This window comes from Sciurus vulgaris (assembly GCF_902686455.1).
Source record: "Sciurus vulgaris genome assembly, chromosome: 10".
NCBI classification, from domain to species: domain Eukaryota; kingdom Metazoa; phylum Chordata; class Mammalia; order Rodentia; family Sciuridae; genus Sciurus; species Sciurus vulgaris.
In genome coordinates this window covers 60,023,462-60,095,550 of record NC_136470.1, presented here as the reverse complement: position 1 = coordinate 60,095,550, position 72,089 = coordinate 60,023,462, and the positions used below count along the sequence as shown (strand labels likewise).

At 39.5% G+C, this 72,089-nt stretch overlaps 1 protein-coding gene and 1 pseudogene across 3 annotated transcripts; both read left to right on the top strand.

Annotated features, from left to right (window-relative positions):
- Window positions 1-42,466: 42,466 nt before the first annotated feature.
- On the top strand, window positions 42,467-44,493 carry LOC306670907 (apoptosis inhibitor 5-like; annotated as a pseudogene). Its single transcript has 2 exons — window positions 42,467-42,833; window positions 43,319-44,493. The product of its transcript is annotated as an apoptosis inhibitor 5-like (transcript).
- A 14,541-nt stretch (window positions 44,494-59,034) lies between these two features.
- DPPA4 (developmental pluripotency associated 4) lies at window positions 59,035-71,145 on the top strand. Of its 2 annotated transcripts, none has more exons than XM_079155107.1 (7): window positions 59,035-59,111; window positions 61,388-61,493; window positions 62,685-62,845; window positions 62,928-62,978; window positions 66,350-66,656; window positions 68,007-68,205; window positions 70,835-71,145. In XM_079155107.1, exons 1-7 carry the CDS (start codon window positions 59,088-59,090, stop codon window positions 70,869-70,871), a joined length of 885 nt encoding a protein of 294 aa, XP_079011233.1. In that variant the 5' UTR covers window positions 59,035-59,087; the 3' UTR covers window positions 70,872-71,145. The 2 variants fall into 2 exon arrangements, with proteins under 2 accessions (XP_079011233.1, XP_079011232.1); XM_079155106.1 differs by having other exon boundaries at window positions 66,338-66,656.
- Window positions 71,146-72,089: the final 944 nt, after the last annotated feature.

Genomic DNA, 72,089 nt, shown 5'->3' with positions numbered 1-72,089 from the left:
TGGAGCTTGTTAGTTAGGGGTCAAGATAGCCAGCCAACCTCTTAGACTGTTTCTTGGGGGAAACCCAACAAAAGAAGAATCAGCACAAGCAGCCATCCCACCTCAGTTTCTGATACCAATATTGTTACTGTTTCAAGCCCTTAAATATACACAATCCTATTGTGAAAATTACTCAAGCAGCACTTCATCTGAGAGAGATTCATCACCATATAATTTCATATCACTTAAATTTCAATGTTCAGTATGGTAACTTATAGAAATACGTATCAGCGGCATCTTCAACAAACTTATTCCTTATTACTGACCGAATATTTGTGTTCTTCTAAACCTCATGTATTGAAGCTGTAACCCCCAGTGTGCTGGGCACACACCTGTAATACCAGCAACTCAAGAGGCTGAGGCAGGAGGATGGCAAATTTGAGGCCAGTCTCAGCAATTTAGCGAGGTCTCAACCAACTTTGTGAGATCTTGTCTCAAAATAAAACATAAAAAGGGCTGGGGATGTGACTCAGTGGTAAAGCACCTTTGGGTTCAATTGTGAGTACCAAAAAGAAAAAAAATAAAAAATAATCCCCAATGGGATGCTATTGGAGATGGGACTTTGGGAGATCATGAGGGTCCTCATGATAGGATTAGTAGTTTTATAAGAGGAATGGAAGAGAGAGAGAGAGAGAGAGAGAGAGAGAGAGAGAGAGAGAGAGCGAGAGAGAGAGAGAGAGAGAGAGAGAGAGCGCTAGCTATTTCCAGTATCTACAAGGAAAAGGCCATGTGAATACACAGCCAGAAGGTGACCGCTAGCCAGGAACCGCTAGCCGTTAACCATGCTGGCACCCTGATCTCAGACTTAGAGCTTTCAGACCTGTGAGAAAATGCACTTCCATCCCTTGAGCCACCCAGGCTGTGGTATTCTGTTAGGACAGTCTAGCTAAGGCTTTCCCTTTCCATCCATTCCTTTGTTTTTCAGGTTCCAATCCAGGATTGCATAGCATTTATTTGTCATATCTCTTAGAATCATGTCTCTCTGTCGGCATTATGCACACATCGAAGAACGAGAGGGGACATGACTACAAGAGATGCGTTATTTTAAAGAATCGTTTTTCTTTCAACTGCAAATTTAATAGTCATAATTATAATAATAATGGACAACTTTTTTGAGAAAGCACTTATAAGCTACCAGTCAGCTTGTTGAGGTCTTTAAAAATCGGTGTACCTCATTAAATCCTCCTGACAACATACAAAGTGGTTCTACCACCACCCCCATTCCATGTTTGTTAATGACTTAGAGAAGCGAAGCTACTTTCTCAAAGTCATGGCAGTATTTAAGTGGTACCGCTAAGGAGAATCCTTTAGGACAAAGCTTCTTAAATGTACATACAAATCACTGAGGGATCTTGTTAAAATGCAAAGACTGATCCTGTGTGTCTGGAAGGAGACTAAGATTCTGCATTTCTAATAAGCTCCCAGGTGACGCTGAGGCTGTGTTCCACAAATACATTTTGCATAAGAAGACTCTAGAAGTACATAACAGCTAAGAGTGCCTGGTACAGCCATGCTCGCTAGATATTTCTTGAATTATTTAACAATGGGAGAGAGAGGAGAGAGAAAGATTGAAAAGATCTGTTGTTGACCTCATTGATAATCAAGCCCTGATTATTACACCTCTTTCTCCACAGGAATGTTGTAAAATCCTATCTTTTGTGGAAGAGCTGGAGGATTTCCACCCACAGTTCGTTTCCCAATTCCAGAGGACAACAAAAGACCAGAAAACTCAGAGAAAACCACCACAGAGCAGGGAACACCTTGCCCCTGGGTATGTCCACTTGGGCTGTCACGTAATTTCAGAAGGACTCTCTTCCCATCTCCATATGCTTTCCACTGACCTGGAATGCCGAGTTAATGAAATGTCTCACCCTCCAAATGTCATGTGAGTGTTGGGACTGCAGCAACCCCTTCAGGAAGAGAAGATTCACTGGGAACAAAGCCGAAGGCACATGCTAGCTAGTGTTCCTGTTAAAAGTCTGTGGATAGGAAAAACACGTCAAAGCAAGTCACTGATGTGGGAACTGCACATTAGGGTTTCTGCACATAAATTAAAATAAGTACAGGTTACTGTGCAACAGCTTCCAAAACAGATTGGTTTTGATACAAGCCTTAAATATTTCTGTCGATAGTTACAACTGTTTTTTTAAGCAGCTTTACCGAGGTATGATGGACATGTCATAAAGGGTACATAAAGTGTAAAATTTTATAAGTTTTGGCAAATGTGTGCTTTCATGAAACCACAATTTATGAACAATATAACAAACACATTCGTCACCCTCCACAATGTGTCTTCCTGAGCCTTGCCAATTCCTGACACTTCATCATCCAACAACCACTAAACTGCTTTCTATCCCCGTAGGTAAATTTGTGTTTTGTGTGCTCTCCTTCTGTCTGATTTGCTTCACTTAGCATAATTATTTTGAGATTCATCCACACCTTTGCATGTATCAATAGTTTGCCCCTTTTGTTGCTGAATAGTATTTCATTCTATGGACGTAATAAAATGTACTCTGTATCTATAAGCATATGATTTGCTTCCCACTGTCACCTATTACAAATCAAGCTCTTACAATCACATTGTCATTTTCACCAGTAGGAGTACATTTTGAGTCTTTTTTTAAAAACATGTCTTCCATATATTTATTCTACTTTTTGACAATACAGAATACAATTATAACTGCTTTTAATGTCCTTTACATCTTCTTTTTAACTCCTTTTTATATTTTATTCGTTTACTTTTTGATGTGGTGCTGCAGAACTGAACCCAGTGCCTCACATGTGGTAGCTAAGGGCTCGCTGAGCCCCAGCCCCAGCCCGGTGTCCTCTACTTCTGCTTCTGACATCTGTCAGTTCTTCATCCAGTTCAACTGAGGGACAGATTTTTCTCCTTGATATGCATCGTTTTGTCCCTTTTTTTTTTTTTTTTTTTTTTTTGGCATATTTAGGAAAAGTGTGACTTTTACCTTCCTGGACCCTAAATACTTTTGTACTTCTGTAAGTATTCTTAAATTTTATTCTCAGATGCAGTTAAATTACTTGGAAATGATTGCATCCTTTTGATCCTGTTTTTCGGATTTATTAGGAATGCCCAGAGTCATGATTAGCTGGGTTAATCATTCCCCTCTGCAGAGGCAAGACTGTCTCAGTATTAGTCCCTATTCCCCATGATTCATGAGCTTCTCCTGCCCAGCTCATGGGACAGCTCTTTTACTGCCCCCCTTGGGTGTTATATGCTCCTCCCTCCCTTCCTCAGTGCTCCTCCTCCAGCCTGAGCCCTTTACAGGCGTGGCCTGGCCAGTGTTCCCCTGAATACTCCAGGGAAGCCCTCTACAGATCTCAAGTTCTCTCTAAGGCAGGTCCCTCAGGTCTAGCATTCTGTTCTGCAAACTCTCGCTGGGCTCAGTCTCCCCAGACTCCACTTTGTGTCTTCGACATAGTCTGACCTCCTCTTGCTGATCACTGCCTGAAAAATAGATAATTTAGCTGGGTCAATAAAAAGACTCAACTCATTTATTTCCCCCTGATCTGAGATTATTATTTTTCATTGAAGGTCTTAGAAACTGGTTTCCACCAGGCCTGATGGTGCACACCTATAATTCCAGCAACTTGGAAAAGTGAGGCAGGAAGATATCAAGTTCAAGGTGAGCCTGGGTAACTTAGTGAGATATTGTCTCAAGATAAAAAATAAAAAGTACTAGGGATGTGCCTCATGGTGGAGAGCCCCTGGCTTCAATCCCTATCCTATTACCAAACAAAAAGAAAAAACTGATTTAGTTTATTTCCAAATACTTTCGGGGTTGGTTGGTTAGTTGGTTTGTAGAGAGAAGAGTAACCTAATAGTTCTTACTCCATCATGAAAGTAACAGAAATCCATATTTCTGTCTTCAATTTGTGCTATGATTTAAGATTTTGAGCTCAGTGACACAGGCACCAAGACCAATTTCCCTTTTTTTTCCAGAGGTCTCAGTTTTAACTCTATGAGACCCTTTCTCTGAACTCTTAATAGTTAATAATTTCAGATTCTTTCCTTTGTTTCTCCTGCTTTAGGGGCATATTATGGGCTAAGTTGTGTCACCAAAAAATCCATATGTTCAATTTCTAAGTGGTATGTTCATGTTCTAGCCTCAAGTACTTTACAATGTGACTATATTTGTAGATAGGTTCTTTAAAGTTGTAATTAAGTTAAAATAATGACATCAGGGAGGTCCCCAATCCAATAGAACTAGTGTTCTTAAAAGAACAGGATTTTGGAGATCCAAGATGGTGGACTAGAGGGAGGCTGTGTTCCTTGTCGCTCCGTAACTCTGGTTTTAATCAGAAGATATCTGTTTCTTGGTGAGGCAGTTTTGCTGCTTATTGATCCCCTGCTGTTTACCCCATTTGTCTGCTCTGATCACCTGCAGTCTGCCAGCATATCGACACCTTTTTGGAGTGCAGATTGCTCACTGTCAGGCGCCTATCATCTGCCATTTGCCTGTCTCTCACCTGTCCATGCCTGCCTTACACCTATCCATCACTCACTGCCTGAAGTTCACCTCCCGATCATCCAAAAACAGTCAGCCAACTGATCGCTTACCGCCAGTGGAGCACCAGCTGCCTGCTGTTGCCTGGAAGTTCTCTGTCACAGTACCTGCAGGTTTGATTACACGTGGTTGCCACCATTTTGAGACAACAGCCAGGCCCTGGAGGACCCCTGGCTGGACTGACTGAGCATCGTCTCCAGGATCCCTCAGCCCGACCGATCACTCCCTGCCTCTGGGGCCCTCACATCAACTGACTGCTCCCTGCCGCCAGGACCCCCAGACCAACTGACTGAACCCTATCACTGGGACCCCAGACCAACTGATTGCACCTGGGCTCCAGGATCCCACAACCACACCAAACACACCCAACCTCCAGGACACCTGCCTGACCAACCACATCCGGCCTCCAGGACCTCCAGCTGACCACATCCACACCCTGAGCTGCAACTCCCCATTTGCCAACACATATCAAAGCCAGAGTGGCCATCTTGGATAATCCTGGAAGCTGTAGCTCCAATCTTTAGGTGGGGCAAATCCCATCCTGAGACGCCTGCTGGAGGCTTGAAGCTCATTGTCAGGTACCTCTCATACATCAGGCTACTGAAGACTGGGAGGTTTGAATACTAAATGACTGTTGTAGTGTAGATTTTCTTTTTTCTCCTTATTGACAATTTTAAGTTTTTATTTCTTTACTTTTCTTGCTCTCTTCTCCTTTTGTTTACCTGATCCCTCACAGTCTCTTTCTCCTTTTTTGCATGCTAACATCTAATTTCTTTTGATTATACTCTCACCCTTTCTATTTTCTAGAACTTCTGTATATTCTTTTCTTATCTCATTAACAGCCACATTCTACATCCCTCTGCATCCTCTTTGTCCTGAATTAGAAACTTCAGACCTTATTGCAAATCATTTTGTTTTATTGAAGACAATATTTTAACTCATTCTGTTTATTATGACTATACTGTTAATAACTCCTAGGGGCTATTTGGTCTAGGATTGCATAGTCTGAATTGGGAACTGCTAATATTGCTCTCCCCTTAAAGAAAAGGTTTTGGAAACCTACAAGGCCACTATAAGCCTATAGGGGGAAATCTGCAATACCCCAGATCTGCACTGCTAGAGGGGAAGATACATGAACAACATGAAAAAACAAGGGAAGAAAATGATCCAAACAAATCTAGATTCTATAGTAATAGAATCCAATGACAGTATGTTAGAAGAAATGTCAGAAAAGGACTTCAGATTATACATGATTAACATGATTAGTGAAGCAAAGGATGAGATAAGAGAGCAAATGCAGGCAATGAATGATAATACCAATAAGCAGTTGAAAGAGCAACTGCAGGAAGCAAAAGATCATTTCAACAAAGAGACAGAGATTCTCAAAAAAAAAAAAAAAATGAAAACCCTTAAAATGAAGGAAACAATAAAACAAATAAAAAACTCAATGGAAAGCATCACCAAAACACTAGACCACTTGGAAGACAGAACCTCAGAAAAAGAAGACAAAATATTTAATCTTGAAAATTAAGTTGCCCAAACACAGAAGATGGAAAGAAATCATGAACAGAATCTCCAAGAACTATGGAACATCATGAAAAGACCAAATTTAAGAATTATTGGGATTGAGGAAGGCACAGAGAAACAAACCAAAGGAATGAACAACCTATTCAATGAAATAATATCAGAAAATTTCCCAAACCTGAAGAATGAAATGGAAAATCAAATACAAGAGGCTTACAGAACACCAAATGCACAAAATCACAACAGATCCACACCAAGGCACGTTATAATGAAAATGCCTAACATTCAAAATAAAGATAGGATTTTGAAGGCTGTGAGAGAAAAGCATCAGATTACATATAGGGGGAGACCAATACGGATAGCAGCCGAATTCTCAACCCAGACCCTAAAAGCTAGAAGGGCCTGGACCAACATATTTCAAGCTCTGAAAGAACATGATTGCCAACCAAGAATCCTATACCCAGCAAAACTAACCTTCAGATTTGAAGATGAAATAAAATCCTTCCATGATAAACAAAAGTTAAAAGAATTACAAATAGAAAGCCTGCACTACAGAATGTTCTCAACAAAATATTCCATGAGGAGGAAATGAAAAACAACAATGGAGGTCAGCAAAGGGAGGAACTACCTTAGAGAAAAACCACTCAAAGGAGAAACCAAGCCAACTTAAAAACCAAAAATAAGCCAAATGACTAGGAATACAAATCATATCTCAATAATAACCCTGAATGTTAATGGCCTAAACTCATCAATCAAAAGACATAGTCTGGCAGAATGGATTAAAAAGAAAGAACCAACAATATGCTGCCTGCAAGAGACTCATCTCATAGAAAAAGACATCCACAGACTAAAGGTGAAAGGATGGGAAAAAACCTACCACGCACACGGACCCAGTAGAAAAGCGGGGGTTTCCATCCTTATATCAGATAAAGTGGACTTCAAGCCAAAGTTAGTCAGAAGGGATAAAGAAGGACATTTCATACTGCTTAAGGGAACCATAAATCAGGAAGACATAATGATAGTAAATATTTATGCCCCAAACAACAGTGCATCCCTGTACATCAAACAAATCCTTCTCAATTTCAGGAATCAAATAGACCAAAACAGTAATTCTGGGTAACTTTAACACACTGCTGTCAACACTAGATAGATCTTCCAAACAAAAACCAAACAAAGAAACCATAGAACTCGATAACACAATCAATAACCTAGACTTAATAGACATATATAGAATATTCCATCCATCAACGAGTAAATTCACTTTCTTCTCAGCAGCACATGGAACTTTCTCCAAAATAGACCTTATGTTATGCCACAAAGGAGCCCTTATGAAATGCAAAAAAATAGAGATACTGCCATGTGTTCTATCAGATCACAATGGACTAAGAGTAGAAATCAATGAAAAAATAAAAAACAGAAATTACTCCAACACCTGGAGACTAAATAATATGCTATTGAATGAAACATGGATAACAAAAACATCAGGGAGGAGATAAAATAATTCTTAGAGGTCAATGAGAATGACGATACAAAATGTCAAAATCTCTGGGACACTATGAAAGCAGTACAAAGAGGAAAATTCATTGCATGGAGTGCATTCCAAAAAAGAATGAAAAGCCAACAACTAAATGAGCTAACATTAGAGCTCAAAGTCCTATAAAAAGAACAACAGAATAACAGCAAAAGTAGTAGAAGGTAGGAAATAATTAAAATCAGAGCTGAAACCAATGAAAATGAAACAAAAGAAACAATTCAAAATATCGACAAAACAAAAAGTTGGTTCTTTGAAAAAGTAAACAAAATAGACAAACCCTTACCCACACTGACAAAGAGAAGGAGAGAGAAAACTCAAATTACTAAAATTCGTAACAAAAAAGGAAATATCACGACAGACACCACTGAGATACAGAACATAATAAGAAGTTACTTTGAAAATCTATATTGCAACAAAATAGAAACTACCGAAGACATTGACAAGTTTCTAGAGACATATGCTCCTCCCAAGCTGAACCAGGAGAACATACATAATTTAAATTGATCGATATCAAGCAATGAAATAGAAAAGCCATTAAAGACCTACCAACCAAGAAAAGCCCAGGACTAGACGAATTCTCAGCCAAGTTCTACAAGACCTTCAAAGAAGAACTCATTCCAATAATTCTCAAAGTATTCCAGGATATAGAAAAAGAGGGTACCCTACCAAACTCATTCTATGAAGCTAATATCACCCTCATACCCAAACCAGGCAAAGACACATCAAGGAAAAAATTTTAGACCAATGTCCTTGATGAATATAGATGCAAAGATCCTTAACAAAATATTGGCAAACCATATCCAAAAACATATTAAGAAAATTGTGTACCATGATCAAGTGGGGTTCATCCCTGGAATGCAAGGATGGTTTAACATCCATAAATCAATAAACGTAATCCATCATGTCAATAGACTTAAGGATAAGAATCATATGGTTATATCAATTGACACAGAAAAAGCATTCAACAAAATACAACACCCCTTCATGCTGAAAACACTAGAAAAAATAGGGACAGTAGGAACATACCTGAACATTATGAAGGCTATTTATGCTAAACCCACGGCCAACATCATTCTAAATGGAGAAAAACTGAAACCATTCCCTTTAAAAACAGGAACAAGACAGGGATATCCTCTTTCACCACTTCAATTCAACATTGTCCTCGAAACTCTAGCCAGAGCAATTAGACAGACTAAAGAAATTAAAGGGATACTAATAGGAAAAGAGGAATTTAAGCTGTCACTATTTGCGGATGACATGATTCTATATTTAGAGAAGCCAAAAAACTCCTCCAGAAAACTTCTAGACCTCATCAATGAATTCAGCAAAATAGCAGATATAAAATCAACACGCATAAATCTACAGCATTTTTATATGCAAGCGATGAAACAGCTGAAAGGGAAATGAGGAAAACAACTCCATTTGCAATAGCCTCAAAAAAAATAAAATACTTGGGTATCAATCTAACGAAAGAGGTAAAAGATCTCTACACTGAAAACTACAAAACATTGAAGAAAGAAATTGAGGAAGACCTTAGAAGATGGAAAGCTCTCCCATGTTCTTGGACAGGCAGAATTAATATTGTCAAAATGGCCATACTACCAAAAGTGCTATACAGATTCAATGCAATTCCAATTAAAATCCCAATGATGTACCCTACAGAAATAGAGCAAGCAATCATGAAATTCATCTGGAAGAATAAGAAACCCAGAATAGCTAAAGCAATCCTTAGCAGAAAGAGTGAAGCAGGGGGTATCGCAATACCAGAAATTCAACTGTACTACAAAGCAATAGTAACAAAAACAGCATGGTATTGATACCAAAATAGACAGGTAGATCAATGGTACAGAATAGAGGACATGGACACAAACCCAAATAAATACAATTTTCTCATACTAGACAAAGGTGCCAAAAATATGCAATGGAGAAAAGATAGCCTCTTCAACAAATGGTGCTGGGAAAACTGGAAATCCATATGCAACAGAATGAAACTAAACCCCTATCTCTCCCCCTGCACAAAACTCAACTCAAAATGGATCAAGGACCTCGGAATCAGACCAGAGACCCTGCATCTTTTTTTTTTTTTTTTTTTTTTTTTTTTTTTTTTTTTTTTTTAGGACTATTTTTATTTAACATTTGTCTTTCTTGAGAGATGGGGAGGGAGCTGATGGCAAGGACTCACAAACAATTCTGAAAGAATAGCAAAACTGGAATGTTCCTGGAGAACATCTCATCTGGCATAAAAATCATGACATGGAAAATGTCTATATGTGCACATTTGTTAGAAAAAATATGGGTGGACCAATCTGAAATCGAAAACATCATTTTTTTTCTTTAAACAGTGCCACGTGAAGTTCAGTAGGGACAACTACTGGAACCCTCCGGTGACAACCCCAGGGCAGCAGGGGGGCTCCACTGTTGGAAACCCCAGTGCTAACACTGTTGCTGGCACTGCTAGAAACCCTGCTTCCAGAACTGTCCCGTGGACACATGAAGGAGCCAGCCCATTTTTAACAGGAGCCTTAAGTGCATTTGGGTGTGGCAGAGCTGGGAAGGATGCCAGGCCCTCACCACTTCCTGGAAGTGACAATTCTCACAGGAAAAGAAGGAAAAGCAGCTCTTTTCTATTTATAGCCTCTGTGGAGAGTGGAAGGGATAAGGCCCTGGCCTAGCGGCCCTGTGACACACCTGTTTGGGCATCAGAGGCCCGCCCTCCCCATCTCCAGTGATCCTACCTTCCACAGGCTGGTTACAGCTTGAGAATTGAGCTTTGGGCAAAATGCTGATTGAGAAGTCATAACAGATGGCCAGTGAGACACCGCGTCTGCTTTGGTTTCTTAAGCTCCTCTCACATTACTAAAACGTCGCTCGAAGGGAGATCCTGCATCTTATAGAAGAAAAAGTAGGTCCAAACTTTCAACTTGTGGGCTTAGGATCAGATTTCCTTAACAGGACTCCCATAGCACAAGAAATAAAAGCAAGAATCAATAACTGGGATAGATTCAAACTAAAAAGCTTTCTCTCAGCAAAGGAAACTATCAGCAATGCAAAGAGAAAGCCTACAGCGTGGGAGAAAATCTTTGCCACTCATACTTCAGATTGAGCGCTAATTTCCAGAATCTATAAAGAACTCAAAAAACTCTACACCAAGAATACAAATAACCCAATCAACAAATGGGCTAAGGAAATGAACAGACACTTCACAGAAGAAGATGTACAAGCAATCAACAGATATATGAAAAAATGTTCACCATCTCTAGTAATAAGAGAAATGCAAATCAAAACTACCCTAAGATTCCATCTCACCCCAACTAGAATGGCGATTATCAAGAATACAAGCAACAATAGGTTTTGGCGAGGATGTGGGGAAAAAGGTACACTCATAGACTGCTGGTGGGGTTGCAAATTAGTGCAGCCGCTCTGGAAAGCAGTGTGGAGATTCCTTAGAAAACTTGGAATGGAACCACCATTTGACCCAGCTATCCCACTCCTTGGCCTATACCCAAAGGACTTAAAGTCAGCATACTACAGAGATACAGCCACTTCAATGTTCACAGCTGCTCAATTCACAATAGCCAGACTGTGGAACCAACCTAGATGCCCTTCAATTGATGAATGGATAAAGAAACTGTGGTATATATGTACAATGGAATATTACTCCGCCACAAAGAACAATAAAATTTTGGCATTTGCAGGCAACTGGATAAAAAGGAGAACATCATGCTAAGTGAGATAAGTGAATCTCAGAAAACCAAAGGACGAATGATCTCGTTGATAAGCGGATGGTGACACATAATGGGGGGTGAGAAGGGGGCACGAATGGAGGAAAGAGGGACTGTATAGTGTGATTAGATTGGTGGGATGGGTGGGGGGGAAGAAAAAATAACAGAATGAGTCAAACACTATTACCCTATGTAAATGTATGATTACACAAATGGTATGCTTCTACTTCATGTACAAACAGAGAAACAAGATGTATCCCATTTGTTTACAATAAAAATAAAAAAGAAAACAAAAACTGAAAACAGAAAAAACAAACAAACAAAAATAATAGGATTTCATTAATCCCAACTGGCATCCCAGGGCTGCATATCAGTTTATTTTCTTATGAATTACCTACCTACCTACACACACACACTCACACTCCTGTTTTCGTCATCTCTGTCCTTTAAAAGTGATACATAATGTGTCTGAGTGTGGAAGAAGATTAAAAAAAAAACTTGAGTAGAAGCTTAAATATTTTATAATAATAAATCCTAAATTTTTTGCTGTTGTCTGTTTAGCTGGAACCATAACTGTATAAAGTTGTGATACTGAACAAAAGGAATAAATTTACTCTAGTGTATCAAAGCTGAAAGCACTGAGAAATATTAGAAGATGATGGAAATCTGAGCTGGGGATATAGCTCAGTCGGTAGAGTGCTTGCCTTGTAAGCACAAGGCCCTGAGTTCAATCTCCAGTACTGCAAAAAAGAGAGAGAGAGAGAGAGAGAGAGAGAGAGAGAGAGAGAGAGAGATGGAAATCTGATAGTCCTGAACCCCAGGTTAGAGAAAACTCAAGACTTTTCTCCCTCTAGGCATGGCAGTGCACACCTCTAATCTCAGCAATTCTGGAGACTGAGGCAGGAGGATCACAAGTGTGAGGCCAGCCTCAGCAGCTTAATGAGACTCTAACTTTAATTAAAGGAATAAAAAGGGACTGGGGATGTAGTCCAGTGGTAGATCAACATTGGTTTCAATCCCCAGTACAAAAATAAAAACTAAAAAAAGGAATTGCTTCCTGGTTTATAAAATATACAAAAGCTGACTACAGTATCAGCTCCAAATAGTGTTATTTTCTTTTTTTTTAGTTTGTTCTGATTAGTTATACATGACTGTAGACTGCATTTTGACACATCATATGTAAATAATGTGTAACTTCTCATTCTTCTGGTTGTACACGATGTATCCAAATATTATCATTTTCTAGGTTGCTTAGAACCTAGACATTAGAAGTTAGTGAGTAGAAAACAGTAATGATCATGATGCTATTAAAATGGTAAATATAAGGGGATACAATAGGAAATAATATTGGTCAAAATATAATTTTATATTGTGTGCATGTATGAACAGGTAAAAAAATTCACCATTATATACAACTATAATACACCCAAAAATGTGGAAAAATAAAGTGAAATGATAAATATGATGAATAACAGGGGAAAAAATATTCTTTTGAATCCCAGAAATACACATCCTCTAAATTCAAAACTATCTAAAAGTGATCCGGAGTAAGATAAGTGTCAGCAACTTGGAACCATAAACTTCCTTTTCATTTATAATTTAGTGTATTATTCCTAGGACTATCCTCTTGGCTAAATAAATCTATGGATTTATGAAAAGCCATCGCTATAAAAAGAAAAAGATGATCTTTCAATTCAAAGAGTTTAGTCAGAAACAAATAGCTGCACTTTCTTGAAGATGAGTCCTGACTGAAAAGTCTTAAACAGCTTAAAACTGATGATTTTTAACCATTTGAGTAGGAGGGGAGGCAAAATAAAGGCTTGTCTTAGGCTTAGGTTCTCCCTCCCAATGGGTAATAAAAGATAGAATATCTCTCTGAATCTACCATTCATTAAGAACTTCAAAGTAAAAATGTGTGGAATATTTTAGGAACATTTCCTAAAAGTCCCTTACATTTGAAGAGAACAAGAGAAGACGGCTTGAGAAGGGCGACTGAAATACTTTCCTATCAACATGAAATTCCTGGTTGCCTCCAGGTCTTCTGTGTCCAGGAGATGCAATCACGGATGATACAGCTCTGTCATGGACTGAATTATGTCCCCCAAGGTTCATATACTGAAGTTCTGATCCCCAGTGAAATGGTATCTAGAGATAGGAATTTAGAAAAGCAGTTAGTTTCAGATGTGTTTTGAGGGTAGGGTGCCCTCCTAAGAAGAGAGAAGAGTTTCCTTTTTCTCTCTCTCCATCAGTTGAGGACACAGAGAGGTGAACATCTGCAAGCAGGGGAAGACCTGCACTAGGAACCAAGTCCACTGGTATCATCGGTCTTGGATCTCCCAGCCCCCAGAATTGCAAGAAATAAACGTCTGTTATTTAAGCCACCCTCACCCCCTACCACTTTAATTAAGTGAAGACTCTACAACCCAATCATTTATCTTCTGAACCTTCCTGCAATGTCTCACATGTGAGCTTTTGGGGAACACCTCACATCCAAACCATAACACATAATGTTTTCAAGTTCTATCTACATTCCTGTAAATGACAAAATTTCATTTTTCTTTATGGCTGAATAAAACTTCCATTGTGAACATATACCACATTTTCTTTTTCCATTCATCTGTTGATGGACACTTAGGCTGGTTGCATAGTTTGGTTATTGTGAATCGTGCCTCTATAAACATGGGTATGCATGTATCACCATAGTATGACAACTTTAATTCTTTTAGCTAATACTGAGAGGTAACATAGCTGGGTCACATGGTGGTTCCATGCTAGTCTTTTAAGGAAACTCCATACTGATTTCCAAAGTGGTTGTACTAATTTACAATTCCATCAACAGTGTAAAAGTGTTCCTTTTTCTCCAGCGTTTATCATTGTTTGTACTTTTTTTGGTACTGGGAATTGAACCCATAGGCACTTAACCACTGAGCCATATCCCCAGTCCTTTTTATTTTTTATTTTGAGACAGTGTCTTCCTACATTACTGAGGGCCTTGCTAAGTTGCTGAGGCTGGCTTTGAACACTCAATCCACCTGCCCCAGCCTCAGTGTAGTTTTGTTTTTTTAACTATTTTTTTAGTTGTTGATGGATCTTCATTTTATTTATTTATATTTATGTGGTGCAGAGAATCGAACCCAGTGCCTCACACATGCTAGGCAAGTGCTCTACCACTGAGCCACAACTCCAGCCCCTCAGTGTAGTTGATTCTCGTTTCCCTAATTATTAATGATGTTAAACATTTTTTCATATGTGTTGACCATTTGTGTTTCTTCTTTTGAGAAGTGTCTGAAAACAGTAATTTTCTACCAAAACAAATAAACTACTCGCAAGACTGTGGACCACAAAACTATCATACAGATACCATATAAAAAGCTACACCAATAATCTCATGTTTACTAAATTTCAAAACAACCTTTGTCTTTACTTTTTAAACTCCTTTGAACTTTTCAAATTCTTTACTAAGTGCTTTTCAAGGTTCCTGATAATGGGTTTTTATTAGTAGCCCCTGTGCCAACAGATACTTAACATTCGCAGTGGAAAAAAATAAATCTGATATCTCTCTGCTTTAGTAAATACAGTTCAATTACCAAGTAACTAAATGGTCTGGTTAACAAGTTTAAACATATTTCTGGGGAAGCTCAATTGATACCTGGGTTGTTTGTATTTATTTATTTTGTTGAGTCTTTTGTTTTTTGTTTTTTGAAATGGGGATCTTACTGTGTTGCCAAGACTTCTCTGGAACTTCTGAGTTAAAGGGATCCTCCCACCTCAATCTCCCTAAGCAGCTAAGATTACAGTCATGTGGCACCCAGTCCACGTATCTTGTATTTATTTGTTTGTTTTTTGAAGTACTGGGAGATGAACCCACAGCCTTATGCATGCTAGACAAACACTGTACCGCTGGACTACATCACCAGCCTTTATCTTGTGTTTAAATGGTACCAATATAGCTATCATTGACCAAATTTTCTTCTTCATTTCTCAGGAGAAGGAAAACATTGAACCTGGTCCGGGAAATCAATGTGGAGAAGGAAGTGAGGCCATTCACATTCACGCCACAGAATAGGAGGACACAGGAGCTCTCATCCCAACCACATGTGACACTAGCAACTGCTCCCTCGAAGCCAACCCTGTTCTCTGTCCCAGATCTGCCCTTCTAGCTACATCCCTGGAGAAATTTTGAATTTCTAAGTTTTACTCTTGAAGTAAAAAGGTTTTGTTTTGAAGATCTGTGTGCAGAGACCAGTAATCTAAATTTTGTGGATAAGAGTGTGCTATGAAATCATATTCATGACATGTGCAGATATTTTAAAAACAAGTAGCAGAAAAATATGTATGTTGTGAGTTTTTAATTTCTAAAACATATATAAAGATATATGTATAAAGATATATATATGTATAAATAAAAATATAATATGGCCTACTATCTAAATTATACCATTTGCAGGCTATTACCTGTTTTTAGGTACATAGGAAGCAACCTGAAATGAGATCTCAATATTATTAACACTGGTAACTTCTGGGAAATAGAATGGGATAGACCGAGGGAAATGTTTCACTATTACTTTCTATTTGGTGGAATATTTTTTGTTCTTTGATATGTCGATGTGGTACTTTTCTAATTTAAAAAATGTTAGAAAATTGCAGTAAGAAAGGTTATAGAAAGAACAAAGTGTTCATGCCCCTGCGATCTGCCTTTTTTCAAAAGCAAAACAGAGGGATAATTATAATAGCCAATTTAGAAAGATAGCTGGTACAGTTGAAGCCTAAAACAAGAAGAAAAAGAGGGTCATTAAAACAGGCATGAGTACTTTTAAAGCAACTTTATTCATTATAGCCCACACCAGAGACAATCACAGGCACATCAATATATGAAGATGGAAAAATAAATATTAGTTACCTTTGGATGGTGGCATTTACCAGGAACATAGCTCCCGTCAGTCTCTGGGCTGATGTAAATATTCAGTAGTTTCATCTGGGTTATGGGTAAAGGCTGTTCACATGGAAAAATTCATGAAGCATGTTAGATTGCTACACTTAATTGTTTATATGATGTAGCAATAAAAAAGAAAAGGAAAAAAGATGGTCATGCACTTATCATGTAAAGCATTTGCTGTACTCTTTTGTGCTCCTTAGTAAACTGTGGAGCCTGCCAGCATATAGCCAAGAGGACAGCAGCAAGACGCTTCTCAGTGGCCACATCCAGGCCTTTCCTCCAGGCGGAATCAGAGGGCCCTTTGCAACCCAGAGTCCAGAGTCCACTCCAGCCTCCACCCCTCACCTCGCCACTCCCGCATGCCCCCTGGTGCTCAAGAAGAGGAGGACAGCTAGCGGTGAGGCGCACAACTGCCCAGAAAATGAAGGCTTGGTCGGACCCCTTACAGTCACTCTTACTATGTTGTAAAATACATCTATATTTATTATGTTATAATATATATTACTATGTCTATATTTATACATAGACATATAGTTATATTTATTTATATGTATTTATAATAGAGGCATTTTATATAGACATATATTTAGACGTTATAAATGTCTCTATTTATTATGTGGTAAAATAATCTTAGTCACCTTTTGACATTCTTTACTCTAGACCTAACAGGGACATTCAACTTTTTTAGGTGAGTGAAAGCAAGGAAAAAGAAGGTACACCCCTTCAGCGCTTCCATATTTGAGTCCTACACTCCATCCATTGACCATCACCTCCTCTTGTGAGTGGAACAGGAAGGTCTAAAAAGGCACAATCTTTCCAGTACTTGTTCCTGCCTTCCTTCAGTCCTTCATAATTTTTAAGACAGTAACTCTTTCTCTGTTTATCAGCTTACTTCTTTAGGTTTCTTTTTAGAAGTCCTCCTTCAGGGATATCATAATTAAAGGAGAGGAACAAGGGAAACAACCCGAAATGAGATCTCAATAGTATTAGCACTGGTAATTTCTGGGAAATAGAATGGGATAGACTGAGGGAAATGTTTCACTATTACTTTCTATTTGGTGGAATATGTTTTGTTTTTTAATATATCAATAAAGTACTTTTCTAAATTAAATTAAAAAATAATAATAATAGAGATACTAGAATAACTCTAAAAGATCACCAAAATATTGTGTAAGGATAAATCATTGGACAATTAATTTCATGTTTATGACTTTGCCTCTTTGCCTATCTCAGACTGCATAACTAAGTAATTTAGTCTTTTTTTTTTTTTTTTTTTTTTTTTTTAGTAATTTAGTCTTTGATGTCATAATTTTTTTGGAAATGGGAATTAGAAACAAGGCCACCCACCCTGCTTTGTTCCTTCATGTGACATTTAAATAAATCACAACTTTGACCAGAGTCTGGAAGTAATTCTTACATCCTAATCTGAATGTGGTGCTCAAGGCTTTCAAAGCCAGGACATCTAAGAAGAAGCCCAGGAACCACACGTGGACTGTGCCTCAAGCAAGGCACGTTCGCTTCACTCCTCCTTCTTGACTGTTTCCTCCGTGGCTTGGGCAAATACTAACCTTCCAGCTTCTCATTGGTTTTTCAGTAAATTCCCCGCATTCAGATTCACTCCTCGCCATCATTTCCTCAACAGTTTACTGCTACTACCTCTGCGTCCTCAATTCTGGGCTTTTCTACATCCAGGGGAACCACAGCAGGGACGTCTTGTATCCTGTCCAAACCTTCCCTACCATCACAGTAGATGTACTTAGTCGAGAAGCGCGAACCCAGGTGGCGACCAGTTGAACGCCTGCAGTAAGTATTGAACTTGGTCAGCTAACTCATTTCCAAAAAAATGAAGATAAGACTAAGATTTATACTGATTTAGATTTATTTTAAGAATAAAATCACTGTAAGTTTTTATGTTAGCTCAGTCTTCATACCTACCTGAAGAAGTAGATATTATTAATCCCATTTTAAAATGAGGAAATAGAGTGATCTGCCCAAAGTCACATAGCTATAAAGTGGCAGAGTTAGGATTTGAACAGGCATGTGACTCCTGAATATTCACTTTTATCACTCTGTTCCATTGCCTCTTGTATGTGTTCACTTAATATTACCTGTTATTTCTCCTGCACAGGAATTTAAAGTGGTGGTGAGATTATAAGGGAGATAATGTTCTAAAGATGGGCCCATGTTCACATAGAAGAGAAAGAAGAGAAACCAGTGATTATCCCTCAGTTAGAGAGAAGACACAGTCACTAGGAGGGGAATTAAATATGAATTAACACCATAAGCAGAGCATGGTCACCACCATGAAAGGGCTAACAATTCATTAGGGAAGACATCTGTGCACAGAAAAAGTGGCTTACTCAATTTAATGGAATAAGTCACAAAAATACTTCTGGTGTGCTGTTGCACAATAGGGTGACTATAAATAACAATAAAGCACTGAATATTTCAAAAAACTAGAAGAAAGGATTTTGAATGTTTTTACCACATAGAAGTGACAAATGTTTGAGAAGACGGATGTGTTTACCCTGATTCAAATATACATGTATTAATAAAAACGGCATGCTATTGGCACCAAAACAGAATAGAAGACACAGAGACAAACCCACATAAATATGGTTATCTCATACTAAACAAAGCGCCAAAAATATACAGTGGATAAAAGATAGCCTATTCAACAAATGATGCTGGGGAAACTGGAAATCCATATGTAACAAAATGTAATTAAATCTTTATCTCTCACCCTGCACAAAAATCAACTCAAAGTGGATCAAAAACTTAGGTACTAGAACAGAGATTCTGGGCCCGAATAGAAGAAAAAGTAGCCCAAATCTTCATCATGTCGGCTTAGGACCCGACTTTGGACTCGACTTCCTTATCAAGACTCCTAAAGCACAAGAAGTAAAATTGAGAATCAATAAATGGGATAGATTCAAACTAAAAAGTTTCTTCTCAGCAAAGGAAACAAACAATGTGAAGGGAGAGCCTACAGAATGGGAAATAATCTTTACCACTTGCACCTCAGATAGAGCACTAATCACCAAGATATATAAAGAATCCAAAAAACTTAACACCAAAAAAACAAATAACCCAATCAATAAATGGGCTAAGGAACCTAACAGACACTTCACAGAAGACCTACAATCAATCAACAAACATTTGAAGAAATGTTCATCATCTCTTGAAATTAGAGAAATGGAAATCAAAACTAAGATTTCATCTCACTCCAATCAGAATGGCAATTATCAAGAATACAAGCAATAATAAGTGTTGGCAAGAATGTGGGGGGAAAAGTACACTCATACATTGTTGGTGGGACTACAGATTGGTGCAACCACTTTTAAAGCAGTATGGAGATTCCTAAGAAAACTTGGAATAGAACCACCATTTGACCCAGCTATCCCACTCCTTGGTTTATGCCCAAAGGACTTAAAATCAGCATACTACAGTGACGCAGCCATGTCAATGTTCATAGCAGCTCAATTCATAATAACTAGATTTTAGAACCAACCTAGATACCCTTCAACGGATGAATGGATAAAGAAAGTGTGGTACATATACACAATGGAATATTACTCAGCCTTAAAGAAGAATGAAATTATGGCATTTGCCGTTAAATGGATGGAGTTAGAGAAATAACATTTGAAGTGAAATAAACCAATCCTAAAAAACAAAGGCCAAATGTTTTCTCTGATAAATGGATACTGATCCATAAGGGGGTGGGGGGTAGGGAAGAATGAAGAAACTTTGTATTATGCAGAGGGCAGTAAGAGGAGGGGTGGGGTGGTAGAGAGGGGAAGGATGGTAGAATGAGACAAATATTATTACCCTATATACATGTATGAAAAATTTTTTTAAATATCTATCACTGTCAAAAAAAGATAATAAAAAATTTTTCAATACCACATATTACTTTACTAAGATTACTCTGAAATATCCACATTTTTCCTGTTCCCAAATGAAATTGATGTGTACTTACTAAGAATAAATATATATGTACATATATGTATTGAGACCTCATATGATACCCCATAAATACATACAATTTTGCCATTTTTTTTTTTTGGTAGTATTGGGGATTGAACTCAGGGGAGACTGGGCCTCTGAGCTACATTCCCAGTCCTTTTTCTTATTTTGAGACAGGATCTGGCTAAATGACCAAGATTAGCCTTGAACTTACAACTCTCCTGTCCTAGTCTCCAGAGCTCCTGGGATTATAGGCATGTACTACCATGACTGGCATTCAGTTAAGATTGTTATGATTAAAAAAAAAAAAAAAAAAAAAAGAATTCAGAGAAGAGAAAGAAATCTCTATGAATTCATGAGCTGAGACAGGAAATTGACCAAAGAGATGAAATGATGAGTTTCTATCAAAGAAAAACAGAATAGACTCGGGCAAAGAAAACAGAAGAGGATACCATACAACATGATTGGAAGGACCCAAAAAATGCATTTTAGGGATTTCTTACTAAAAACAATTTTCCACATGCCCACTACAACCTACTTATGTCAACTGTAGCAAATCTCTCCAATTTCTTCTCCTTTCCACTGGACAATTTCATCAGCATTCAGTTTCTTCCATCATCTAAAACACAAAAATAAAAGTACTTCTGTTCTAGATATTGTTCCATTTCTCTCTCCTGTCTCTCTCCCCCTCGCCCCCTCTCTCAATGGGAAATGTTCTGGAAAGAATTGTTTATACACCCTGCCTCCTATTTTTGGACTCCAGTCATCTCTAGATCCCACTTTAATCAGGCTACTTCACACCAAACTGCTCCTCTCAGGCCTCCAGTGACATCCAAGTAGCTAAATCTGGTGGTCAATTCTCAGTCCTCATCTTGACTCTGAAACTTTTGACTCACTTGGTGCCTCTGTCCTTCATGAAGTGCTATTTGTTCTGGCCTTCAGTACTCAGTTCCTTTGTTTTTCACTCCCCTTCACTGACCTCCTTCAGTCTCCTGGCTTTAAATGCCACCTATATGCTAATAATGACTTCAACATTAGCATCTCCAGCCCAGATACCACCCCCTGATTCCACATTTGTGTATCCAACCACCTATCTAATGTCTTTCTAAAGATATCCAAAGGTGTTCAAATTTTAACATATCCAAAATTTCAATCCTACTATTTGTCACCGTCTTTCCCCAAAATCTACTTCTTTCACAGCATTCATAGAGGTGTCATTGATAAATGGCAGCTTTTCTTCAGTCACTCAGATCAAAAATCTTAGCAAGGTCATCGAGCTCATCTTTTTCTCCCATTACATCCAGTTCCTCAGCCAATCATGGTAGCTCACTCTTCAACTTGGGGTTATAAAAGTTCTTCTGGTACTATCTGAATTCACGTCATCATTCCTGTCTCTCACCTGAATTATTACAAACATCTGAATTGGTTTGTTTCCCCTCCTTCAGTCTATGCTCAACACTACAGCCAGAACTTTCACTCAAAAGGCCAGCCAGATGGGGCTGCAAATTAGTGCAGCCACTCTGGAAAGCAGTGTGGAGATTCCTTAGAAAACTTGGAATGGACCTAACATTTGACCCAGCTATCCCACTCCTCGGCCTATACCCAAAGGACTTAAAATCAGCGTCCTACAGAGATGCAGCCACATCAATTCACAATAGCCAGATTGTGGAACCACCCTAGATGCCCTTCAATTGATGAATGGATAAAGAAACTGTGGTATATATATACAATGGAATATTACTCAGCTATAAAGAATAATAAAAATATGGCATTTGCAGGCAAATGGATGAAATTGGAGATTATCATGCTAAGTGAGATAAGCCAATCTCAAAAATCCAAAAGACGAATGATCTCACTGATAAGCGGATGATAACACATAATGGGGGGTGGGAGGGGGGCAAGAATGGAGGAAGGAAGGACTGTGTAGAGGGAAAAGAGTGGTGGGAGGGGTGGGGGGAAGGAAAAAATAACGGAATGAATCAAACATCATTACTCTATGTAAATGTATGAATATGCAAATGGAACGCTGTTACTCCATGTACAAACAGAAACAACATGTATCCCATTTGTTTACAATAAAAATAAATTAAAAAAAAAAAAAAAAAGGCCAGCCAGGTGAGAGCACACATCCACCAATGTCCCCTGGGGCCCTTCCATCTCACGACCAACAGCATCCACACAATCAGCCCTGCCTCTTGGTGTTCTCCACCCTAGTCTAATGCACTCATTCGCACAGGCTGTGCCAGCTGCTCCAGCCTCCTCCCACCCCAGCACACCCCAAACACTTCTGTGCTTATCACTGGCTCCTTCTGCTTAGAATGTGCTGCTCTCAGGCATTTGCATGGGGAGATTCCCTAATTTCTTCAGGGCTTTGCACATATGGCACTTTTTTATGGTTGCTTTCCTTGGCCACCCAATCTGTAATTCTGAATGCTTCTTGTGGTTTTAATGGGGAATGCCCCACACAGTATACACAGATGGGGCTTTCAGGCTATGATTGGACCAAGGGCTCTGGGCTCATCATTGGATTAACCCATCTGATGGATTAGCCCATTGATAACTGGATGGATACTGGGAGGTGGGATGGAGTGGGAGGAAGTAGGTCACTGGGCTGTGCCCTGGAAAGATTTATTCTCCACCTCCTGTCCCTCACTGCTTCCTCTCTGCCAGGAGCTAAAAGCCTTCCTCAGCCACATCCTTCCACTGTGATGGTGTGGCTCATCTCAGACCAAAGAAAGAGTCAACTGACCCTGGACCTCTGTAACCATTATCCAAAATAAGTCTTTCCTCCCATAAGTTGTTCTTGTCAGATGTTCTGGTCACAGCAACAAAAAGCTGACTAACACTTTCCAATAGTCTCTATCATCTTCCCTTTCAATTTTTCCCCTCTGCAGTTGTTAGTTGGCATATGATAGAATTTACTAATTTATCTTATTTATTGTCTACCCCATTAGAATCTAAGCTCTTGGATGATAAGGTTTTACCCTTATATCTTCAAGTACCTTGAATGGTAACCCATAAATATTTTTGAATGAATGAATGTTGTCAAGTGTCCTGCGTAGGCTACCCATATTCAACAGAATTTCTCTAAGGAAGAAATTGTTTCATGTAGCCAATAAATCATTTGAAATTTAATAGTTTTGTTATTTTCTTTTTTTCCACCATACATCTTCAACTATAAAGACAAATTGCAATGCATTCATCTGACCACAAAAGGAATAACATAAAGATAATTTTGTGATACATTCTCATTATTGCTAATTACAAGTCATGAAATTTTGTGTTGTGCATTAAAATGACATTTATTTTGATGTTTACTTCAATGAGTTTGGGCAATATGTATATTAAGCTGTTGGATATGAAATTTGGATTTTTAGATCCCTTTAAGAAAATAATCCAACTCATAACCAGAAGTGGTAGTGTATGCCTATAATCCAAGCTACTGGGGAAACTGAGGCAGGAGGATTGGGAGTTCGAGATCAGCCTTGCAAAATTAGTATGAGACCCTCTCTCAAGGACTAGAGATGTAGCCCAGTGACAAAGCACTTGCCTAGTATGTCCAAGACCATGAGTACAATTCACAGTCCACAAAAATAAATAAAAAGATAAAGAAAACAGAATCCATAGAATAATCCACATACTAATCCACAGAATAATGCACATACTATAAGAATAAAGATATTATATTACAGTAACTCTAAGTTTCCATCAATACAATGGTATAGCTCACCACTTTATTATCAACCACTAAGAAAAACAGAAAGAGCCAGGGGCAGTGGTACACATCTGCTCCCAGGTACTCAGGAGGCTGAAGCAGGAGGATCACAAGTTCAAGACAAGCCTCAGCAACTTAGTGAGATCCTGTTTCAAAATAAAATTTTAAAATGATGATGGAGATGTAAATTCAGTGGTAGGGCACCCCTGGGTTCAATCCTCTCTCTCTCTCTCTCTCTCTCTCTCACACACACACACACACACACACACACACACAGAGAGAGAATAAAAGAAAAAGAAAAATCACCATCCATTGAAGTATGACAAAATGCTTTTCTAAGAATTTTTACTTTATGCCTACTGAAAGAGTTTTTTAGAACTTTATTTAGCCATAAATTTCTTTCATATATCATTCTTGTGCCTTTATTAAAAGAAAGATGTGAGTGAAATGAATCTGTTAAGACATTCCTAACTCTTCTTCAGTTCACAGGTTGACTCTTTGAAATACTTTTCAACTCTGTATCATTGGTTCTCATCTTTTTCCACCAACTTTACCCATCATATTCTCAGAGCAAATCAAATACTCTGCAGTGATCTCTGGGGTCTTTTCTGATCTTACTACAAAGTATCAATGCAAGGTTTCCAATACATAGCTAGCACTTAGAGTCTATCTCTGACGTTCTTGAAATGCTCCCTTGGTTGAAATGCTGGGAAGGGGTTACAGATTTCTGGTCACACCACAAGACACAACAACACAGGACTGCCATTCCATCATCCCCAGTGTGAAAGGTCCCATCCACAAGGACCACATGCTAACCTTACTGGAGTCAGAGGGAGAGGCTTGGGGGATGCTCTGAACTTGGTGCTTGGCCCTAGATGTCAAATAACAGAGGACTCTCCTACCCAGAAAGGGCAATTAGTCATGTCTACCCTGTGGTCGACAGTTAAGATGCCTATATCCCAAGACAATGTATGATGCCCTAAAACACATCCTAATTTCAGAAATGTTAATTGTGGATTTTTAAACTGATAATATACAGCAACAAACTTTGCTTTGTTTTTGTTAGGTATCAATAGGAAATCACTGCTTTTTTTCTGCTATGAGTACACTGAAACTCTCCATGCTAAGATATGTGACTTGCAAAATCTTTACACCTTAATAGCATGTAAAGATTTTATTTTAGGCATTAGACCTTTAAACTAGTGTGAAAGCTGCTTCCAGAGGTTGATAGAAGAAAACTGAGGTCAGTAAAAACAAGAGCCCTGCTTAGTCTGGACCATGTGCAGAGAAAATGTCTCAGATTTAGTTAAGAGGAATGTCAGGGGTCAATTTAGTTTCAACTGACCACTTGCAAATATAGGATTCTGTGAATAGGACAGATTTTTGTTGTTATTCTTAGACTAAGTTATAATAATAAATGGTGCCTGATGGGGTGGTGCATGCCTGTAATCCCAGCTATTCTGAAGCTGAGGCCAAGAGGGTCACAAATTTAAGGTGAACCTCAGCAATTTAGCAAGACCCTCTTTCAACATCTTTAAAAAGGACTGTGGGTGCAGCTTAGTGGTGGATTACATTATCATGTGCAAGGCCCTGAGTGTGAGCCCCAGCACCACAAAAAAAAAAAAAAAAAAAAAAAAAAAAAAAAAAGTCAATGGTTCAGATAGAGAAACTTGGAGATTCACAGTTCAATGTATTTGTGTTGAAATATAAAGAAAACTCACATTAGATATTATTATTTAACATTTATTGAGTTCCTCAGATCTTATAACAGGTTATGAAATTCAGTATTAAAGGTAATCCTATAATCCTCAGGAAACCCTAGCATGAAGAGACCGCCTATATTCTAAGCCAATTCACAGTCTTAGAAAACCTATTAAAATAGCTTGATATTATGCTCAAATCTCTTAGACTCCTTTGGTACAAGACAAGGATTAGAAACCTGGCTGTAGAGAATGTTTCAGACCTGTACATGCTTAAGTTTACTCTTAAATTTGAGATTGCAAGAGTTTTCCCCTGAGGGAGAAAGCATAGTGATTTTTTTTTCCCTTCTAGCATTGTAGTAAAGTTAAAATAATAAAGCAAACATAAATCATAGCAAATCAATTTATCTAATAAATAAGTAGGTCTCTTGATCTTGCAGGGAAAGAGATAAAACTAAAGTTGATTAAGCATCAGCACTATATTAAGCCCTTGACAAGGATCATCTCCTTTAATTCTTACCACATATTTACAGGGTATTGTGGGGAATCAAGGCCTGGGAAGTTTAAGGAATGTGCCTGAGACTTGAGGTGAGTGGCAGCAGGACTGAGATTCGAATCTAGTCTGCTCCCCGTTCCCAGCCTCTGCTCCTTAGACCCTCACACCTGCTAACACATTACCAGTCTACCAAAGGTGATGCTTTCCGTCTCCATCTATCCTAAATTTCTTTTTTTTTTTTTTATCCTAAATTTCTGAGAGGGAGAACTAAGGAAGAAGCATATCCACACTGAGAGAGAGAAATTCCATTTCTGTTTGCCTAGTAATAAATTCAACAGTCTACTCACTGAACAGAATGTCTAAAATATTCTCTGGCTATAGATTACTTTGCTGACACTATTAATTAGATCCTTTCCCAGGACACAATCAGAACGTTTTGGGGATCCCTCTACCTTCCTTCTCTGAGCTAACCCTCTGCCCTCTCAAACATGGGATAATTGGGAATGGAAAAACCTAATAGAGGAGAACACCTTTCCCCCTAATTTTATATCCTATAGTCTTGGGGCTCTAAGTCAGGTTTAATCCTAGAAAAATTCAGCCACTTCTTCAAGCTTCACCCATTAATAGTGTGGAGTCTAGCACATCCAACCACAATTCAGGGTGTTTAACTATAGTGTACTTGGCTAGTTCCTGTGGAGGTCCATCCCTCAATAGAATGAGCCCCTAATTCTTTTCCAGAGGTGATTTTTTTTTTCTTTTCTAAGTCTTTTTCTTCCTATGTATTGAGACAGCAAGAGGAAATCTCCAGCTTTCTCCCCACTCCCTGTTAAGCTATTTATATCTCCAAATGTTGCCAGGTGTCAGCAACAAAATTAAAGAGGGACCACTCCAGTCTCTCCAAGCTGTTGCTGTAACTTAGGGTGCATCTAATATTTTACATTAGCAGGTTGTTGTGCAGTTGCATTTGTTCAAATATTCTGGACACTTTGAAGACGCCAAATAATTTACTGCTATCTGAGCCCCAAACACAGCTTCTGTCAGTACTGTGCACATGTAAGCTGTTAATGCCTAAAGAATTGAGCCTGGGGAATCGTGTTTCAAGCTGCAACCCTTCACTAAAAGTGTCTGTGCTAGCCAAAGTGTACTCAGCTTCGTGTTGTGATAAAGCAGATAAGTAGTTATGCTTTCACCAAAGAAATGGAGCAAGGGCTTAAGGTGGTAATTCCCATGCTGTTAAAAGCTGGTGTACATGTACTTGGGCAACTCGTTCATCTAGAAAATGGCAGTGGTTTTAATTAAGATATAACTTCAGGAGTGGGGCTGCTTTCACTATTGCTCTCATTTAATTAGCTTTATCACAAAAGAAATCTGGAAAGGCCTAGCCCATTAGGTTTCATAACCGGACAGGAAGTATGTGAGTGAGCATGTGAAGGGACAAGGGTCATGGAACACAAAGTAATTTGTATTTCCCTGTTTAATCATTATGAACAAGCGGATATTTGACCAGTGAATGTGAAGCACATAACCAGGTACTACCATCTCTTTCCAGTCCGGCCAGTCAGTAGAAATGACAAGAAGACCTCAATGCAAACAGAAAGAACTAAACCTCAAAAGGTGACCATGAAGCTGGGTGCTTGTAATCCCAATGGCTCAGGTGGCTGAGGCAGGAAGATTATGAGTTCAAAACCAGCCTCAGCAACTCAGTGAAATTCTTTTTTTCAAAAGGGCTGGGAATGTGGCTCAGTAGTTAAGCACCCCTTTGTTCAATCTCTGGTACACAAAAAAGGATGTTTCAGTCAGTTTTTTTGCTGCGGTGACATAAAGACCTGACCAGGACAATTGGAGAGGAGGAAAAGTTTATTTGAGGGCTTACAGTTTCAGAGGTCTTGGTCCATAGACAGCTAGCTCCATTCCTCCAGGCTTGAGGTGAGGCAGGATATCATGGCGGGAGAGTGTGACAGAGAGAATCTGCTCACATGATGATCAGGAAGCATACACATACCCCATAGCCACACTCCCAATGAACCACTTCCTCCAGCCACACCCCACTTGCCTCCAGTTACCACTCAATTAATCCCTTCAGGGATCAACTTACTGATTAGGTTAAGGCTCTAACCCAATCATTTCTCCTTCAAACCTTTGTTCATTGCCTCACACATGAGCTTTTGGGGGACACCTCACATCCAAACCATAATAGATAACCACGAGTCTCCCAAAGAATGAACAATCATGAAGTCCTGCTCAGCATGGTGGTGCTCACCTACCTGTCATCCCAGTGATTGGGGAGGTGGAGGCAGGAGGATGGCAAGTTCAAGGCCAGCCTCAGTGACTTAGCAAGACCTTCTGCAATTTAGTGAGACTCTTTCTCAAAGTAAAAAATAAATAAATAAGAAGGACTAGGGATGTAACTAAGTGGTAAAAGCATCCCTAGGTTCAATTCCCAGTACCAAAAATAAAAATATAATAAAAGATAAAAATGAAGGTCTAATTATAATGGAAACAACCAACATTTGAAACTCAAACACACCATACAGGTTTTGTAATTAGTTGGGCATTTATTTGTAAGACCAGAGGATGAGGATGGGGTGGGACATGAAAAAAAAAAAAAAAAAAAAAAAAAACAGATTTCTCTCCTATTATTTGCTTTGAACAATTCTGTATGCTGTTGAATTGCCACCAAAACTTTTGGGAGATGACTGGTTTTATATCAACTTAAAAGATGATGAAAAGATGGTATAGGAGCTCTGATTTTGGTCACATGTCAATATAAGAATGACCATCTCCAAGACCACAATCATTATATGCAGGTAGAAGAGAGAGTCAAGCTCAGGTCTGTCTGACTACAAAGTTCATGCTCCCTCCACTTTGCTTTGTTCTGGTAACCATTCTGGGAGGGAAAACTAGCCTGTGGGCTGGGGATATAGCTCAGATGGTACAGAGCTTGCCTTGCAAGCACAAGGCCCTAGAAAAAAAGAAGAAAGAAAGGAACTAGCCTCTATTAATAATACTTTCAGTATGACTAGTTATACTGAAATGTGTTAATGTGTTTCAAAAGAATTCCTAAGAGCAAAGAGGATATGGCTAGATATCCAGGAATTAAAGCAAGGCCAAAGACTTCAGAAATTAGAAGACACTCGAAAGATCATCTTCTGACCTACAGAAATAATCAATCCATCAAATTATCGATTTCCTTTCCAGCACATAGAAACCACCACCACTAAAAGGGAATGGAGAGGGCGTGCGGGGGTAACTAGGGCTGGAACATTCCCAGGCAGAAATGTCACCAGTCCCTTTTAAATCAGGCCTTCATTTCTTACCACTGCACTAAGAACTTAATTATAAAATGAAATGCACTGTCTTTGATGTACTGCAGGCCCTCTCCCCCCTCCCCATTTCCTGTTCCGTTTGCACTCGCCCACTTCAGGGTAGCCAAGAGCAAAGCTGAATTCCCAAATCTCATTGTGTTGGGCAAAAATATTTATCTACGTATAATGAAGTATGCGTGTGTGTGTGTGTGTGCATGCGTGTGTGTGCGCGCACAGAGAATTGAACAAGGCCTAGCACAAGGAGTCATGCTCTGTTCTGTCACTGAGCTACATCCCCAACACCTTATAATGAAGTGTGTGTGTGTGTGTGCGCGCACACACACACACACACACACACACACACACACACACACAATTGGGGATTAAGCCCTGGGGTGCTGTGCCCCAGCGCTATATCCCTAGTCCTTTTTATTTTTTATTTTGAGACAGAGTCTCACTTAAGTAGTTTAGCGTCTCCCTAAGTTTCTGAGACTGGCCTCAAACTTAGGATCCTCCTGCCTCAGCCTCACTAATCACTGTGATTATAGGCCTGTGCCACCATGCCTAACTGTAATGGCATTTTAAATGCTCCAACCTTAGCTAACCTGGAGATTTACTCTTTTGTTTTTAGTGGTGGTAGTGGTGGTGGTGATGTGTGTTTAGGTAAAATATTTACAAAGGGGGCTTCAAATTTAAAATATGATGAAATTTATGAAGGATTTTTAAAAATTTGAGATAATATAATATGTACACATTTGTTATATATACATAATATATATGTAAGAAAACACTTGATTTTCATAGTCCCAGACTCTTTATACCTGAATTTTCTCCTCTTCTTTATAACTAAAATCAGTGTGTAAATACTTTTATTAAAATGCAGAATATTTGTGCCATTTGAGATTCAAGAGCTCAGAGAATAGTGTGTTTATTTGCAGTTATTCCATATTGATCTTTCTGTCACTTTTAGAATTAATTGATTTCCTCAGAATAAGATTTTTGTAGGACTGGCATCAGAAAGCATTTCAGAGAAATTTAAAAAATAGAAGAATATATAAAAAGTATAGCAAATAAATATTCATCTTTATGTTACTCTGCAAGTTATTCTAAAGAAACTTCTCATTTGTAGGAATAAAACACAGGGTTGTGGGAATAAATGAAGACAAATCCAATAACAAAGACAAATGCTACTTTTTTGGAACTTTCTGGTGGAATTTTTGAATCCTCTAAACATAGAATCATTTTGTTGGCAAACAGTGATTGTTGGAGTTCTTTTCCTATTTGTATCCCTTTAATTTCTTCCTTCTGTCTAATTGCTCTGGCTAGAGTTTCAAGGACAATGTGAATAGAAGTGGTGAAATAGAGCATCCCTGTTTCATTCAGTTTTTAGAGGGAATGGTTTCAGTTTTTCTCCATTAAGAATGATGTTGGTCATGGACTTAGCATAGATAGCCTTTACAATGTTGAGGAAAGTTCCAACTATCTGTATTTTTTCCAGTGTTTTGAGCATGAAGGGGTGCTGCATTTTATCATATGCTTTTTCTGATTCTATTGAAATGATCATACGATTTTTTTTTTTTTCCTGGTGCTGGGGATTGAACCCAGGGCCTTGTACATGCAAGGCAGGCACTCTACCAACTGAGCTATATCCCCAGCCTGATCATATGATTCTTAACATTAAGTCTATTGATGTGATGAATACATTTATTGATTTCTGAATGTTGAACCAACCTTGCATCCCTGGGATGAACCCAACTTAATCATGGGCACTATCTTTTTAATATGTTTTTGTATGTGATTGATCAGAATTTTGTTAAGGATTTTTGCACGTATGTTCATTAGGGATATTGGTTTGAAGTTTTCTTTCCTTGATGTGTCTTTGTCTGGTTTTGGTATCAGGGTAATACTGGCTTCATAAAATGAGTTTGGAAGGGTTCCTTCCTTTTCTATTTCATGGAATACTTTGAGGAGTATTGGTATTATTTCTTCTTCAAAGGTCTTGTAGAACTCAACTGAGAATCCGTCTGGTTCTGGGCTTTTCTTTGTTGGTAGGCTTTTGATAGTTTCTTCTATTTCATTGCTTGAAATTGATCTGTTTAAATTATGTACGTCCTCTGATTCACTTTGGGTGGATCATTTGTCTCTAGAAATTTGTCAATGTCTTTGAGATTTTCCATTTCATTGGAGTACAGATTTGCAAAATAGCTTCTAATTATGTTTTGTATTTCAATAGTGTCTGTTGTGATATTTCTTTTTTCATCATGAATTGTATTAATTTGAGTTTTCTCTCTCCTTCTCTTCATTAGTGTGGCTAAGGGTTTATCAATTTTTATTTTTTCAAAGAACCAACTTTTGGTTTTGTCAATTTTTTGAATTGTTTCTTTTGTTTCAATTTCATTGATTTCAGCTCTGATTTTAATTATTTTCTGTCTTCTACTATTTTTGGTGTTGATCTATTCTTCTTTCTTCTAGGGCTTTGAGATGTAATGTTAAGTCATTTATTTGTTGATTTTCTTATTCTTTTATTGAATGAGCTCCATGCAATGAATTTTCCTCTTAGTACTGCTTTCATAGTATCCCAGAGATTTCGATAAGTTATATCATTGTTCTCCTTTACATCTAAGAATTTTTTTCTCTCCTCCCTGATGTCTTCTGCTATCCATGCATTGTTCAATAGTGTATTATTTAGTCTCCAGGTGTTGGGTTAGCTTCTATTTCTTATTTAATCATTAATTTATATTTCACTCCATTATGATCTGATAGAATGCGAAGTAATATCTCTATATTTTTGTATTTGCTTAGAGTTGTGGCATAATATATGGTCTATTTTAGAGAAGGATCCTTATGCTGTTGAGAAAGAAGTGTATGTGCTTGATGAATGGAATGTTCTATATGTATTAAGTTTAAGTTTATTGATTGTGCTATTGATTTCTATGGTTTCTTTGTTCAGTTTTTGTTTAGAAATTCTATCAGGTGGTGAGAGAGTTGTGTTAAAGTCGAGGTTAGGAGATCTTGCAATGATGAGTTGTCTGACTGTAACCAAAAAAAAGAAAAAAGAAAAAAATTCAGCAAGGCAGTAGAGAGAGGAAAATAGGTGGAAAAGGAAAAAACACTGAGACTCAACATTTTTAATATTTATTTAACTTCTTCCTCTCCAAAATGGTTACAACAATAACCCTTCCTCATCTGCACAAGCCAATGTCCTTCTGTCTTTTATGAACTCTAAATTAGGGGTTTCTATCATCCTGAGACTAACCGTGAGGTCTCATCCTCATTAAGAGAGTGTATAGAGACTTTTAGGTCAAAATCAGTTGACCAAAGCAAAACAACAAATTGCAAGACAAATAAAAGGTCAAAAGCAATTGCTTTGAGTGGTGTTGGGGTGAGAAGTGGTGCAGCAAAAATCTCCTTCTCCATGGCATATTCCATAATTAGATATCTCTAAACAGGCTATAATTTTCAGACCTTCATCTCAATTTTTTAAAAAGGAACTTCAATTTAATTCATGTAATATGCAGTCTCTTTAAGAAAAGAGTGGCAGAGAGTCAAGACTGACACGTCTTGGGAAGAAAACATTGAAATGTGCTTGAGATAGGAAAGGCTAATTGGCATCCAACTTAAAATTCTCAGGAAATTAGCCTACACTGCCAGGTCATTAACTCTTACCAAGAAACACTGGGAGACAGAACATATGTGCTGTGCTTGAAAAGGGCAAAAGTTATGTTCCTTTTTAATGAGAAATTGTGATGGCCCTGTAAAATACAGACGATTCGACTTTCCATGGAGTCCCTGGAGGATGCTGCATTTATTCTTCACATAATCAGGGCAAAACAACAGTGGTGCCAAGGCTGGAAGGAGGCTCAGCCTGACTCTGTGAGAAGAAATCTCACCAGATCCACTAGCTCTTCTCTGATATCCATCTGACTGGCTGTGTAGACAGGGTGAACACAACTGGTGGAAAATTGCTGAACTTTAATAAGATTTTCATTCTCATCCACAAGACTTTTAGGTACAGAGATTGTGAAACTTAGGCAAAGGTTTGTATGTGAAGGTTTTGAAAACTTGGAAACTCATTATTGCCAGAAGGAGTATCATTTTTTTAAAAATTTATTTCAATGAATATCCACTTATTTATTTCTTCCCTTCTCTTTTGCTTTTAGAGTAGTCCATATAAAATATTTTTTTGGTCACCACCTGAAGCCTACCACTAGTGAGCAAACGGCATCTTCTCAACCAGATGATGGCTGGATTTCATTCCATTTCCACTCCCATACCTGCCCACCATTCTCGTGCAGGACACAACTTACTAGCAGGTAGCCTGACTGCAACCTCCTCCACTATCACTCTGACTCCTTTTTCCTGCTTTGTATTTCTATACAGAATATCACAGCTTGTTACAATACTATACTAATTAGCTTACTTTGTTTTTTTTTAACCTCCTTACACTCTACCACTAAACTACATAGTCTATGTATAGATAGCTTATGTATATTCTATATAAGCTCCATGATGACAAGGACTTTTTATCTGTTTTGTTCACTTGTGTCAGTAGCATTTGCTATCCCTGATTAATCATGATACTACCCAATAAATATTACCTGAAGGAAAAAATTATAGAGGAAATGGATCAGACCCAATGAGATCATGAAGGTAGGTAAGTTTTGAAGGGCAAAAGGAAGAGGAGTTATCATTTGACTTATCAATAATGTCCTACCATGATAGTAGAAGTCAAGAGATGGTCAACTGGGACTCCTTGCCCTTGACCTAGACCTGAGAACCACGTCATTGCACTTGAACTTACCTGCTTCCTCTCCCATTGGTGCTCCTCTTTGCTCAACTTTAATTCGTATCATTTCTGAGACGACGTGACAAGTTCGCCCTCTAGTGATTTGCCACTTTGCAAAAGTCTGTGAAGCCAGAAGGAACTGGTCACACTGGTCTCATCATTTCAGATGGCTTAAAATCAGCGTTTTGGCTGGGAGTGTAGCCTCGTGGTAGAGTGCATGCTTAGCATGCATGAGGCCTTGGATTCGATGCCAGCACACACACACACAAAAAAATCATCCTTTTTGGAAGAATTTCCAGGAAATTTCAACATATCAAAAGTTACAACTGAAGCCCACTATTTTAAGGGGAGGGAAGAAAAAAGAGATGGTGGCTTTATTCAAAGACTAAACTATCATTAAAGTTTGAGGAAGGTGTACAATTTTCTTTTCTTTACCAAAACAAACATTCTCAGTTCTCTTCCATCTTAAAGTTTAAAAAAATTAAAATGCCTTACCTTGACCTAATACCCCTTCAGATTGTCCCTGTCTCTTTTTCTCTCATAGTCACATTTCAGGATAAAATGGCCTTGAGTCACTGGTCTTCCCTTTCTTACCTCCAAATGCCTTCATCTCAACTCAGTTCAGTTGGGTTTCACCTTGCATGCATCCTCGTCTCTCTGCCAGGCTACTCGTTCTCCAAACGTTTTCTAGATCTTTTAGCTGAGCTTTCAGATGGTGGTCATCTCTTCTTAGCCCTTTGTTCTTTTTTTTTTTTTTTTTTAATTTTTAGTTGTAGATGGACACAATACCTTTATTTAATTTATTTATTTTTATTTATATGTGGTGCTAAGGATCAAATCCAGTGCCTCATATGGGCAAGTGCTCTACCACTGAGCTACAACCCCGTTCCCAGTCCTTTCTTCTTATTTATTTATTCTTTATTTTTTTGGTACTGGAACGCAGGCATTCTGCCACTGAAATATATACCCAGTCCTTTTTTAAATTATTTTATACATATATATATACATATATATGTGTATATATATTTTGTTTTATTTTATTTTATTTTATTTTATTTTTTGACAGAGAGTCTCACAAAATCACCAAAGCTGGCCTAGAACTTGTGATTCTCTTGTATCAGCCTCCTGAGTCACTGGGATTATAGGCTTGCACCACGGCACCCAGGAGCCCTTTGTTTATATACTATTCATGGATGACACATTCACTCATTGAAATCAACTCAAGAATCCAGCTCAAATCTTTCTGCAGAACTTCAGATTAATATCCCACTTGTAGTCATCTCCACTTAGATAGGTTTTAGTCACATGAAAATTAAGTGTATCAATTGGGTAAAAGACCTGAATTGACATTTCTCAAAAGAAATATACAGCCAGGTACAATGGTGCACACCTGTAATCTCAGTGACTCAGGAGGTCTGAGACAGGAGAATTGCAAGTTCAAAGCCAGCCTCAGGAACTTAGTGAGGCCCTAAGCAACTTAGTGAGATCCTGTCTCAAGATAAAAAATGAAAAGGAGTAGGGATGTGGCTCAGTGATTAGATGTCCCTGGGTTCAATCCCCAGTTTAAAAAAAAAAAATTCAACATCCATCGTTATCAGGAAGGTACAAATCAAAACCACAATAAACTAAAACCTCAATCTAGTCAGAATGGCCATTGCCAAAAATACAAAAGATGAAAATAAAAGGGAGACCAGTAGAGGAAGGGAGCCAGGGGGAGGGCAGACAGGAGAAAAATGGAGGTACTGAGAAATGAAGTTCATCAAATTATATTATGTGCATGTATGAAAGTGCAAAAATGTATCTCACTCTTATGTACCATTTTAATATATTAATTAGAAAAGTGGAAGAAGAAGAAAGGCTGAGAATTTAGCTGGGTTGTAGAGCTCCTGACTAGAAAGAATGGAGGCCCAGGTTCAATCCCCACAGCCTCAAAAATAAATAAATAAATAAATGATTTCTTATTTTAAAAAATGACAAAATATAAGTGTAGATGAGGATGTGGAGAAAGGGATTGTCAGTGAAAATGTAAGTAAGTACAGACATAATGGAAAATGGTAAGGAGGGTCCTCAAAAAATTAAACATAGAACAACCATATGATCCAACAATTACATAACTGGGTTTATGTCCAAAGGAAATGAAATCAGTATGTTGAAGGGACATCTGAACTCCTGTGTTTTCTGCAATGCTATTCACAATAGCCAAGATATTAAGTCAACCTACTTGTCCATCAATGAATGAACAGATTTGAAAAATCGGTATGAAATACCATTAAACCATAAAAATGAGGAAATCCTGTCATTTGGGGTAATGTGAAGGAACATAAGGGATGTTATGTTCAATGAAAGAAGCAAGTGCAAAAAGACAAATTCTGCCCAATCTCACTTGTGGATTCTAAAAAGCGGATCTTATGAGAATTGAGAGTATAAGTATGTAGTGTTTAAATTTCTTTAATTTAAAAAGTGAATTTCATCCTGGGGTTGGAAGTTGCTCTGAGTGAGTCAGGGAGACAGCAGTAAGGGCATGTGAAGCCTCAGGACATTACTATACACTACTCTAGACTTCGTGGACACTATACACTTAGGCAGCATTAATTTTTTTAAAAATCCTTCCTCAATAATAAATTAACCTTGACTTACAGCAATTTCCTTTAGAAACTTTTTAAACTTTTAAAAACTTCTTTTTTGTACTCGGACTTGATCTCAGGGGCATTTAACCACTGAGCCACATCCCCAGCCCTTTTAGATATATTTTTAAATATAAATATTTTTAGTTGTAGGTGGACACAATACCTTTATTTTATTTTTATGTGGCGCTTAGGATTGAAACCAGTGCCTCAAGTGTGCTAGGCGAGAGCTGTTCCACTGAGCCACAACCCCAACCCCCTTTTTATATTTTATTTAGAGACAGGGTCTCACTGAGTTGCTTAGGGCCTCACTAAGTTTCTGAGGCTGGCTTTGAACTGCCTTAGCCTACGGAGCCTCTGAGATTACAGGCATGTGCCCCTATGCCCAGTTCTTTAAAACCTTTTGCCTCATTTGTAATAACACTTGAAACACAAATGCAGGCCGGGTGTTGGGGTACATGCCTGTAATCTGAGTGACTCAGGAGGCTGAGTTTGGAGAATTTTAAGTTTGAAGCCAGCCTCAGCAACTTAGGGAGGCCTTAATCAACTTAGTGGGACCCTGTCTCAAAACAAAACATAAAAAGGGCTGGGAATGTGGCTCAGTGGTTAGGTGCCCCTGGGTTCTGTCCCCAATACCAAACATACACACACACACACACACACAGAGTACAGTTGCACAGAGACATTTTCTTAACAGTTTCTTTATATCTTTATTCCATAAGCTTTTTAGTATGCTTAACTTTTCCTTGCTTTTTACACTTTTTTCATTAAAAACTAAGGCATAAACATACACATGAGCCTAAGCCTCCACAGGGCTGGGATCATCTATGTCACTCTCTTCCACCTCCGCATCATGTCCCACTGGTAGGTCTTCAGGGCTGGCAGCATACACCAGGCCTTCCTCTGGAATCCCTATTAAGGGCCAGCTGAGGCTGTTACATAGTTAATTTATCTTTCTAGTAAGTAAAGGAGTGAGTACACTCTAAAATAACAATAAAAAGTATAGGATAGTCACCACACACAGCAGTAATATGGAGCACCATTAGCCAGCATTATTTGCCATACATAATTGTGCTTGCTGTACTTTGGTAAGACTGGCAGCACAGTTGACCGGTTTTCAACAGCATCACCACAGACGCGAGAACTGCACAGTGAAGTTATGATGGTTTGATTTCTCCAGGTGAGAGGAATTTTTCAACTCCATCATAATCTTAAGGGAACAACGTCACATTGCAGTTCGTGGTTGACCTAAACATCAGGGTCTGCACATGAATATATTAGCATCTAACCTTCTCCCTGTATCCCTCCAGCCATTACTGCTTTTCTCCTTCTCAACATTAACCATTCACTGATTTCTGTAGTTTATGAACTACTTGAATTCAAGTTTGACTTATTTGAGATCCTGTTGATATTTCATTCCTTTGCCAACGGACAGTAAAGCTAAGATTCAAATTTGACTCTATTTACAGAGTATATGCTTTTTATGTTACTAACGTTTGTTTCCATCCCCTGCTGACACAGCAAAATTGCTAAGGAAAAGAAAGCATGATTATTTTTTTAAATCACAAAGGTTCCCACACTGCACCTTGACAGAAGAGAAAATGCCCTCACAACTAAACAAAATGTCTAAATAAAAATAGATATTAAATTAAATTGTTTATTAAAGAATGAAACTACCAGTTTTTGTGTCTTTGGATGGACATGAGAATTATGTGTGAGATGTAAGCAGTTGCGAGGCAGGGTGGTGTACACCAGTAATCTCAGCAACTTGGGCAGGAAGATTACAAATTCAAAGACAGCCTCGGCATCTTAGTCAGGCCCTATGCAATTTAGCATGATCCTGTCTCAAAATAAAAAAAATAGACCTAGTGGCTTGGGAGGCTGAGACAAGAGGATCACAAGTTCAAAGCCATCCTCATCAAAAAAGTGAGTTGCTAAGCAACTCAGTGAGACCCTGTCTCTAAATAAAATACAAAATAGGGCTGGGGAAGTGACTCAGTGGTTGAGTGTCCCTGAGTTCAATCCTCAGGATCAAAAAATAAATAAATAAATAAATAAATAGAAAGCCTGGGAATGTAGTGCCCCTGGGGTTCCATCTCCGGTACAAAAAAAAAAAAAAAAAAAAGATATAAGCAATGTACCAGGAGCCAGGAGTGTAACTTAGAGCATGTTTAGCATGCACAAAACTCTGGGTTCAATTCCCACCATTTCCCCAAAAAGAACTGTATAGAGGTTGGAGTTAGGGCCCAGTGGTGGAGCACTTGCCTCGCATGTGTGAAGCCCTGGGTTTGATACTGAGTACCTCACATAATTAAATAAGTAGATAGATAGATAGATAAATAAAAGATTCGTTGACAACTAAAAAAAATGTTTAAAAGAGAACTACGTATAGATAAAATGTGTTTGTATATGCACATGCATATGTAGTATATACATAAAAAATATAAATACACATATACAGGTTATATAATGGAGAGAGAGAAAAAGAACGAGAGCATTTCCAACTGGGTGTCGGAAAGAAAATACCTTTCAGCAAATTTGGCACAAATGCATTTAGCAGCACAAACTGCCCTGAATCTGTTTCAAATGTTAATGTGTTTGGACAACTTACAGTATCCCCTACCTCGCTGGGATACTGTAACTCAGATGTGGTATAATGCATATGCTACACTATGTGACAAATGTAGTGTACAATATTATCTGAGTTTTAGAATCAGATATAGACTAATATCTAAAACTTCTGTCCTTTTTGGACATGGGCTAAGGATCTGTACAGTGAAGATGCTGTATCATTGGTATGACAGTTGCCAGGCACTGTCCCCCACCATTTACCTTAATCAAAAAAGAAAAGAAAGCCAATAATGCAATAATGTACACGGATTGTTTTACATAATTTTTACAAACTGGCACTAGGTGCAGTGGCACATACCTATAATCCCAGAAATCTGGAAGGCTGAGGCAGGAGATTCTCAGGTTTAAGGCCAGCCTGAAATATTCAGTGAGACCCTGTCTCCAAATAAAATTTAAAAGAGCTGTGACATTATCAAGATGTAAATCTTGCCTGGTACGTTGGCACACGCCTGTAACCCCAGTGGCTCAGGAGGCTGAGGCAGGAGGATGAGGAGTTCAAAGCCAGCCTCAGCAAAAGTGAGGTGCTAAGCAACTCAATGAGACCCTGTCTCCAAATAAAATATAAAAAAGGGCAGGGGATGTGGCTCAGGGGTTACATGCCCCTGGGTTCAATTCCTGGTACCAAAAAAAAAAAAAAAACAGAGTTGTACATTCATTTCGTGTTTGTGTAATTTGACCTTCATTGTAACCTTGGAACCCAGGTAGTACTGCCCCCTCTCACAGATAAGAAAGTTGAGTGAACCAGCTTTGCAAGTTACAGAGAGAGAGAGAATATGTGACAAAAACAGAAATTTAAAGCAGATTTTTCTGGCTCTCAAACCAGGGACGTGGCTAAGTGGCAAAGTGCTTTCCTGTCATGAGAAATTGCCTAGTATGGATCCCCAGTACTGCAAATAAAATCAAACACAGGCCATGTGTGGCGTCATACCCCCCTAATCCCAGCTACTGGGGAGACTGAGACAGGAGAATCGCAAGATCAAAGACAGCCTGAGCAATTTAGCTGAGACCCTGTCTCAAAATTAAAACACAAAAAGAGGAGGCTAGCTGATAAAACAGGAGCTGAGGAGCTGGCATGTGAGCTGAAAGGGAGCAAGTCTTGAGGCTGTGGAATTCCAGACAGCAACAAGTGGGAGGCTGAGAAGGGAAAGCCTGGCGTGTGGGAGGAGCGGCTACAGTGACCGTGCCCTGAGGCAGGGTGAGTGAGTCAGAGCAGAGTGGCAGAGAGAATTCAAAGGGGCAGGCTAAAGACCATGTTAAATTAAATGCTTTATAATGCGTTTAGATTTTACTCTAAATTTTAATGGGATTTTCAGAATTCATTTTTTAAAATGTCTGGCACTCAAATGTTGAGCACTGACTTAATGGCAGGCATGGAGACCATTACACAGAATCAGCTGGTATCCAGAGTTGATATCGGTCCAGGGCCTCCCCAAGAGCACGGGCAACACCTGGGACTGCATGAAAAGGCAGAATCCCAGACTCTGCCCCAGACCCACTGAATCAGGATCTCTCTCTTGGGGCCAGAGGTATAACTCAGTGGTAGAGGACTTGCCTGGCCTGCACAAATCCCCAGATTGGAGATTCCCAACCTGGGTCGGGGTGGGTGAATGGATGGTTGGATGAAAAGATGGAAAGAAAGATCTGCATCTTAGTAAGTTCCCCCAGGTGATTCGGGAGCATCAGAAAGTTTGAGAAGTGCTACCTAAGTCAGGAGGTTTCTCAAATTTGGTTGCATTCTGGAAACCAATTTTAAAAAACAAAACCGAACAACAAAACAAAAAACTATTTTCTAGGTCACCCAGAAAGGCTGGAATAATGGTTCCTAGTACAACCTGATCATCAGGAATGTTGAAAGCCACTTCTGTTCCAGAGGTTGGAAGTCACTGTCCTGAAGCCACAGGGGGATGTGACTGACACTGTTTCTCAAGCTCAGCTGTGTTTCCATCCTCCATTTCTCTTTATTTCCCCCTTGTAGCAGTTCCCAGGGACTCCCTTGTTTTTCTTTCTTTGGTCACTGACAAAAGTACTTCTCTCCCCAGGGATTCTCAGGACTGACCTACTGAGAAAGGCAGACTTTTGGGGCCTGAAGACAAACACACTGGCTTTTAATGTTGTGTTAAAGGCCCTCTATTTGTCAAGAGCCTGTCAAATAAGCTAACGCTGATGTTACAAAATCCAGTGTGAGCGCTCCAGTCACACTGCCCCCACCCCAGGAGCGGAGACTGAACCCAGATGCGGGTGCTCTAACCCTGTGCTGCATTCCCCAGCCCTTTTTATTTTTAATTTTGAGATAGAATCTGGCTATATGGCCCAGGCTGTCCTTGAATTTAGGATGCTTCTGCCTCGATCTCCTGAGTTGCTGGGATCACAGGAGCACACCACGAGCAACTCAGCCAGTGACGTGCCTGTTTTTCTTTTCCAGTATTGGTCCCTTCACAGTGGACGGGAAAAGACTAGGTCACTAGTAGAACAAAGTAGAAAACAGACGGAAGCAGGAGGCACCCACCTCCGAGTTTGAATTTCTGGGCTTTCCCAGGCACCAGGTAAAAGTAAATTCAGCTTCAAATCTGGACCTGAATTAAGTCCCAAAGGTAAACGGGAAGAAATGAGTTTTGAGATACAGGGCAGAACATCTGACCAGCTCAGCCTGTAGAGCATGAGACCTATTATCTCAAGGTCAGGGGTTTGAGCCCCAAGTGGAATGTAAATCTTAGTTTTAATCTCAAATTTACAGAGATTGGTTATACCAAAATTTTCATCAGCTGACCCACCCCAGGTAAAATAAAGAAAGTATATTCTGGAAATTTAAAAATAAACAAACAAAAAAAACAGACTCAGGTGACTGGCGGCGGTACTGGCGGCAGCTGGAGGCGTAATAGGTCGGTCGTGGACTTGGAGAAGTTCGGCGGTGGCGCCTGCAGTTACTTTGACAGCAGGAGCGGGCCGGGGCTTGTCGCTCACCATGCCGACGGTGGAGGAGCTTTACCGCAACTGTGACATCCTAGCCAATGCCACCGGGCAAGTGGGCCAGCATAAAAATGCCTAACAAGTGCTACTAGATGGCGTGAAAGGCGGTACAAAGGAAAACGATTGCTGGCTGCTCAGTTTATTCCTAAATTCTTTAAGCATTTTTCAGAATTGGCTGATTCTGCGATCAATGCCCAGTTCGACCTCTGTGAGGATGAAGACGTGACAATTTGCAGCCAAGCAATTAGAGTTGCCTCAGTTTGCCACTGGAGAAAATCTTCCCAGAGTGGCAGATATACTAATCCAATATTTGCAGACAGATGACTCTGCAGAATTTAACTTGGTAAACAATGCCCTATTAAGTACATTTAAGATGGATGCAAAAGGAACTTTAGGTGGCTTGTTTAGCCAAATACTTCAAGGAGAGGACATTGTTAGAGAACAAGCAAGTAAATTCCTTTCTACAAAACTCAAGACTTTACCAGAGGGAGTCTTAACAAAGGAAGTAGAGGAGCTTATCTTAACGAATCTAAAAAGGTCTTGGAAGATGTGACTGGTGAAGAATTTGTTCTGTTCATGAAGATACTATGTGGGTTAAAAAGCTTACGGACAGTGAGTGGAAGACAGCAATGGGTCTAGCAGGTGGCTGAACAGGCTGACCTAGAACAGACCTTCAACCCCTCAGATCCTGACTGTGTGGATAGAGTCTTACAGTGCACGCGGCAGGCAGTACTCCTTTTCTCTAAAAATGTCTACTCCACAAGATTTGTGACTTATTTCTGTGAGTAAGTTCTCCCTAACCTCAGTACATTGACTACCCCTGTGGAGGGTCTGGATATATAGTTAGAGGTATTAAAATTGTTGGTGGAGATGAGTTCATTTAGTAGTGATATGGAGAAGCTAGAAACAAATTTAAGAAAACTGTTTGATATAAGTTATTGGAATACATGTCTCTCCCTCCAGAAGAAGCAGAAAATGGGGAGAATACTGGTAATGAAGAATCCAGGCTGCAATTCAGTTATGTGGAATGTTTGTTGTACAGTTTTCATCAGTTGGGCCGAAAACTTCCAGATTTCTTAACAGCCAAACTGAATGCCGAAAAACTCAGATTTCAAAATCAGGCTGCAGTACTTTGCACGGGGCCTGCAGGTTTATATCAGACAACTTGGCTTGGCTCTCCAGGGTAAAACAGGCAAGGCCTAAAATCAGAAGAGAATAAGATTAAAGTTGTTGCATTGAAAATAACAAACAATATCAATGTTTTAATCAAGTATCTCTTCCACATTCCTCCTTCATGTAAGAACACAGTAACAGTATCCTGGAAACCTGTACAGAGGTTGAGATTGGGCAAAAGAGAGCCTGCAAAGATACAACTTCAGATTCACTGCCCAAGAAATCTCCAGAAGGATCAAAAAGGGATGCCAGGCAGATTTATAACCGCCCCCAGTGGGAAATATAGCAGCTATTTGGGCAACTTTAATTATGAGCAGAGAGGAGCCTTCAGGGGAAGTAGAGGTGGCCGAGGTTGGAGAACACGAGGAAATCGTAGTCGAGGAAGACTCTACTGAGTAAGATTTCACATTCTGCAGCATTGTCATGAGCTTAATACACTTAAATTCTACTATTCATTGGATTGCCAGGGATGTCCCTTTAAAGGACTGCTGACTTCAGCTAAAAACTTAATGTTCTTTATACCTTTGTACGTATGATCTACTTTTGTAACAGACCATGGTTGTGTCCAAGATAAAACCTCAGTAATATTTTTGGATGCTTTGTCCACAATCTTGACTTGTTTTTCCAATATCATCATTATTCAGACTTCATATTGTGAATCTTTTTTGCTTTTAAACATCTTGATAACTTGTTATTGAGAGCTCTTGAGTCTAAAATGTAATGAAATTCAGTTTCGTTCTGATATCTGGTAAAGATCATCAGTTTTGAAAGGTTACTGATTTTCCTCTCCCCATAGTTTTTTGCCCAATAGATGGAGAAGAGAATGGTCAATCTTGACATTTTTTCATTTTTTTTAATAAAGTTGCTAGGCAGTGGTGCAGCATTTCCACCTACTGTCATGAACACAAAATACTTACCAGTTTTCTTAAAATGTAGAAATGATAATACATTTTAGGAAGTAAGTTGCCTTGCATTGCCTACACTTTACTCTTCTCCATGTATTGAGATACACCTTTGGAACATGGGCTCTTTCTGTTCAAATAGAAATATGTGTGTATAATGTATGTGTATGTGTGTACATATATGCATGCCGCAAAACTGAGTACACAACAAATCAATACTTTAAATTCCAGGGATGGGTAGTCTTTGACATAGGGATTATCTTTTTGAGGCTAAATTCACAATTCACTTATTATCTAGGGTTTTGCTTCCAGTAGAGAGGAATTTTGAGTCAGTTGCACTTACACGATTATTGTTATTTAAAACTAAAAATAAAGGCTGTATATTCAAACAGGGAGATCCCTGTTGGTGAAATACAGTCAAATGTGATGTACATACAGATTTTCACAGAATGAGATAGTATAATTTAGGATTTAGAGATTTAATAATCAGGGCTACCGAGGAAAAAATTACTTGATAACACAGTACTAATAAGTAAGGGATGCTCTCTTGGTTTGCTTTTGCCACTTTCAAGATTTTAACCTCTCAGGTTATTAACCAAATTATTGTATAAGTTAACTAATGGAATCTTTAGGTGTGAGATGGGAGGTGTGTGGAGTGTCTAATGTCATGGGCATTTTTAATAGCCTAGACCCTTTGCTCTGCATTTGAACGTTGCATATATTTTTGTTCCTCAGTTAATCTTCCCTTCCCAAGTTTGCTATTCAAATCAAATGCCACAATGACGTTTCTAGTAGTTTGATATATTTTTTGAGGACTAGTTCGTGATTCTAATGCAGGTGTCTTTGTTACCATTATTTCTACACTGGGAAAAAAGCAAAACCCCTGTGTTAGAAGTAGGGCATATGTTTATGGGGAAAGTATTTTTTAAAAGGCTAGAATGATAAAAGTGAGCATTAAGAAGTTGATCAGCTTTACTGTGGAGTGGTGACAATAATCTAAACATTCCAAAGACTGAACGGGACCTAAGTTCCCTTGGAATCTGAACAGACATAGGAACACGGAATTGCCATTTGAAAATTAACCAGCTGGTCTGGACCTCAGAGACAGATCAGACAGCGGCCTAAAGCCATTTCAAGGACAAACCCTATTGGAAATACAGCTATATAAATTTGAACATTAAGTATACTTTTTCCTTCTCTTTTTTAAAGTATATCTGTAAACTCAAAGCTGAGCAGAAGTGACTTGACTTTCTCAGTTTTGATACTGAGTTGACTGGGTTCCTTCCCTCACCACCTCATTGTTCTCCTTCCCATTCCTAAGACAGTAGATCACAACTTAGGGGTTCTTTTTGCTTCATAACTCTGAATGAAAAACTACATGCCATGAATTTTTTTTTTTCTTTTGCAAGTCACCTGTTTATCACCTTATTTAAATGTAAATGTTCCCTTATGCTTTAGAAATAAATTTCCTTTAAAAAAAAAAAAAAAAAACAGACTCAGCAGCCTATTATTGTAATTGCAGAAAGCTGAGGCAGGAGGATTTCTAAATCTGAGGTATACTTGAACAATAGCTAGAACCTGTCTTAAAACAATTAGCTTTTCTTTTCTTTCTTTTTTTTTTTTCCTTTTAGGTGCAGTACTAGGGATTAAACCCAAGCATGCTTTACCACTTAGCTACGTCCCCATCTTTTTTTTTTTTTTTTTTTTTAATTTTGAGACAAGCTCCTACTCAGTTGCTCAGACTGGGCTCGAACTTGGGATTCTCCTGTGTCAGCCTCTTCAGTAGTGCCTAGCCATAAAAAAAAAAAACTCCATTAATAAAGTAGAGTAAAGTGATTTCTTTTCACATTAAACTTCTGATTTGGGGGTGAAATGGTGTAAGGGGGGAGAAAAGGAGACTTTCCAAATTGTCACGCCGTGATTTGTCATGCTGTGTTTTACACAGTACTGCAAAATATTTAGTTTAAATTGACTTTCTAAAATATATCATAATTTATTTAAGGGAAAGACTGAAGACAGCATTTGCTTTTCTTTAGGTTTTCTAAACTTTGAGCCTTAACAAGTATTTATTTTAAATCTGCAGCTTGACAGCTTGTAAGCAAAAGCATTGAAACTGTGCCTGAAGGATCAGAATAGAATGACGAATAACTTCATGCAAACACAAACCTCATTCAGAGCTAATCTAAAAATTATTGAACTGGGAGGGAATGTAAATTTAAGATGTATTTCCCTTATTTAAGGTAAATATTAATATTCACTATTCAAGGACCAGGGGTTTAGCTCACTGGTAGACTCTAAACTAGCATGTGTGAAACCCTGGATTCCATCCCCAATACCACAAAAATTAATACACACACCCACACATGCTGATCAGTGCTACAAAACAACTAACTAACATTTTATGAAATAGTTTTGCAATGCTAAATTGTAAAGAGGGCAAGGCATGGTGATGCACATCTGTAGTCCCAAGGACTCAGGAGGCTAAGGCAGGAGGATCTTGAGTTCAAAGCCAGCCTCAGCAATATAGTGAGGCCCTAAGCAACTTATCAAGAACTGTCTCAAAATAAAACATAAAAAGGACTGGAAATATGGCTCAGTGTTTAAGTACTCCTGGGTTCAATCCCCTATACCAAAATAAATGAATAAATTTTAAAGAGGAATTTGAAAGTGGGCTAGGGGTGAGGAATGAGTTGATCACAATTCCTCATCTTTTACAATGATAGTGTTATAATCTGACTTTTTCCTAATATTCAAACTATGGGGAAAAACATCTCACTTTTTGATTCCTTCAGGCAATATTCTTATGATGGCTTTGCGTCTGGGCCAAGAGTAATTGCAATTTATTTAGGAATGAAGCTCCGTTGTACTGTAGCATCTGGACCTCTGTAAAGGGGACTTGCTCATTTCAGCGGTCACATTGCCATCACAAGTACGTTCCCCATACTCTGGATTTAGCTCCTGTCGCAAGGATTTGTTAGCTTATCTACTATTTCTACTGTCATCTTGAGCATGCTTAATGCAATCAATAACTGCATTACAGGGGCATTGTATATTCTGTGCATTGCTCCTAACCAAGTTTATCCTGCCTTAAGGCCTTAGCACTGCTCTGTCCTCTGTTGAGAATGTTCTTGCCTCAGTTCTTCATGTAATTGGTACTGGCTCTTCAATTCTCCATTTATATGTTTTCTCCTCTGAGCACCTTCACGTAACCACCCAATCTAATCATTCCCTTAGACATTCTCCATCATTTCAGTCAGTGTTACGCTCCCCAGCACTGGGTCTGATTTGGTGGGGCTGTAGCTCCATGACAGAATACTTGCCTAGTATGCAAGAGTTCATGGGTCCAATGCCAGTACCATAAAAATAATTAAAATTAAAATTTTTTTAAATCGAATTGATTTTATTTCTTTATCTCTCATTCCACTGGAATGAAGCTGTCTCTTCTTGGATCCTCATCTGAACATTTCCAGCTGTATGCCCACTGTCTAGAATTGAATCTGGAACATGAATAGTGCTCCCTACCTTTCAACAACTGCAACCAAAAAAAAAAAGCCTGGAGATTTGACTTTATTACCAGATTCAGTTATAGCCAGGCATGGTGAGACTCAGGAGGCAGAGGCAGGAGGATTACAAGTTTGAGACCAGCCTTAGCAGCTAAGCAAAACCCTAAGCAACTTAGTGAGATACTGTCTCAAAATAAAAAATAAAAAGAGCTGAGGATGTGTCTCAGTAGTAAAGCACCTCTGTGTCTAATCCATAGTAACAAAAAGAAAAAGAAAACATTATGAATCCCTACATTTAATGCATCAAAGACCATAGAAATTTCTTGATCCGCAAAGTATGGTAGCACATGACTGTAACTTCAACTACCCAGGATACTGAGGCAGGATGATCACAACTTGACAGCCAGCCTGAGTGACTTAGTGAGACCCTGTCTCATAAATGAAACAAAAATAAAGATCTGAGGATATAGCTTAATAGTAGGGTGCTTGCCTAGCATGTGCAAAGCCTTAGGTTTAATCCCTGGAACTGCAAAAAAAAAATTCTTGTTCTATTTTTGCTTTCCAAGAGACTTGAAAATTGCAGTACTTTAATAATAAAACAACAAATATTGAAGTTGAATTGTAAAACATGAGGGTTTATTTTACCCCAAAGTCAAAGAATAACAAATAATAGGTCAGATCTTTCATACCATCATAATTTCTGTCACTCTCACTAAAATTCAGATTGAATTTATTGTCTCAGTAAGAAAGTCATATTGATACAGAACATAGAAAGGGGACCAAGAACAGAAATTTTGTTTTGGGGATTGAGCTTAATAGTAAAGCAATTGCCTGGCATGCATTAGGCCCTGGGCTTAACCTCCATTACTATAAATTAAAAATAAATAAATAAATAAAATATGGAAATCTTGACCCAAAAATATTCTAAAATTTTTGATAACTCATAGAACATTATACTAGCGAATTGATCACAAGGAAAAGTTTTATTATACTCATAGTCATGGTTCTATAATTGATTACCAACATAGTTCCCTGTTTTGTATTTGGGAAAATAACAAGTTTGTTTTGCCCTGCAATCTCTACTGATAGGTAAATCATAGAAATCTTAGAAGCAAAATAAATGTACTGTATTTTATACTGTAACTCATTGCAACGGAGTTAATACATCATTTAGGTTTTCTAGAAATTGACATCTCACATTCCGGATAGCTTCAATTCCAGCTGAATATTCCACATCTATATATAAGGGAAGGTTTTGTTTTTTTGTTTTTTTGTTTTTTTGTTTTAACTGTGTCTCATTTTCACATAGAACATAACTCATTTTTAACTCATTTTTGGCTATTCTGTTCCTACTCCTTGCAGAAAAATGAAGAGATCATCTGCTACTTGATCTCTTGCTTAGCTTGTTAGGTATTTAGTTTGACTTGAACATGCCAGATGTTATCCAGTTGGCAAAACAGCATTTTCTTTACCCATCTGTATGCAGATCTCTCCATTTAATTCTCCAGCTGTATTGCTCTCTGCCTCCTTGTAAATAACAATATTGAAATGTTTCCCAAGAAATGTACCACCAGTGTCCTCCACAAGGACCTTGAAGTCATCTGCCCTTGCCTTCCAGGCCCCCCTTGTTCTGCTCACATGCTATTAAAATCATTACAATTGCAATACTGACATCCCATCTGTTAGGATACGGCGGTTCTAAAGCTGACTAAGCCAACTGGGATTATCACTTCTCAATTCAGCTAGGCACCATGAAGAGCTTTAGCAAAAACGTTTACCTTTCTTAAAGAATGCACGTAGATGATTAATGCAAATTGAGAGCAGAGCAAACTATACCAGCTTTGATGAATGATGAAAGTACTTTTGTCTTAAAATTATTTTCTGAAGTCCCAAACCCTGTGGAAAGTATTTCAATTTTATTAACAAATGTTCTTATTATTTAGATAAGCTTGAAGTATATAAACCAAAGATGCTAGCAGCGCTCATCACTTTCAAAGAAATTGTCATCGTCATCATTATTTTGGTACTGGGGATTGAACTGAAGCCAAGGGTGCTTTATCATGAAGCTATCTCCACACACATTTTTATTTTTTATTTGAGATAGGGTCCCACTAAATTGCCAAGGCTGGCCTTGAACTTGTGATCCTCCTGCCTCAGTTTTCTGTGTTGGTGGGATGACAGGCGTGCACCACCATGCCTGGCTTCAAAGAAATAATTTAGGCAGCATCTTTGCTACTAGTTAATATCTCCTTCATAAATGCTCAAACTGAGAGGAAAAGAAAGCAAATAACTCCTGACTCAGTAAAACAGGATAGAAAAACATTTATTTATATAACAATGTAAACTAAATTCCATTGAGGGATTACTGTGTGTCAGAGATTTATATTCATCATCTCATTTAATTCTCATATGGATCCAAAGGTAAATACTGCTACTACTTCCATTTAACAGAAAAGAATCTGATAATTAATTTGTCAAATGCATAAACTGTGCAGAAAAGAGTATAAATAGAATATCGGGCTGCACAAAGTGATGCATGCCTATAATCCCAATGATTAGGAGGCTGAGGAAAAAGGATTACAAGTTCTAGGCCAGCCTCAGCAATTTAGCAAGTTCCCATTTCAAAATAAAAATAAATAAACAGGGCTGGGGATGTAGCTCCTGAGTAGAGTACAGATGCCTCATCTGGCTCTTTGGTCTATTGATTTTAGTTGGTTTGGTTCATGGGAACCCTGGCTAAGAAATATATTCCAGCTGGGGAGATAGCTCAGTCGGTAGAGTGTTTGCCTTGTAAGCACAAGGCCCTGGGTTCGATCCCCAGCACCAAAAAAAAAAAAAAAAAAAAAAAAAGAAATATATTCCAAACTCTTGTTATTATCCTCCTGATCATCACAATAGCAGGCTCTATTCTCTCAAAAAGTTTCAAATTCAGCCATGTATTGAAAGCCAAATAGACTCTGTTTGACTGGAAGTACAAAAACTAAGAAATGTTTGATCATGAGGACATTATATACTTCTGGTATCTGTGGAGACCAGAAGTTCAGAATGACAGTAACAGCAGCATTTGTTGTCTCAAGGCATTTCTGGGTGAAAGCCTGATAAAAGAACGAAATTGCTTGATAATAAATATAGGAGAGCTGGCTGTGCTGGTGCACACCTGTACTCCCATCAGAAGACAGAAGGATCACAACTGCCTGGCCAGCCTTGGTAACTTATTGAGACCCTGTCTCCATAATACATTTTTTAAAAACCGAGAGGGCTGGGGGTGAGGCTCAGTGGTAGAGTACCACTGGGTTCAATCCCCAGCACATAAAAAAATAAGAATAACATTATAGGAAGCAGGGCTGGCGGGCTCGGTGGGGGGTTAGCTCTGTGGTAGAGGGCTTTCCTAGCATGTGCAAAGCCCTGGGTTCAATCTCCAGTACTGAAAACAAAACAAAACAACAACTGTGTGTGTGTGTGTGTACATACACACATATATATGAGCAGACATGTTTGTTTGTTTTTGACGATATTTCCCCAGACTATGCTGAAAATCAAGATGTAATCACTCTAAATTTCACATCACCAAGCTGAAACAACTGTTTATCTTACTTCCAGGGAACTCAGGATTAGAGAGATAGAAGTCAAATTATCAGCCTATTTTATCAAATTTTCAAACCATTTGTATAGTTACTCTCTTCTGAATTCTTTTCTCCTCTGAAATTGTACAGGGTATTCTTGAACATTTATTTCTCCAAGTCATATTTAGAATAACAATTTATGTGTAGAAAAGCACCTGGAAGGTTACATATTAGTTATTAAATATGATTATTTCTGAGGAGTGGAATTAAAGTATTTTTTTGTACTTCCTACAATATACATATCTGTTTCTTGAAATTTGGGGTAGAAACAAATATTAGTTTAATAGTAAAAGTATAGTAAGGACTTAAATAAATAAATAGAACTACTGTGAGCAAAGACCTTAACAAAAATCTTTTATTTTTTTTTTACTTGGAAAAAAAAAATGTCAAATTAACAGGATTAGACACAATAGCCAAATTTCCCAAACTGACTGGTTTCAACTGGCATGAGAATGAAGTTACCTTTGCCTTAATTCTCATATAAAAGTAACCTTAGGAACCCTGTATTAATCCATCTGTTATTTTTCTGTTGTTCTGTCTCCTTGTTCCTACCTTACAAGAAAAGTAACTTTGAAATGACCAACCTGCTTTTTGTTCTTTCTTTTCTGTTTTCCTTCTGTTTTCTAGAAGACTGGCCTTTTCTGCTCAACCCATCTGAACATTTTTTTTAATTTATCTTTTAATTTTTTACAGACTACATTTTGATTCATTGTACACAAATGGGGTACATCATTTCATTTCTATGATTGTACACAATGTAGATTCATACCATTCGTGTAATCATACATGTACATAGGGTAATGATGTCTGTCTCATTCCACCATTTTTATTCCCCCCCTCATTTCCTTCTACATAATATAAAGTTCCCCCATTCTTCTCTCACTCCCAACCCCCAACTCCCATTAGATATCATTCTCCACTTATCAGGGAAAACATTCGGTCTTTGGTTTTTTGGGCTTGGCTTATTTCACTTAGCATGATGTTCTCCAATTCCATCCATTTATTTGCAAATGCCATAATATTATTCTTCTTTATGGCTGAATAGTATTCCATTGTATATATATATATACCAGAGTTTCTTTATGGGGAAAAAGGGATATTTACATTCCTGGTAGAGTTGCAAATTGGTGCAGCCACTCTCGAAAGGAGTGTGGAGAATCCACAGAAAACTTGGAATGGACCCAACTTTTGACCCAGTTATCCCACTCCTTGGTTTATACCGGAAGGACTTAAAATCAGTAGACTACAGTAACACAGCCACGTTAATGTTTATAGCAGCTCAGTTCACAATTGCTAAAGTGTGGAACCAACCTAGATGCCCATCTGAACATTTACTCTATTTTGTGGAATGTAGAATTGCTTATTTTAGAAAATAAAGCCAATAGACTCTGTGTGTGTGTGTGTGTGTGTGTGTGTGTGTGTGTGTGTGTGTATTGCTATTGTTGTTGTACTGGGAATTAAATGCGGAGGCTGTCTATCACTGAGTCACATCCCCCACCCCACCCCTTTTTTTTTTTTACTTTTTATTTTGAGACAGAGTCTCACTGAATTGCCCATCCTAACCTCTTTTTTTTTCTTTTTTTTTTTTTTTTTCGGTATAAAGGATTGAACCCAGGGACACTTAACCACTGAGCCACATCCCCAGTCAATTTTTATATTTTATTTAGAGATAGGATCTCACTGAGCTGCTTAGGACCTTGCTAAATTGCTGAGGTTGATTTTGAACTCGCCATCCTCCTGCCTCAGCCTACCAAACTGCTGGGATTACAACAGGTATGTGCCACTACACCCAGCCCAGCTAACCTCTAGCTTAACTTTTTTTTTTTTTTTTTTTTTTTTTTTTTTTTGGTACAGGGATCCAGGAGTTAAACCCATGGATTCTTAAACACTGCGCTACATCCTTGAACCTTTTAATTTTTTATTTTGAGCCAGGGTCTCATGAAGTTGCTTAGTGCCTCACTAAATTGCTGAGGCTGGTCTTGAACCTGCAATCCTCCTGCCTCAGCCTCCAGAGTACCTGGGATTACAAGTGAGCACCACCAGGTCTGACACATTCTACAAATCTTGTTCTTTAGTAGGGTGTCAGACCAGTTCTCTGACACATTTTGGAGTTTTTGTTAGCCCTGTGATGAAACTGATTCTGGGAATGAAGAAAGTATTCTCTGTCCATCTTTATTTTGTTTTCACCTCAACCTTAGAACAGCTGAGAAAGATGTTCTCACATCTCTTATCATTAGGTTTTTCTCCAATGGTAGCAAATGCTTCAAAACCACAAAAACAGGTCCACCAATGCCTTTGCCACTTGGGGTTGATGTTAGAGGGTAGGAAACAAGAGAGAAAAAGCCTGTGCTCGAAATCAATGCAGATTGAATTCTAGAGATGTTTTAACTTAGTATCACATTTGAAAAGGGAAACACTCAGGAATAAGGAAATTGCACAGTTGTAATTTTCAACCATAACACAGCATCAGCTACATTTTGCTTTCCTTTGAGATACTCAGATGAAAGGCAAGCTGGCATGAATGCAAAGTGTTATTACCTATCTTCTCTTTGAAGCTGTGGTTATTTAGTAATCATTCTCATTTAAGTTTGTCTTACTGTTCTATGCATGGTAATGCTTCTAGCTCAGGAGGAAAGCAATTCTTATCATAAAAGCCACCTTATTTCAGAGTGGGGTAAAATTTAAAGCCACAAGAAAGTGAATTATATTTAACAAGAGTTAAGGCTTTTGAGAAAAATGCAAACATGCTGCAGAATCAAATTACTCTGCTTTTATAAACTCTCACTCCTAAATTCCTTGGGATGGTTATCTGAAAAAAAAAAAAAAAACTCACATAATCACCTTTCTAGTCCCTGAGTCATTGGGATGACAGCGCTGAATGGACTCCAGGGGGCGCCATTCACATTACCCGTGTGTCCCCTAGAAGCACAACACACCCTCTCACCGTGGGTCTCCTGTGGAGGGTGGCCGGGAAGGGACAAGACAGGACGATGGTAAGAACATCAACAAGGAAGCTCTTTCAGGGGCAGGTGGCAAGAAATGATACCCTGAATGCTAATAGTAGCTGGGAGGGTGAGAAGAATCAGTGCTGAGAAACATTTCCTACACATTTCAATTTAGGAAACTTCAATGTTTCCTAAAATAAAATAATTCTTAAAATAGGAATGATTTCTTCACGTCCGATGGCGCATGACTAATTGTAACTACTCGGGAGGCCGAGGCAGGAAGATAGTACATTGAACACCATTTGGGGGCCTTACAAAATGCCAAAGGTTGTCTCCAAAAATACAAAGGGCTGGGGATACAAGTCAGCAGTAGAGTACCTCTGGTTTCAGTTTTCAGTACTGCAGAAAACACCACACACACACACACACACACCCCAATCTGTTGGATATGAAGACAAAAGTGTTCTCATACTGTTGTGAATCAATGAAATTATTCTGGACTGCCACTGAACTCTATAGAAATGTTAAGTAAGCCTAACTTTTGACGCAGGTCTGCAGAATCACACATCACAGAGAATCAGACACGTGCACAAACCTGCCTGGACACCACTTCTCCTACCAAGCCTCTCCAATTCCATCAAATATGAAGTGGTGGTGACAATAGAGTACAATCTTGTTTTGTCTTCTCAAAGTTCAAATGAATGATTTTGGAAGATTCATTGCCTGCAGAAAAACTAAAGGCCTCTTTAACTTGGCTCATTTTATTCAATTAAAACATTTGTAAGGAGCAGGGCACAGTGGCATGCCTGCAGTCCCAGCACTCGGGGAGACTGAAGCGGTAGCTTGCTCAAATCCAAGAGTTTGAAGCTGGCCTGGCAACACAGCCAGACCCATCTTTAAAATACAAAAGGACAAAAGAAAACCCAGATGGAATTCTCAGTGTTTCTCAAATCTGTATTCCTCTACAAAACTCTAACTGCAGCTGCTAACATGGATCCAACAGGTGCTGCTGGCAGGACACTATCTTAAACCCTGTGAATGAGGCTATTACTTTCATCCCCATTCCCCCACCCCATTTCACAGGTGAGGAAAGGAGAGGCCTGAAGCTGTTTGATCAGGTCAGGCCACTGAGAGAGGGGCACATGACTGTAGGTGCAGTCTGGCTTTGGAGTCTGTGCTTCTCGCTCCACCTGTAGTACATCCCCAGGCTCTTTTTGAGACAGGGTTTTGCCAAATTGTCCAAAGTAACTTCGAATTTCCAGTTCTCCTGTCTCATCTTCCAGAGTGGGACCATAGGCAGGCACCACCATTTCCAGCAGACTCTGCGATCTTAGGCAGTTGCTGCCACCAGCCTCTCCAGCGTACAACTGCCGGAGCTGCATAAATCATCTTCCTGTCAACTCCCATCCATCTCTCCTTTGTTCCCCTTATTGCAGTTGAGAGATCTTCACAAAATGCTTGAGTCAGCCTACCCTCATTCCCACCTTGAATTTTTCAATAGCTTCCCGTTGCTTTTAACCTAAAAAATCAAAAGGACTACCTATCCAAACCCTGATCACATCCTTCTTCCCTTTTCTCTGAGCTCCGTCCACAGGCTATTCTTTCAGTCCCTCAAAAGGGCGGGGCTGCCTCCGGAATGTGCACACATTCCCCCAGGCTGCTCCTTCCCTTTCCCCTTTCCCTAATCAGTTGGCTCAATAAGCCTCCTGCAGATCCCATACTCTTTTGGCTTCAGAACCCTGTTTTAAGCCTGGCGTGGTGGTGCACACCTGCAATCCATCAACTCAGGAGACTGAGGCAGGAGGATCATAAGTTCAAGGCCTGCTTTGACAAGTTAGTAAGACCCTGCCTAAAATAAAGTAAAATAAAATTGACTGGGCGTGGTGACACATGCCTGTAATCCCGTTAACTGAGGAGACTAGGCAGGAAGATCTCAAATTCAAGACCTGCCTCTGCAATTTAACTAGACCTTGTCTCAAACAACAACACAAATGTGGGGGCAGCTGGGGTGTAGCTCAGTGTTAGAGCACCCCTGGGTTCAATTCCCAGTACCAAAATCAAAAACAAATATGAATGAATGAATTAATTAATTAAATAAAACAAAAACATACTGTAGGATGCATCAAATCTAGGAAGATTTCCTGCTTTCCTTTACTCTCTTTCTTCTCCTTCTTTAATACAGAGATTAAAATTAAGGGCACTCTATCACTGGATTATACCCCAAGCTCCTCCCCACCCCGCTTTTTATTGAACTGGAAATTGAACCCTGCACTGCTCCACCACTGATCTACATCCTCAGCTCCCTTTTATTTTTTGAGACAAGTTCTTGCGAAGTTACCCAGCTGGCCTCAAACTTGCCATCTCCCTGCCTCAGCCTCCTGAGTAGCTGCAATCATAGGCATATAATGCTCGACCCAGCTTTGTATTCGTTGTGATTACATACATGTAAATAAGTATATTTTTAAAGCACATGAAAAAGCATTTGCTAATGCTATTAGTCATTGACACCATTGGCCATCTGTCCTCCCTCCCAGAGTGTAAACCCATGAGGCCAGTGTCCTTGCTGGGTTTTGTCCTGCACTGTCTCCCATGCTAAGCACAAAACAGCTCTGGATACATTTTTGTTCAATATGTAAGTAGAAGATTCAATTATGAATATTTTTTGAACCTAGGACAGATAGAACTTTGGGTGTTGGAACAATAATAAAGTAGTAAACAGTCTTTCTTTTTTTTTTTTTTTTTTGGTACTAGGAATTGAACCCAGGACCACTTTAACACTGAGCTCCATCCCCAGCTTTTTGTTTTAAATTTTGAGACAAGAACTTGCTAAATTGCGAGACTCCCTAAGGTTGCTGAGGTGTGCCTGGAACTAAAAATCTTCTTGCCTCAGCCTCCTGGGTCGCAGGGATCACAGATATGCACCACAGTACCTGCCAGTTTGTCCTTTGACTACTAAATATCTGTGCAAATTTTTACACATAAAATTGCCCTAGTTGCAGTTGGGCTCTGTGATGCGGGTGTGTAATCCCAGCAACTAAAGAGACTGAGGCAGGAGAATTCCTAGTTCAAGGCAAGCCTCAGCTATTTATTTGTTTATTTAGGTATGGGGGATTGAATCTAGTGGCACTTAACCACTGAACCACATCCCCGACCCTTTTTTTATATTTTATTTAGAAACAGAGTCTTGCTAAATTGCTTAGGACCTCAATAAATTGCTTAGGTTCTCACTAAATTGCTGGGGCTGGCTTTGAACTTGCACTCCTCCTGCCTTAACCTCCAAGCCACTGGAATTACAGATGTGTGCCACAAACCGTGTGCCGCAAACCTCAGCAAATTAGTGAGAACCTGTGTCAAATACTAAGGGAGTGGGGATGTAGTTTAGTGGTAGGGTGACCCTGGTTTCAATCCCAAATTCTAAATGTATCACCTGCTTTCCCTCTTGGTGTCTGTGACTTTGCCTACTCTGCAATTTGCCCTTCCTTCTCTATTTCTAGGTCCCACTTGCCTCCTCTGTCCATGATATATGATGTTTATTTATTTATTCATTTATTGGTACTAGGGATTAAACCCAGAGGTGCTTAACCACGGAGTCACAACCCCAGTTCCATTTATTTTTTATTTTGAGACAGGGTTTTGCTAAATTAACTTAGGGACTCACTAAGTTGCTGAGGCTAGTTTTGAACTTGCTATCCTCCTGCCTCAGCCTCTGATGCCACCAGGATTACAGACTTTAAAAATTACTTTTAGTGGTTGGCATATGCTAAGTTATTATTAGTGCTGATAGAGAGCTAGAGTTTTCATTGTTTGGGTCACGTGCATAAAAAATAGAAAATACGTAGTTTCTTTAAGTTCTGGTCCCTGAATTTTATTGTTTCCAAAAGTTCCATCACTGAATCCCTTCACATCCTGCTCAGAAGTCTCTGCAAATGTTTGCTTTTCTTTTTTCAGAAATCTTCCAAAGGAGCCTTTGACTTCCCAAAGACTCTTGAACCACACTTTGGATAAAAAGTTAAGAGTTCACAGAAAAGGACCAAGAAAAGCATGAATAACTCAGCCGCACAACCATGACCTCATGAATTAGCAAGGTCACAATTTTAACATTCAGAAATTGTGGGGGGACTGGGCACACACCTGAAATCCCAGCAGTGCTGGAGGACAGGACGAGACAGGAGGATCACAAGTTCAAGACCAGCCTTAGCAATTTAGCAAGACCCTGTCAAAATAAAAAGAAATAAAAAATAAAAACAAAAAGAGTTGGGGATGTGGTTCAGTGGTAAAGTGCCTCTGGGCTCAATCTCCAGAACCAAAAAAAAAAAAAAAAATTGTGGGGGAGGGAGCACAGGGGGAGGGGACAAGGAAGAGTGACTTTGGATGACAGGAAGTAGGAGGAGACATTTCAGAGTGCTCTGGGGTCAGGGGCCATTTGAGAGGCAGAATTTTCTATCAATTTCAACTTTTTTTCCCCCGAGTATGGAGAATTCAGGAGACAAGAAGGTAAATACAACTTAGTGGGTTTGTTTTCTGTTCTTCTGAGTATCATGTTTCTCTTTCTGATCACCCTTGATCTTTCTTTTGGGGATAAAGGAAGGACTTTAGAATTTTTTCCTCTTTCTTTATTCTTTTAAAAATTAAAAAGCTGTAGACACAGTTGCAGCCCCGTATGTTTGAGTAAAAGCACAGCTAGGAAGTGACGCTCCCTGCTGTGAGTGTGGAGAGGCTTTGTCTTGTCAGGAGGGAATCACTGCTGGGCCTGGAGGGAAATGGTCACAGGGGAAAAGGAGGTCGGGGGAGGGGTAGCTTTTAGGAAGAGCTGAGGCAGGGAAAAGCATGCAACCCCTTATTTCCCTCTGACAGAGGCTGGCCCTAAGCCACAGGAGCCAGGTGTGAACTCCTTGTCCCAGGGTCCCAGAGACCTGAGGAATGACCAGAAGCCAGACCCGTGAACAAGCAATGCAGAGTCCAAACTACATGGCAGGGAACCTGAGCATGCCCGAGGCCTCTTTCCTGGAAGCAGGCTATTTTTAACACTCTTAATTTTAAGATTTTTGTGAGGCCCTGAAGTGAGTACTTTGTGAAAGGGTTATGCAAATGTTGATTTTGAATATAAATGTGAAAGTACTACAGAGTAGTAGTACCAAACAAATGTTAATTTGTCCCTTTCTCCCACCCTGGAGACGATTGGAAAGATTTTGGAACAAACTGACCTAGGGTTTAATTTCTAATAATATGCCCTAACCTGATGTGTCCTGCCTCATCTGAACACGAACTTCAGCTTCTACATTTTAAAAACAGAGTACATGGTTGTGAGGTTTTTATGGAGATTAAATGAATGAAAATAAGGACAAGTCAAACCAATACCTGGGGTAAAACAGAAGCTCAGCCAGGCACAGTGGCTCACACCTGTTACCCCAGCGACTGGGGGTGAGGGGTTGAAACCAGAGGCTGGAAAGTTGGAGGCCAGCCTGGGAGACTTAGCAAAAACCTGTCTCAAAATAAAATTCTAAAAAGGACTGGGGATGTAGCTGGGAGCAGGGGTTGGTAAAACTCTTACCTAGCATGCCCTAAAGTCGCCAAAGATTAAGGCTTAATACATTAGCGTCTCTGAATTAAACAACTTATTCCCATTGCCCTTTGTTCTTTTTAACTCAATTAAGTGATATTTATTGAGTGCCTACAATAAAGGGGAAAGAAAGAAATTACACCCTTGTGGAGCTTACAATCAGATGCAGCCACAGGCATTGATCAGATCACACAAGTCCATATAAAATTGCAATTGATAAATTGTGAGCATGAGGTAATATATGGTAGGTCAGACTGAAGGGACTAGAAAGGGTCCCCAGGTGAAATAGCCCTTAGATGATCTTCTGAAAGAAGAGTTAAGAATGTCAACAGAAGCATGCTAGGTCTGGGCTGCGACTTCATAGCAGTCCTCAGTAACAGCTTTGGCAAAGCAAAGAATTGTGTGAAGGAGCGCAGCCTGAGGCCAGGCTGAGATGGGTGAGAAGGGGCTGGCAGGCCCTGATCTTCATGGGAACACAGTCACCCACCTAAGGGAAGGAACATTTTTTGCTAGCAGCCCTCTGGCTATGGTTTGTGAAAATAATTTACTTGGAGTCAAGAATGAAGGAATGAAAGAGGGAAATCTTTGGGGTGAGAGATGATGAATAGAGGGGAGGACATAAGAGCTTCTTCTCCCAAAATAGACTATTTTTTTCCTACTTCTTTGCTTATATCTATAATTCTATCTTGTACTTTCAAACGGACTCCCTCTCGTTTCCCCCATCATTGCTTCTCTGTCTTAAAAATGAGACTGGGTATTAAGGTATGCAGAGAATCAGGGGCAGGGAACACACACCTATAATACCAATTACTCGGGAGACTGAGGCAGGAGGGTCCTATGTTTGAGGTCAGCACAGGCAACTCAGTGAGATCCTACCTCAAAAATAAAAAGGGGCTATAGCTCAATTGGTAGAGTGCTTGCCTCGAATACACAAGGCCCTGGGTTCAACCCCCACACCACAAAAATAAATAAATTAATTAATTAAATAAAATGAAAAAATAAAAAGGGCTGGGGATGTAGCTCAGTGGTAGAGCCCCCCACCCCCTGGGTTTAATCTCTAGTATAAAATTCTTAAAAAATGAAAGAAAGAGAATTCATGCTGCCAGGCAAGGGTGGGGACTGGGGGCCTTGGATGTGAGTTACCATAGAGCGCATAGGTGTGTGCAGGGTCACACGCCAGAGGAATGACTGACCAGTCCTCTATCCCCAGTGGAGCGTCACAAAGAAGTCGTGGCAAGAAGAAGGAGGAGCGTCTAGTCAACCAAGCACTTCGACAAAGGGGACAAAAAGAAAAAGATCGGTGAAAGATGACCAAGGTAAAAATCCTCCTATCCAAAATCCTTCCTCAGGTCCAAGAAGCCTGAAGAATTATTCCAAAGGCATTGTAAAAGCAGGCAAGAAATTTCCATCCTGCGTTCTGCGATCCTGTCCTTCCTCAGAAGCCTAGCTTATGAAGCCTCCTTTTGGTCACCTCTGCAAAAACTGATCCCTTCCTATTTCCAAGCTCCCACGACATTCTTGGTTGGGATAGTCATTTTGACTTCAAATACTGCCTGGAGTTGAGAACCTCAGTGTGAAATGATTTGGGGGACAGACAGCTGTAAGTTTGAAATCCCATCTTTGAAACTCCGCTTCCTATTCTAAAAACAAGTGAGGACCATGCCTAACCTCGATTAGGGGTGGGACACAGGGTTGGTTGTGGTTGACATAGAATAATTAGATAAGACACCCACACTGAGCCTAACCAGTAATATAAACTCAGTAAACCCTAGTGACCATTAGTGTCATTGCAGTTTGTGTCTGTCCTGGAGGTGTGTTCTGGGAACATCTACCGAATGGTGACTGTGAGTGAGGTACCATAGCAGCAGAATGAACAGAAACAGTAGAGCTAAGGAGACAATACGTACAGTAAGACCCGAGGGCTGTCCTGACTGGGGGGGTTGGCAGAATTATGGGGTCAGTGGTTGTGTGCGTTGCATCGTCAGGGTTTATTTTGTTCTATGGTAGAAGGAAAGATGTCACTGAGCCAGGTGTGGTGGTGCACATCTGCAATCCCAGCAGCTGGGGAGGCTGAGGCAGGAGGATTGCAGGTTCAAGACCAGTCTCAGCAATTTAGAAAAGCCCTGAGCAAAATAAAGGCTGGGGATGTAGCTCAGTGATTAAGTGACCCTGGGTTCAATCTGCAGTACAAAAAAAAAGAAGATGTCACTGAGTATTTGTGATCCCAACTGGAAGATTTCAATAATTCCCCAAGGATGGATGTGCAACCACCTGGATTCTGTGGGATGGGCTCAAAAGGAACAGGTGCACATGAGTCATGAGTACTGGGAATTTCAGTAGAATATCAGGTCCTAGGTTTGAGGTTCTGTCTATCAAAAGCTATGGGGTCAGTCATTACCAAACCCTTTTTATGAGGGGATTGGACTATGAGAACTAAAAACGATTTTTTTTTTTTGAAAAGTGATACGAAAGTTAATTATTGCTAATTTTATTCCATTTTCCTTCAGCTTCCTGTCCAAAGAAGAAAGCAGAAGACGCCAAAAGCCAAAAATCTCCCCAAAAGATACCAATTCCTCCCCTGCCCTTGGAATTGCCACCAATCAACTTGCTTCACAGAGACATTTTGCGGGCCTGGTGCCAGCAGTTACGTTTGAGCACCAAAGGCCAGGTGAGGGCTTTGGGTGAGACTTGTTGCTGGGAGAAAGAATGTGAACCTTGTTCTCATAGTAACTCTTTTTCTCTTGTTTTAGAAATTAGAAACATATAAGAGGCTCTGTGAGCATGCTTACCCCGAGCAAAAGGTGAGTGACTTTTTCTTCTAAGGAAAATTGACAGAGTAGAAGGTTCAGTTCTTACCCTGATAAGCTACTTCAACATTAAAATTTTAGAGATTAGTGATGGTCGTGCTCGCCTGTAATCTCGGTGACTTGGAAGGCTGAAGCAAGAGAATCACAAATTTGAGGCCAGCCTGTGCAAATTAGTGAGACCCTTTTTCCAAATAAAAAAATATAAGGGGCTGGGGTCAGCAGGGTATGATGGGACACGCCTGTAATTCCAGCAGCTCGGAAGACTGAGACAGGATTATCAAGAGTTCAAACCAGCCTTAGAAAAGTGAGGCACTAAGCAATTCGGTGAGACCTTGTCTCTAAATAAAATACAATATAGGGCTGGGAGTGTGGCTCAGGGGTTAAGTGCCCCTGAGTTCAATCCCTGGTACCAAAAAATAAAAAGAACTGGTGTGAGTTCAGAGGTAGAGTACCCCTGAGTTCAGTACTCAATACCAGGAGTTGAAGAACAAGCTTAGCCCCTCCATCCTGCTTCTCTCTGGTTCTAAGACCAATGTCTCCCTGTCTCCACTTAACCACTCCATAGCAAAAAGTAATTAAAATTTTATTTTTATTTATTAATTTATTAATTTTTTGCTGCTGGAGATTGAACCAAAAGTCATGCTAACCTCTATGACCCAGTTATAGCCCCAGTTCCTTCTTGGTTTTATTTGACAAATATTAATAGTATATGTTTATCAGGTAAAACATTGTCAATTAGGTGTACATTGCAGAATGGCTAAATCAAGTTAATTAGCATTTGTATGGCCTCATACACTTTTTTGGTTTGTTTGTTGTGGTTGATTTGTTTTGGTCCAGGGTATTAAAACTCTCAGGAATGCTGTACCACTATTTTACATTCCCAGCAGGTTTAATTTTTATTTTGAGACAGAGGCTCACTAAGTTGCTGAGGCTGGCCTCAAATTTGCCATCCTCCTGCCTCAGCCTTCTGAGTAGCTGGGATTAAGGCAAGCACCACCACTGCATTTTCTTTCTTTTATTTTTAAATTAATTTTTTTTATTTTTATAGACTGCATTTTGATTTATTGTACACAAATGTGGTACAACTTTTCATTTCTATGGCTGTACACAATGTAGATTCACACCATTCATGTAATCATACCTATACAATAGGGTAATACTGTCTGTTTCATTCTTTCCGTCTCTCACCCCCTCATACCCCATTTTCCTCTACGCCATCCAAAGTTCCTTCATTCTTCTCTTCCCCTGCCACCCCGCCACCCCGCCACCCCGCCACCCCACCACCCCACCACCCCACCACCCCACCACCCCACCACCCCACCACCTCACCACCTCACCACCTCACCACCCCACCTCCCCACCTCCCCACCTCCCCACCTCCCCACCTCCCCACCTCTCCATCTTGATACATATCGTCATCCACTTATCAGAGAAAACATTCAGCCTATGGTGTTTGGGCTTGGCCTATTTCACTTAGTGTGATATTTTCCAACTTCATCCATTTTTTCAGCAAATGCCATAACTTTATTCTTCTTTATGGCTGAGTAATATTCCATTGTGTATATATACCACAGTTGCTTTATCCATTCTTCTGTTGAAGGGCATCTAGGTTGGTTCCACAATCTGGCTATTGTGAATTGAGCTTCTGTGAACATTGATGTGGCTGTGTTACTGTAGTATGCTAATTTTAAGTCTTTTGGGTATAAACCAAGGAGTGGGGTAGCTGGGTCAAATGGTGGGTCCATTCCAAGTTTTCTGAGGATTCTGCACACTGCTTTCCAGAGTGGCTGCACCAGTTGCAACTTCACCAGCAATGTATGAGTGTGCCTTTTCCCCCACATCCACACCAACACTTATTATTGCTTGTGTTCTTGATAATCACCATTCTAATTGGAGTTAGATGAAATCTTAGGGTGGTTTTAATTTTCATTTCTCTAATTACTAGGGATGATGAGCACTTTTTCATATATTTTTTGATCACCTGTATATGTTCTGTGAAGTGTGTCTGCACAGTTCATTAGCCCATTTATTGATTGGGTTCTTTGTATTTTTTAAGTTCTTTATAAACTTTGGAGATGAATGCTCTGTCTGAAGTGTGTGTGGAAAAGATTTTCTCCCACTCTGTAGGCTCTCTTTTCACATTGTTGTTTCCTTTGCTGAGAAAAAACTTTTTAGTTTGAATCTATCCCATTTATTGATTATTGCTTTTATTTCTTGGGCTATGGGGATCTTGTTAAGGAAGTCTGGTCCTAAGCCAAAGTGATGGAGATTCGGGCCTACTTTTTCTTCTATTTGATGAAGGGTCTCAGTTCTAATTCCTAGATCCTTGATCCATTTTGAGTTGAGTTTTGTACAGGGTGAGAGATAGGAATTTAATTTCATTTTACTGCATATGGATTTCCAGTTTTTCCAGCACCATTGGTTGAAAAGGCTATCTTTTTTCCATTATAAGTTTTTGGCATCTTTGTCTAGTATGAGATAACTGTACTTATGTGGGTTTGTCTCCGTGTCTTCTATCCTGTACCATTGATCTACCTGTCTATTTTGGTGCCAGTACCATGCTGTTTTTGTTATTATTGCTGTATAGTAGAGTTTAAGGTCTGGTATACTGATACCTCCCTCATCACTCTTCCTGCCCATGATTGCTTTGGCTATTCTGGGTCTTTTGTGCTTGCAGATGAATATCATGATTGCTTTCTCTATTTCTATGAGAAATGTCATTGGGATTTTAATTGGAATTGCATTCAATCTGTATAGCACCTTTGGAAGTATGGACATTTTGATAATATTAATTCTGCCTATCCAAGAACCTGGAAGATCCATCTTCTAAGGTCTTCTTCAATTTCTTTCTTTAATGTTCTGTAGTTATCATTGTAGAGATCTTTTACCTCTTTGTTTAGATTGATTCCTAAGTTTTTTTTCTTTTTTTCTTTTCTTTTTTTTTTGAGGTTATTGTGAAAGGAGTTGTTTTCCACATTTCCCTTTCAGATGTTTCATTGCTTATGAATAAAAATGCTTTAGATTTATGCGTGTTGATTTTATATCCTGCTATTTTGCTGAATTCATTTATGAGGTCTAGAAGTTTTCTGGAGGAGTTTTTTGGATCCTCTAAATAGAGAATCATGTCATCAGCAAATAGTGACAGCTTGAGTTCCTCTTTTCCTACTCATATCCATTTAATTTCTTTGGTCTGTCTAATTGCTCTGGCTAGTATTTCAAGGATGAAGTTGAATAGAAGTGGTGAAGTAGGGCATCCCTGTCTTGTTCCAGTTTTTAAAGGAAATGCTTTCAGTTTTTCTCCATTAATGCATTTTCATCTTTATATTACTATTGTTGATATTTCTAATATTTAGCCCTACTTGCAGAATATTCCTACCACAGCAAAAGAGGCCCGAAAGAAGATATTGATACAAAATAATTCAAAGATGGGCAAGGGGAAAAAGTCCCTGAAAAGTTGTAAGGAAAGCATATGTCCTGAGGGTGCTGCTCCCCCTGAAGTGGCCCCTGCACCCGAGGAGTTGCCTGTCCTTGAGGAGCCTCCTGCGCTCTATGAAGAAGTCAGTACAAGCCTGGTGACCACATCTGCCCTGGAGGAGGCATTGGGCTCCTGGGACAGAAATGCAGCCAGTGCCGGGCAGGTGGCGACTGTACGACCCCCACCAGAGACCTATGGTAAGCCCAGCGTGGAGAGCTTGTTCTGAATCAGACCAGTAAAGTATATCAAAGTGTGACACCATTGTGTACAACCAGAGAAATGAAAAGTCGTACCCTGTGTGTGTACAATGAATCAAAAATAAAATACAATAAAAAATGCAAAAGAATAAAAAAATCACCTCAAAGGCTGGTGATTTCTGGAGCCAATTACAGCAATGTCTAAAATCAGTGTTTGGCTGGGCCAGTGGCACACACCTGTAAATCTAGCCACTCAGGAGCTCAAGGAGGATTGCAAGTTCAAGGCCAGCCTGAGTTGCTTAGTGAGACCCTGTCACAAAATAAAATATAAAAAGAGTTGGGGATATAACTCAGCAGTAGAGCACCCTGGGGTTCAACCACCAGTGTTAATCAATCAATTAAATTAAGAAAAGAATAAACCAGGTACAGTGGCACACACCTGTAGTCCCAGCTACTCAGGAGCCTAAGGCTGGAGGATTCCAAGTTCAAGGCCAGCCTGGGCAATTTAGTGAGCCCTGTCTCAAAAAATGATTTAAAAAAAAAAAGCTGAGTATGTAGCTCAGTGGTGGAACACCCCTGAGTTCAATCCTCAGTAATAAATAAATAGATAAATAAGTAAAAAAAGAAAAGATAAAGAGCTGAGAATATAGTTTAGTGGTAGAGTGCTTGCCTACCATACCCAAGGCTCTGGATTCAATCCCCAGGAACACACACACACACACAAATAAATAAGTTAAAAATAAAAATCAACTACATGGGTTTGAGCCCTGGATCTCCTGGCATCTGTTAAGTGAATGACATAACAGTCCCCAGTTTCCTTTTCATAAAAATAGGTTAATAATACAAAACTTATGTTCTAAGGATTATAGGAAATGCAATGAAAGTTGACACCCCTGAACCTATTTCATGGTGGTCTTAAAGTATTATTTTGTTTTGCTTTGTGTTGTTGTGTTTTTGTTGTGGTTGTTTTGTTTTTTCCTCAGTGCTGGGAGTTGAGTCCAGATGTGCTCTATCACTGACCTACACCCAATATTTTGACACAGGGTGACAGGGTCCCACTAAGTTGTCCAGGCTTGCCTCCAATTTGTGATCCTCCTGTATCAGCCTCCCAAGTAGCTTGAGTTACAGGTGTGTGCCACCACACCTAGCAAGGCCTTTAATTTTGAAACAGAACTGTTTTTTTCATGCTTTCCTAACCGGCAACAGGATAGAGTAGAGGTGAAGTTAAATTGCAGGGTTCATTTCTTGGGGCTAGCATTTGAATAAGGTGGCTGTGAACAGGCTGTGATCAGTCTTGAACTTGAGCATGTGGTCCTGGTATGCTCATGTTAAATCTCTTTTCTTCCTCAGGTGTCAGGTGGTGTGTGGTCCACGGGAAAAGTCTCCCTGCAGACAAAAACGGTTGGGTTCAGCTGCAGTTTCACGCTGGACAAGCCTGGGTACCTGAAAAGAGAAAAGGGAGAGTGAGTGCACTTTTCTTGCTTCCCTCCTGCAATTTTCCACCCCCGTACCTGGAGGACAACATGCTGTGCCCCAATTGTGTTAAGAGGTAATTACCTGGTCGGCTTCTATAAACTCCAGGTGGGCACCTGGTTTGGGGTTGGGGAAGAGGAAGGATACACATTTATCTTAATTAGCCATTTATTTCAAGCACAAGTTGTCAGGAAAGAGTTTCAAGAAAATTAGTACCTACGTAACTTTATCCCCAAGAAAAGAGCATATATATTTCAAGGCTTAATGCGTCTATTTGGAAACACAGAATCTGAAGTAAAACTCATTGTGTGATTACTACATCCAAAGTATATGGACTACAGAGAAATAATGATGAGCCAAAAATCTCCTTCCTCTAAGTAGCCTCCAGTCTAATAGGGAATATACTGGCATATAAACAACTGGAGTACCGTACCATGTGATGATTGGTGTCAAAGAGATTTATTTTATTTATTTATGTATTTGTTGCAGTACTGGAGATCCAGCCCAGTGTCTCACGTGTTCTAGGCCTCACTCTAACACTGAGTTACTTCCCCAGTCCTAAAGAAAGTTGATTTTTGGTTGGTTGTTTGTTTAACAGTACTGGGAATTGAACCCAGGAGTGCTCTATCACTAAGCAATACCCTAGCCCTTTTACTTTTTATTTTGAGACAGGGTGTCACTAAGTTGTCAAGGCAGTCCTTGAACTTGTGATCCTGCCTTAGCCTCCTAACTAGCTAAATTACAGGCACATGTCACTGCACCGGATTAAGAGATTTCTCTCTCTCTCTTTTTTTTTTTTTCCCCCCTGGTACTGGGGATTGAATCCAGGGGCGCTTTACCGCTGAGCCACATCTCCAGCCCTTTTTACTTTTTATTTTGAGAGAAAGTCTCCCTAAGTTGCTGAGGGCCTTGCTAAGCTGCCCAGGTTGGCCTTGAACTTGCCATTTTCCTGTCTTAGTCACTGAGGTTACCGGCATGTGCCACTATGCCCAGCAAGAAGAGATTTCTTAAGGGAAGAATTGACAAAATAGAAAGGAGGGGTAAATTCATCTTTCAGCGTGGAAAATAGTGCCAAGGCTATAACAAACTTAGACAAATTCAAAGTTGCAAGTAGTTCAGTGTGACTATAATGTGATGATACAGGGTGCAAGGTGAGCCTCAGTTGTTCGATTAATGCCTATCTGAAGCTACTGCAGAAATCACTTCAGCGAGTAGGATTAGTTTGAGAAAAGTCTTGACTCAAATAGAGCATTACACATTTTAAGCAATGTCAATAGTTTGGTATCTAATATTGGAAGTTCAGAGTTTACCCAGCAGCTAACATGGCATTCTTTAGAAAGGTTTCTTTAGTTATATAATGTGATCAGTAGAATATCTTTGCAATCAGTAAACAACCAACTTTGGAAGCACAACCATAAAGGAAACAGCAAGAAGGCCACCAAGCTCTGTAACTTAATATCTAAACCAAATTGAAATTGATATGTATGTTAAAGAAAATAATTTGACCGATGAGGAATAGACCTGGGGAAAAAGGCTTGATAAATTTTCTGATCTTTGCATAAAGTATACCAACTAATGTATGATTTCTGTTTCTAAAATAAGAGGGGGCTGGGTATGTTACTCAGTGGTAGAGTGTTTGTGTAGCATGTGCAAGGCCTTGGGTTCAACCCTCAGCACTGTAAACAAACAAAAACAGCCACCAAAATTTGACAAATCTGAGTGGTTGAGAGGAAAACTGTTTTGAAGTAGCAGCAGGATTGCTCCAAAGATGAGCAGATGCACAGTCCTGGATTGCAGTCATCTGTAACAATAACCATCTCGATAATTTTATATTTGCCACTTAACTTTTCTAAGCCTCAGTTTCTCTTTCTCTCTCTCTCTCTCTCTCTCTCTCTCTCCCCCTCTCCCCCTCTCCCCCCCACCCTGTGCATATATATCCCCACCCCCACCCCTGGGCTAAGGATTGAATCCAGGGGCACTCCGCCACTGAGCTACATGCTTGGCACTTTTTATTTTGAGACAGGGTCACATTCAGTTGCCAGGCTGGCCTTGAACTTGAAATTCTCCTGCCTCAGCCTCCCAAGAGACTGGTACCACCACACCTGGCTTCCAGCATTATTTTATTAATTTGTTTTTTAAATTTTGAAACAAGGTCTTCCTAAATTGCCCTGGCTGTCCTTGTACTTGTGATTCTACTACCTCATCCTCCCAAGTAGCTGAGATTAGAGATGTGTGCCCTCTCATCCAGCAAAGTGCAACCTTTGTTTTACTTGTTTTTTTTTTTTTTTTTTTAACTGGAGACTAAACCCAGGGATGCTTAACCACTAGACTACATCCCCAGCCCTTTTCACTTTTTCTTTTGAGACAGGGTTTCACTAACTTGGTTAGGGTTTCACTGATTTGCTGAGGGTGGCCTTGAACTTGGGGATTCTCCTGCCTCAGCCTCCAGGATCACGGGATTATAGGCATGGGCTATCACATCCATTTTTTAATTTTTGACTCTTTGTTCTGTTCTTTTTGTGGTGATGCAATTGAACCCAGGGCCTCACACAATCCAGCAAGGGCTCTACCTCTGAGCCCCAGCCCCAGCCCGAAGGGTAATTTCACTGGCATTTCGGTAGTGGATTTCTTGGCTATTTTAAGGATAAAACCTGATAATTTTTGTTTTCCATGTTACTAAAAACAACCTTTCACTTGTTTCATAGGAACAAGATTTTAATTAAAAGTCTCCAGTGGGAATAGAATACGAAGATAAAAGACATGTCTGTTGTTTTCCTGCTCCTTCTCTGATGTCACCTGCAGTTCTTGTGTTGGCAAGCTGTGACCGAGACTGATGGAAATTCAAAAGCCTGTGCCCTCAGATGTCCGCCTTACCAAGAAGTTACTGGAACATGCCAGATGGCAGTGGCGAATGCCTGTGATCCCAGCGATTTAGGAGACTGAGGCAGAAGGATCACGAGTTCCAGGCAGCCTGGGAAATTTAGTGAGACCCTGTCTCAAAAATAAAATAAAAAGGACTGGGGATGTAACTCAGTGCAAAAAAAAAACAACCCATGGGTCAATCCCGGGACCCAAAACAAAAAACAAACAAACAAAAAAAACAGACCAAACCGGAGGAGTCAGAGCTTGTTCTGCACTCCCGTCACCACAGGTAGCCTCAAAGAGGAGCCAGCGAGGCCACAAAACCTTCAGCAGGCCGAGCAGTGGGTACACGCTGTCATCCCAGCTACTTGGGAAGCGCAGGCAAGAGGATCACAAGTTTGAGACCAGCTTTGGCAATTTAGTGAGACCCTATATCAAAATCAAAAAGAAAAAGCTGGAGATGTAGTTCAGTGATAAGAGTAACCCTGAGTTCAGTCCCTAGTACCAAAAAAAAGAAACAAGAAACCTTCAACAGGGGGTCCCTGAGTTCATTGTGATGACTGCTGACACCCAGCCCGGCAGGACATCCTGCACCTTCCAGCCCTGGAAGACCAGAAGGCTCCCTGTGTGTCTGAGTGCTCCCAGGAGGCCCTGGGGCAGGGCTGAGTCTCCAGACCTGTGGGCTGTCCTATCAGCAACACAAAGGGCCCACAGCTGAGCAGCAGGTGCAGCCCACCCAGCCCGCGGGGCCTCTGGCTTTCCCACTGACTAATCCCCCAGTTGTATCAGTGTTCCTGTTAGCAGGGTATTTGCATTTGCTTCCTTTTGTTATAAAATGATGTACTAAGTCTGGTTTCTGAATTCTTGTTGTTTCTGTGTTCTAGGGTTGTTTTGGTTTTTGGGGGGAGGGGTATTGGGGATTGAACCCAGGGATATCTTTCCACTGAGCTACATCCTTAGCCCTTTTCATTTGTTGTTTTGAGACAGTCTCACTAAATTGCTGAGGCAGGCCTTGAACTTGCCATCCTCCTCCAGCCTCCTGATTCACTGGGACATGGGCATGTGCCACCTGCCTAACTTCTCTTCCATTCTTTCATA

What these genes read in the sequence shown, in the direction of transcription:
- DPPA4 (XM_079155106.1), top strand. Translation starts at nt 59,088, where the DNA reads ATGGAGAATTCAGGAGACAAGAAG. An exon ending in AGAATTCAGGAGACAAGAAG is followed by an intron (nt 59,112 to 61,387) that starts GTAAATACAACT and finishes CTCTATCCCCAG; the next exon opens with TGGAGCGTCACAAAGAAGTC. An exon ending in ATGCTTACCCCGAGCAAAAG is followed by an intron (nt 62,979 to 66,337) that starts GTGAGTGACTTT and finishes TCTAATATTTAG; the next exon opens with CCCTACTTGCAGAATATTCC.